Source organism: Nicotiana sylvestris, chromosome 6 (genome assembly GCF_000393655.2).
Source record: "Nicotiana sylvestris chromosome 6, ASM39365v2, whole genome shotgun sequence".
Taxonomy (NCBI): domain Eukaryota; kingdom Viridiplantae; phylum Streptophyta; class Magnoliopsida; order Solanales; family Solanaceae; genus Nicotiana; species Nicotiana sylvestris.
In genome coordinates, this window is record NC_091062.1 from 207,977,470 (window position 1) to 208,049,558 (window position 72,089).

Consider the following 72,089-nt stretch of genomic DNA (forward strand, 5'->3'; position numbering starts at 1 on the left):
CACCCTAAATCTCCCAAGTGGCGACTCTTAAATAAATAAATAAATCCCGTTTCGACTGTCCTTTAATTGGAAAAAATCCCTACGCCCTTCGCGGGGTCGGAAAAAGGAGGTGTGACAGAGACCACACAAACAAAATACGCAAACGAAACACACAAATAAAAGAAGGTTCAAGATTGTCCCCACCTATGACTGTCCGATGAGACGGGTCAACCCGGTCCATCTTGATCCCGGCCCGGCCGACTAAAAAATAAACGAGACTGGACCTATATTGAACGGGATACCGGATGAGACGGGCTACCTATTTTGTCTCTACGGGACGACCTGTTAATGGCCTGATCCCATCCCGCCAGCCCACTTTAATTTAATTTAATTTTTTTAAAAAAGAAAGTTGTTGGCCAATAGCATTTTTTCAAAATTAGTCGTTGGCAACGGTAATAACGCCATTATTGGCCCCTTCCCCTCCCCCCATCTCCACCTATACTTTTAATTTAATTCCTAAGTTTATTAAATTATAATTTGGCCCTATTTTTTACTATAAATACTTTCCATCCTTCTTTATTTTTTCCCACAAAAATAAACCATTCACTCTTAAATCTCTTACATTTCATCTATATTCTTCTCTCAATTTTCTCATAATTAACTACGTTTCAAGTATTTGAGCAAATTTTTGGAGCAACTTTCAAGTTTCAAATTAATTCGCCAAATATTTGGAGTATTTTTTTTTTTGGTAATTTTTTCAAGTTTCAATATTTAATCACGGTGCACTCGTTCCATCTGCGTATTATTTAGTACTTAATTTTTTATATTTACATTACGCGTTTTATTTTCGTGTTTAATTTGTGTATTTTATTTCTGTGTTAAATTTTCGTATTTATTTTCATATTTAAATTATGGCTCCTAAAAAGTATTTGGCATAATCAAGCGATTTAAAAAGTAGTAAAGGTGCTAGTTGTGGTAATCTTACTCTTCTCCTAGACTTAGAAAACATATAAATGAAATGACTCTTGATGAAACTTCATGAAACATTACAAAGATAATTTGGCAATGAAATTTTTAATGAGGAAAAAGAATTTGATACAAATTACTAGTCCAGCAACACAAACTCCAACTCAATCTTGGTCGGGAGCTTTATCCCATGTACCTCCTTTTAAGGGGGCTAAGGCTGAACATACGAAAACATTGCTTTTATGAAATTTTTATGAACATAATAAAGTCAATGCTACCTGCGTAAAATATAAAGCACAATTTGCATAAAAAAAATCACGTTGGAGGGGGGAGGGGAGGGGGTGGGGTAACTAAGCACTTACTTAAACTACACAAACCTTTATAGATACAAGCTCAAATAGATGCCAGAAAAAAAAATGTCAGCTTCTAGCTTGAAAGTGTCAGGCTTATCGTGACATTTACCTTTTTTGTTGCCCATGTTTGATTCATCAAAATGATCTCGAAAAGTGCATCCTTAACAAAATTTAAATTTCAAAATAAGGCAAACATCTAGAGCCTATCGGAATTGAGAGACATTATCGCTGGATTTTTCCAGCAGCTTTGGCGATTAGGGTTTGGGATGAGTCTATAACGAGGTTTATATATATAAGATGGCACTGAAAAACAGACAGTTGGATGGGCGGGTTTTGCGGGTTATGGGCTGAAGAGAATTAGTTGGGCCTAGATTTTGTTGGATTTTTAAATTGGCAAGACATTAGGACAAGAACTTAGTCCAAATCAACTCTTTTTCTTAAAAATAAATTAAAATAAAATTACTACAAAAGTACTAATAAAGTTTAGCCAAATAAAATAAATTACTAATTTAAATTAAAATATACTATAAAATATAACTTTTTTTGATATCACTACAAAACTACTAATGACCTTAAGTAAAATGAGAAAATATATGTAATAAAAATAAAAATAAAAGTATTTTTTTTCTTTTCAAATTTATGTTTTAAATTTAAAAAAAAAAACTAAAATCCTATAGTAACCCAAGTAAATATTTTAAAATGCTAAGAGTACTAACTAAATTTAAAAATTTTGCGGATCAAAAATCGTGCTTACATGTTTTAGTATAATGCTATGAATAATCTCATGTTATTGTGTTATTTTTTTGGAAAATACATTATATAGTTGTATCTTACTTGGACAAAAGAAATATTTGGAGCACAAGTTACATATTTTGTGCTATTAAGATTTTACAGGAAAGAAAACCTGAAAACCCAAAAACAAAATGAAAAATCCAAGAAAAATCGAGATTGAAAAATCCGACTTTGTTGGTTTGGTTTTGTTTATAGATTTAAAAATCCGACACCGAATGGCGGAGCCAGAATTTTCGTTAATGAGTGTCAAAATATATAAAAGTAAACATGCCAGGAAATTGAAGGGAGTCGATACATAGTATATATACATATAATTTATTATTTTACCTACCTACACAGTATATTTTTCTCACGAAGGAGTGTCATATTTGATACCCCTTCCTATAGGGTGGCTCTGTCATTACCGACACCGTTAGTTTGGTTTTGGTAATTGAAATTTTTGAACTAACCTGACCTATGCACACTCCTAAGCAATATGATTGCTTTTGTCATGCACTTGCTCGCCACATAAAGTGGGATTTTATACTATATGTTATTAGGCTTTGGTCGGAGAACATGATACCCTAGTGAAAATGATCAAATCTATTCCAATAGGTGAGTAGGAATACATCTTACAAGACAAAAATTCGCTTCCAAATTATGATAGGAAATTGTACCAATTGCCTAATTATATTATCAATAAAAAAAAGTAGTATTAATAAATTTTATGTATAATTACTGGATAACAATACATTACCGAAGACTTTACTTCCAATTTTGTTGGAACATAGATGTTAACCTAAAAGATACGATCAAACACGCAAAAGGAGGACATTTATTTACTTAATTATTTCTATGCAGACGAGTTCCATAATCCACTGACTTGCTATGCTTATGGCTCTTCTGGGACTTTCCGTGCTATGCCTGAGGAAGAAGAGAACCAAAAAAATAATAGAAATAGGATACTATAAGGGGTGGTCTTTAAGTTTTGATCTTTGGGACGTGTCAAATAATTAATGGATAAACATTTAAGGTCAAAAGTTAAAAGATTTTCCTATGGACAAAGTTTTTTAAACTTGAAATATTTTGAGATCTTTATACAAATAGCCGGTCATATTCATTGTTTACCTTTTCTAGTCATATACATAAATTATACATTGATTATATATAATTATACACATATAATATATAAATTATACAGCGACAGATAGGATACATTAAAATCTATATAAGTGATACAATTAGTTGTTAGTCATGTTTATGTTTTACTTTAACTTTAGAATTCTTACATTTATTTTTATTTTATATACTTTCTAGAAGTCTTTTATCAGAATTCTTTACACCAATAGCAGTTATAGTGACCTTCTAATACTTTTTACATTTATTTTTATTTTATATAATATTGGTCTGCGATAAATTTAAATGGAGAAACATAGTCAATAAAAATTTGGAATTGTGGTGTAATTATTATTGTAGTCTATATGTTTGTATTTTTTGTTTTTGTGTGACTTCAATGTTTCAGGTTAATGATAGCAGATTTTTTATCCACTTTTCTGTTTGGGCCTACACTACTTAAAAACGGCCCAGTTTCGACCGAAATTTCTGACGGAAAAAAGTAGTCGAAAATTTCCGACGGATCCGGTCGGAAAATACATAAAAATATATTTTTTAATTTTTAATAATAGTTACGACTAATATTCCGTCTATATCCGTAGTAAATTTTGACGGAAAATTCTGCGTCACTGTTAGCGACCAATTCAGTCATAATTAATTTAAATAAAAAAAATAGTGATCGATTCGGTCAGAAATATTTAGTAAAACGAGGTTGACTGCTTTGACCAAATTACCGACTGAATCGGTCAGAGAGTTTTTTAAAAAACTCTACGAGCGACTCTCTTTCTTTTCCTTTCCCTCTTTTCTTTCTTCTCTTTTCTCTCACTCAAACTTTCCCCCACCCAAACCCGCCACTGCCACCAACGAGGAGCACTCGCCGGCGCCACTGCAGGTCCGTCGAGACCCTCTACTGCCAGGTAAATTTTCCTCATCTGATTTCATGATTTTTTTTAGTGTTTTCCAATGCTCCAATAGTTTTTTTTTTTTGTTTTTTTTAGTGTTTTCCATGATTTTTTTTAGTGTTTCAGTTAAGGCTGCTTGGTGGGCCGGGCCTGAACCGGACCGGACCGAACCAGGCCCGCGGTCCTAACGGGCCTGGTGGGCCTGGTGGGCCGGTCCTAGTGGTCCTGAGAAGCCCGTGACGGGCCGGTCTTGTAGTATTAGCCCACGAGCCCGGAACCGTTTAGCCCGGAACCGTCAGACGGGCCTGGGCCGGTCCTGGCGGGCCTAACGGGCCCAACGACTATTTTTTTTTAAAAAAAAAAATAAGTAAAAAAATTCGCCAACGGCCATATTTAAAATCTAGCCGTTTGGGCTGAAAATATGACCGTTTTTAAGTTTAAAAAATGGTCATTTGGCCCCCAAACTTTATTTTAACCCCAAACTTTATATAATTACACTTTTTCCCATTTCTCAACTATAAATAGCCCCTCATTCTTTCATTTTTATTCACCAATTCATCAATATCTCTCAATCTCTCTCAATCTCTCTACTACAATTACTTAATTTATTGTTGAAATTTCGGGAAAAATTGTGAAGTTGTTGAATTGAAGTTTTCAAGTGTTCAACGATTTTCAATTTTCAAGAAGTTGTTCGGCAATCCGGTAAACTCGTTTCAACTCTTACGTTTTAAGAATATATTTTTGTGTGGTTTAGTTTGCATAATTATAATTAATATGGCATTTACTTTGAAAAAAATGTTTGGTAAAGGAAAAGATAAAACCGGTGAAAGTAGTGGCCAACCAACTACCCTTCCCCCGGCTCCCCGACCTAGAAAAGATAAGCAAGTTGAAAGTAGTCGCCAACCTAGACGTCCTCCTCCTTCCGTAATTCTTGATAGTGATCACCCTTGTTTTCAATTTACCGATAGTGAATTTTATCATAATGTTGCACCAGGTGAAAGATTAGATGATGAAATTATGAATGCTCTTTATCCTAATGAAACCATCTTAGAAAATAATGAGGAAAATGAGGATGATGATGAAACCCAAGCACCGGATTTAGATGATACACCTACTAGTCCTCTTAATAACCCAACTGATGCACCGGTCGACCCACCTGTAGAAACTCCTACTTTTAATAGAGAACCTGCTAAACGCCTAGAAACATCATTAGTTTGGAATTTTTTTACTCAAGTAAGAGAACAAAATAAGGCTAAGTGTAAAACTTGTGGGAAATTAATGGTGCATAAATATACTGGAGACCGTAGCGGCACGGGTAGTTTGACTAGGCACATAAAAACACACCCTAGAGATAAGGCTAGATTTTTTCAAATGAAAGCGCAACTAGAGGGGACAAGTGTAGATTCTGCGGTTAACCCTAGTACAGGTTCAAATCTAGTTCAACCAGGAATTAACACTGTCACCGGAGGTATTTTATATTACGATCCAAATAGAGATCGTGAAGAATTAGCAAAGATGATTAACAAGAATGAAAATTACAAAAATATGCATCGTTTGCATTTTTAGCATTTAATGTCCAATTGTACAATTTTATGCTTAATTACTACTTAATTGTGTGTTAATTGTTATTGGGAGTTAATTTGCACTTTTATAAATTAATTTAGTTCTATATGATAATTTAAGGATTCTTAGAGAATTTAGTTTTAGAAAGTAAAAGAAAATAGAGCAAAAAATATATAGAAGAGATCGGATTGGCCTTTTCTTTAATTTTAAGTCACACGCCCAAAGATACCCAATCTTCTCAAACGACTTGGTCCATTTCGAACTGGGTCGACCCAGTCCATAACCCAAAAGACCCAAACCCTCTTTTCATTTTTTTCTTTCATTTTTCATAAAACAAAAACAAAACAAAAAAAACCTAAACTACCCGCCCCCCTCTCTTTTTCTTCCTCTCTTTCTCTCTTCTTCTCCAAACACCCCCAAGCAGCCATGGCTGCTTCACACCCCTTCCCCGCCTCTTCTTCGTCACACACGCGCACACCTCACTGCTCCGAGCATCCATGACCGCTGCTTCATCGTCTTCACGCCTCGTCAACCATTCACCTCCAAGCCATGAACAATCGCGAACGACCCCAAGCTCGAGCCATCATGGTGCAGGTCAAGCCCAAGCCCCAGTCGTCCTCACGACCAGTAGTTACGGCCATCGATGACCACCATGTTGTTGCTGCTGCGTTTTCTTCACTTTCATGGCTGCAGCGGCGTTTCCTTCTTCGTCCTCTTCCAAACGACCAAACTACTTTCCGTTCGAGTTCGTCGTCGCTTCGATCCGGTTAGTAGGTTTGAGTTTCATTTTGCCCGTATTTTTGTTTTGATATTCTCATATCTAAAATCGGTAAATGTTCGATTCTTGTTTTGTTCATGTTTATCGTTAAATTAATTTTTTAGTTTGTTCATGTGTTTTGTTGATTTAATTTTCAGATTCAAATGGAAATTTAATTAATTGTTTTTCAGTTTATTTCATGTGTTTTATTTGTTTTTGTAAAAGAAATTGTTAGTTTAGTTTTTATGTTGTTAGAATCAAATTGAAATTTAATTACTTATTTTGGTTTGTTTCATGTTAATTTTATTTATTTTTGTAAAAAGTAATTGTTAGTTTAATTTTAATATTGTTAGATTTAGTTTAATCGCTCGAATCATCCGTCTTTGTTGATTAGTTTAGATTAAATTCGTGTTCATCTTTTGGTTGAAGTTCGTTCTTAATCCGGTGATTTAATGTGAATTTATGTTTTAAATGCTTGATTTAATTTGAATATTCATCTTGGTTGTAATGTTGTTGGATTTAGTTTAAAGATTAATTGGTTATTGAATTTAGAAATTCAAATATACTTGTTGGTTGTGTTCAATTTGTTAATATTGTTGAATCTGCAACTATATGTGTTGTTAAGAATATCGTTCAGTCAAAATAATTCCGATTGTTGATTTGTTGTTCATAGTTTAAGTTTGAATTCGTTGATTGAACTGGATTAAGGATTGATTATAGCTGGTAATTTAATTTTAGGTTCTTAAATAATTTTGAAGTTGAACAGATTTTTGAATCGGGGTGTAACAATAGTTTTAGGGGGTAAAACGGGAATTAACCAATTACAGGTTATTTAATTATGGTGGGGACCAGACATAATAATAAAAGTAAAAAGGAAAAGGTGGATAATGATGTCTTCTTTTCAAAAAGAGGGAACATGGGGACTCACTTTGACTTCTTTTCAAAAAGAGGGAACATGGGGACCCACTTTGACTACTTTTCAAAAAGAGGGAACATGAGGGCCCATGTTGACTACTTTTACTAAAGTAAAAGTGTAGGTAATAATAAAAAGTTAAAGGGTGCACATAGTGGAAGAATATTGAGTTAATAAAGTAAAAGAGGTAAAAGGGGGTCTTGCTTTTGTATATAAGGGGACTCATTTGACACTTAGAAGGATGAGATTTTGGGAGAATTTTGGGGAAGAGATAAAAAATTTCAGAACTAAAGAGGAGATAAGAACATACTTTTAATCTTGAAGAAGAGGATTTCTAAAATATCCGAATACTATTTACGTGTATTCCTGAGTGTGATCTCTGCCTACTGTTTGCTTCCGGAAATTTCAATTGGCTTCTTGAGTTAACTGTTGGTCCTTTGTTATTACTTTATTGAGTGGTTGCTGGAATTTCTGTTTGGTTTTCAAGTCTACTGCTGGGTTTTCTGGCTGCTGGTTGTTTGTTGTTGCTGCGCTGTTTCTACTGCTGCTGATCTTATTCTTCCTTTCCTTGTATTCAAATACCAGGTACACGACTGTAATACTAACTATTGCAAGCTGAAAAATGTGAAAGCATGAATACATAAAGAATGGAACTTTGAAGTTTTAATTTCGCTTTTTCTTCGTTTCTTTTACTGATTGTATTTAGGCTATTTCATGTATTACTGTTTAATAATTGGAATAAGAGAAAAATAACATAAGTTGGTCTTTAGTGAATCAGCTTGGCAAAATGGGTTAATTCACTAGCTATGAAAGTTTTAATATGGTCAACAGTAGGTCAATCATGAATGGATAGTTAAATTTAGTTAAAGCCAAACAAGACTAGATAATGTTTAAGTTTAATAATCTTTCTAATAAGCTTTAGTAATTGTGGTTAAATCTAGTTTCAAATGGTTATGAATAATTAATTCCAATAGTTGTTTTTTTTATATAACAATGCGAGCTTCAATCTAGCTATATTTGATTTCTTTTGAATATTAGGTGTCGAATTTCTTATTTTATTTATAATTTCGAATTTTTTCTTTAAAATTCTTTCATTTAATATTGGTCCTAATCTAGCAATTAGTATGTTACATGTTCTTAATTTTTTCTAACTCCTAATTAATTAGGATTTTCTTTCTTTATTTTAGAGACTAAACTTAATAGAAAAAATGTAGTCATTCTAAGATTATCTTTTTTTTTTTAAATAATAATAATGAGACGAGCCTCGCCAAATAAAAATGCAAATTGCGGGGCCCTCACAAAATGTATGTGTTAATTACTTAGAACTCGGGATAGGCCGCTTAGCGAACTCCACGGCCTTACCTAAATAACAACACGCTAGTTTCTTTAGGACACGTCTTAATTAATCTTACTTTCTTAAACTCGGGTGCACATTTATGTGACCCAAATCCAAATATCAGCGGAGTCGAAATGTGTCTCTAATCACGGGTACATTGATTGTGACGTGGTTCGAGATGCGTGTCCATGACGTTGCAAATTCCTTTTAAAAAATAAGAATGAGATGAGCCTCGCCGAATACAAAATATAAATTTGCGGGGCCCTCAGTAAATATTTGCTTTAAAATTGCTTAGACTTCGGGATGGGCCGTTTAGCAAAATTTCACGGCCCTACCCAAAGTAAATGATACACTAGTCGCTTTAGGCGCGCCTTTAATAATTTAATCTTCTTAAACTCGGGTGCACATTTATGTGACCCAAATCCACATCTCAACGGAGTCAAAGTGTGTCGACGATCACGGGTACATTGATTGTGACGCGGTTCGAAATACATTTTCACAACGTTGCAATTCCTTGTAAAAACAATAATAATAAAGCGGTTAAAAGTTAAAATTTGCACATAAGTTCATATTCGTATAAAATCAGATAATCAAGCCAAATATAACAGTTGAGCGACCGTGCTAGAACCACGGAACTCGGGAATGCCTAACACCTTCTCCCGGGTTAACAGAATTCCTTATCCGGATTTCTGGTACGCAGACTGTAATATGGAGTCATTCTTTTCCTCGATTCGGGATTAAAATTGGTGACTTGGGACACCCTAAATCTCCCAAGTGGCGACTCTGAAATAAATAAACCAATCCCGTTTCGATTGTCCTTTAATTGGAAAAACTCCCTTGCGCCCCCTCGGGTGCGGAAAAAGGAGGTATGACAGCCCTTTTGAGTAGGATGTTTCGAGTAGGATGTTTCATTCCTCTGCAAACTGCTTTCCCCCCCCCCCTTTTTTTTAATTCTTTTTTTTTTGCATAGCTTCTTCCTTCGAAGACTACCTCCCTTGAGACTCGTTTTGCCTTTCCCCGAAAAGAACCGTTGTTGGGGGGTAAAATGTTATCAGCTGGGGATAACGCTGTCGAGGATAACACTGCTGGGGGATTCTGATTCCTTCAGAACTAGTGCTTCACTCTTTGGAAGGTTGTTGGGAGTGATGCTGGCCTCTTGCTTTTTCTGAGCTCAAGTTTCATCCCTTTGCTGGGGAACAACTTCCTCCATTGAAACTTATTATGTTGGGGGCAACACTGGTTCTAAGACCACTTCCCTTGAGACTGGCGTTATCTTTATTTTTCCCCAAGTGGGTACCTGACTTCCAGAAAATTTTCTAAACGAAAGGAAAATTTTCTACCCCAGTTTGATAATATCCCTTGTGGTATGCATTTTGGCATCAATGTCATTTCCTTTACCTGTTTCAAATCAAACAAAATTTGTTAGTTTAAAACATGGTGGTTGGTTGTGATACTCCTACTGAGATGGCTTTCCATTTCTCCTTCCTTGCTCTGCGCTCCACAACTTGTTGGGGATGATATTATTTGCTGGGGATAATCCCATTCTGCTGGGGATATCCCTCTTCTTTTGTGGCATAGACGGAAACTGGCATTTCCCCGATCTTTTTTAGTATCATATGGATTTCCCAAACCATGCTCACTGCTCTCCTTGTCCACGGGCCTAGGCCTTGAGGTTTATAACCTTTGATTTCGGCAAGGATATCCCTTTTTGACACTCGTCAATCCTTTTGTCAATTCCCTCTTGCTGGGGATATTTTTCTTGACACTGGCCTCGCGCTTGTTCCTTGCTTACTAAACCATTTGGATGTACTAGTCAGATCTCATCTTGCATGATTGGAAAGCCGATGACAAATTTTGATGTCAATTCTCACTTGTTCTGACCGAACAGACTCTATTGGGGAATTTTTTCTATGAAAGGAAAAAGATAAACGGGAACAGAATAAAAAGACAAAGGAAAAGATGACTCTTTAACAAAAGAAACTATAAATAAAAACCTATCAAACGCGGGTACCGACTCTAATGGTCATGACATGCATATGTGGTCTATCCTCCGTCGTCAATCGTCTTTCAAGACCTTCAATTGGCAGTTCCCCATCTGATTCTCAATCTTATTCGACTTGCAGTGCCCGAAGGTTTTCACTATCAAGTCTCTCTCATTTTGTTTTTCCCTCAGCTTTCGTCGCCTTATGGTGTCCGTAAAGATTTTCACCAATAAGACTCTCATTTGTATCACTTTCCAGATGGGGATTTGGAGTATTGCCGGTATGACTCTCTGCTGGAGATTAGAGTCTTTTCTGCTGTGGAAGAGAATGTTATGTTCGTTGGTAAGACTCTCATTTGTTTGACTTGGCATCTTTTGAAGACTGATCAGAAGGTCTTTCTTTGGACCGTAATGTGGGTTTTTGGATAGGGCTAGAAAGAAAGGGTATTAAAGGCTCAAAAAATTCATCAATTTTGGGTTTAAAGTTACAATCTTCGGATCTAGATTTATTTACAACAAACGCAACCTTTGCCCCATTTTCTTGCTTGGGGATATTTTAATTGATTTGTTTTTCATTTTTCAAAACTATGACCGAGCCGTGAAGCGCCTACGTATCCTCTTTGAGGAATCAGGTCAAACACAGTTCCCAAATCCTCTGTTTCATTTGACTTTTTTTCTTTGTTATCATTTTTATTTTCTTTTCTCTTTTTCTTTTTTTTCTTTTTTTTTTCGTTTTGTTGTTTTTTTTTTCTTTTTTCTTTTTTTCTTCTTCGTTGCTACTGATTCCGAACGAGGGGTATGAAAGAAAACAAATAAGGCTCAAAAGGGGTAACGAAGGATAAAGTGTTTAGGTAGCAGATGTTGCACCTCCTTTTTGCCGCGCCCGCGAACATTTACAGACATAACACAAATATTTAACACCACGCAAAAATTCAAAAATTACACAATAAAAGAAATTTATTTTATTTTTTGATTTATTTTTTTTTTAGTAGTTTTCGTTAAGGCAAAAATCACGTAATCACAGCAGAACAAAATGCCTTCGTCATTCCAGTCTTCAAAACATGCCAAGTGCAAACAACACAATTGGACATAGATTTATAGTCTATTTCGATGGTGTTGGTCTTGACAATCATATTAATATTTGCTTTTTTCATTTGTCAATTCTAAAGCACCGTTGGGTGACACTCTCATTATTATTATCATGAAAGGTGAATCTGGCTTTAACGGTTTTCTTTGTGTTTTACTTGCCCCAGTTCCACATGACTCGAGCTCTGAATAATCTCAAAACCATTCTCATTTCCTTTAAATGCTTTGATCACCTTCCCAGGGTCTTATGATTAACTTTTAAGATTAGGCCCAAACTGTGTGCGCATGTCATGTCACTAGAATCGGCGCTGAACAAAAATGATAAAAAGGACTAAACAAAAATGACTGGAAATAATCAAAGACCGGATTTTCCATTAGACTACCGGTGAAATGGTTTGAATAACAAAACAAACAAAAACAAACCAGAATAAAATCCTAAAACAACCTGTACAAAACTTAAACAAACCGCTATGACAAAACGGAAAGATAAGCGGAAAGATATTGACACAAAACAATATCCGAATTACAATCCTAATAATCCGAACAACAGGAATGACAACAAAATAAGCCACCACAAGCTTCTCTCTTGCTAACCAAGGAACGGAGCGTCCTCCCACTTTATCAAAACGGGCATCTTAGCCACTGAGCTTCGCATCAATACTGCCAAGACCATTACCGGCTTCAATATCATCAACCTCCGTCAACAAGTTCCCAACAGGATTCGAGTGCTTCTGCTATCAGGCCTGATCCCCGCAAAGTGTGCTTTTGGATCTTGTATTTCCGGCTTACCACAAACCAACCACCTTCTTTCTTTGTGATTCAAAACAAAACAGGTTAGAATGGACTCAGTCGGTCCTCATTATTGACATCTTTTTTCATTTTTTTTTCAATTTTATTTTTCTTTTCGATTTTTTTTTCATTCTTCTTTTTTCATTCTTTTTCATCATTTTTTTCTTTTTTGTCGTGGTCCAATCTTATGTAGATTGCCTACGTATCATGACCCTGCATGAATCAGACCTTGGGTAGTTCGGACAAAATGAAAGGTAACAGCAATGAAACATTTTTTTTTCTTTATCAATTTTCATAATAATACAAACTGGGTTTCAAAGGTTTAAAGATGACCTACAAACTCGAAAATCAAGCAACCCACATATTCTAATCAAAAGATTTACAAACTCAAAAACAAAAGGCCAGCTCCCTTTCTCCGTTTGACAAATGCAACAAAACGGTTATTTTTGCAAATGTGGCTCCTTCCAAATTTCACATGAATTTTGAGGCCGGGGAGGATTATTTTCTGACACTTTACAAACTTGTCCGTTCTTTTACGAAAATAGCCTTTCGACAACTGAAAGATACTCTAAGGCTATTTCGGCAAGAACGGTTTAAGACACTGCCGAAGCTGTCTCGGCTTATTTTGACTAAAAATTCAAACGGTATTCACCTGACCGCTGACTCTTTGTTTTTTTTTTCTTTTCAAATTAAAATAAAAACCTGGTGTTGTAAACACGACCCTTCAGCGCCTCGGGGACGAAGATATTTAAGGCTGTGTGGGTCAACTGGACCAAATCTGAAACAATGACCCAAAGGTGGCTGTTTATGCAAAGTCAGCCTTTCGGGAACATTCGGCTATTTTTGACAAAAACAGCATCATCCGACTTATTTATGACTCCTTTTATTGTTTTTCAAAATAGAAAACTCAATATTACAAACACGGCCTTTCAACGCCTCGGGGACGAAGATTTTTTAAGGCTGTGTGGGTCAACTGGACAAAATCTTAAACATGACCCAAAAGGTGGTTGTTTATGCAAAGTCAACCTTCCGGCGTCCCTTTCGGGAACATTCGGCTATGTCTTGACAAAACAGCGTCACCCGACTTCTTTAAGATGAAATTAAAATTTGACATATATATATATATATATATATATATTTATTTATTTATTTTGCTATTTTTTGCAAAAGGGGAGGTTGGACATCACCCGACTTATTTATGACAAAATTAAAATTTTGACATGTTTTTTGCTCATTTATTAGTTTTTGGTTATTTTAGCAGAAGGGGAGGTTGGACCCGATGAGGGTTGCCTACGTATCTCACATCCGGTGAGAATCAAACCCGCGTAGTTCGGGAAATGATGAATGAAGTAAATGAACTAACTTTTTTTTTTTGAAAGGAAAGACTTATAAAGAAGAAAGGGAGCATTTTTGAAAGAAATGCTTCTAAAAAATATTTTTGAATTTTCTTTTCAATTTTGAAAGAAGAATGAAAATATTTTTCTTGGATTTTTTTTTGAAGAAATTAAAAGAAAATATTTTTATTTTTTATTTTTATTTTTAAAAAAAACAATAAAAAAAAACTTTCTAATGAAATAAATAGTGGAAAATATTTTTGGATTTTTCTTTTGAAAATTGGGGGCCTAAAAAAACTTTTCTAGAAAGGAAATAAAGAAAAATACTTTTTGGATTTATATATATATATATATATTTGCAACAAATAATAAAACCACGTTCAACACACGACTCTTTTTTATTTTCATTTTTGGCATTTTCATAAACAAATAAAAAAACCATTTTAAAAACAAGACTCTTTTTCATTTTCATTTTTCATGGCAAGACAAACTATTTTTTTTTTTTTTTTTTTTGAAAACAAGATAAAGTGAAGATTTTTTTTTCGTTTCACCAAAATGACTAACCTATCTTCCAAACTTAAAAAATAAAAAGACTGTTCTTTTTTTTTCTTTTTTTTGAGTGAAATAAAATAAAACATTTTTCTTTCTTCACTTTTTCAAGATTTTCGGCAGAATTTCGACAGTATTTAGGTATTGTTTTTTTTTCTCTTCCTAAAATAGGCGATTAATTCTCTACACTGTTACCTCGCTCTTTTTTTTTCTTCATAATTTTCCAATATTCCTGATTTTTCGAAGCCGGTCAGCATGCAAGTCTGAAACAAATAAATGCGTAAAGCAAACAGGATGTTGCAGGATGGTCTTTTCATTTCAGGTTGCTAGTCCTAGACGGACCCAACCCCTGTGTTAAGTCCCCTAAGTCAAAGCAACATGATGCAAATAATCGTTCCTACTAGGGATCCGACATGAAGTCATGTTATTCTACGTTCAAAACCTGAGTCGGTGTTCTAGACTGTGTACCCGAGCGGACAACTCGAATCGAGGAGGGGCAACTTTCCGGGAACCAAAGGGCCATCCGGCTTAGTAACTTGTCCGGCCTCTTTCCTATTTCAAGGTATGACACTAACAGAATAGGGAGTCTCAACCAGTAAGCACATCCCCGGAGGTAAGAAGAGAATGGTTTCGTCATAGTTTATATACAGTTCAGATAATATCAAAGCGGTAAAAGCAGCATTTAGCACATTAGGCTCAAACATGTAAAAATCAGATAAAGCCCAATATAACAATTTATCTAAGCTCGAATTTCTAACCCTGAACCAGTGGTTCTGGGTTAATAGTTCCCCAGCAGAGTCGCCAGAGCTGTCACACCTCCTTTTTCCGCACCCGAGGGGGCGCAAGGGAGTTTTTCCAATTAAAGGACAATCGAAACGGGATTGGTTTATTTATTTCAGAGTCGCCACTTGGGAGATTTAGGGTGTCCCAAGTCACCAATTTTAATCCCGAATCGAGGAAAAGAATGACTCCATATTACAGTCTGCGTACCAGAAATCCGGATAAGGAATTCTGTTAACCCGGGAGAAGGTGTTAGGCATTCCCGAGTTCCGTGGTTCTAGCACGGTCGCTCAACTGTTATATTTGGCTTGATTATCTGATTTTATACGAATATGAACTTATGTGCAAATTTTAACTTTTAACCGCTTTATTATTATTGTTTTTACAAGAATGTGAACATCGCTTAAAACACGTCTTTGGACTGCGTCACATGAAATGCACCCACAATCCGGAACGCATTTTATTTCGTTGAGATGTGGATTTGGGCCACATAAATGTGCACCCGAGTTTAAGAAGATTAAATTATTAAAGGCGCGCCTAAAGCGACTAGCGTATCATTTACTTTGGGTAGGGCCGTGAAATTTTGCTAAACGGTCCATCCCGAAGTCTAAGCAATTTTAAAGCAAATATTTACTGAGGGCCCCGCAATTTTATAATTTGTATTCGGCGAGGCTCATCTCATTCTTATTTTTTAAAAGGAATTTGCAACGTCATGGACACGCATCTCGAACCACGTCACAATCAATGTACCCGTGATTAGAGACACATTTCGACTCCGCTGAGATTTGGATTTGGGTCACATAAATGTGCACCCGAGTTTAAGAAAGTAAGATTAATTAAGACGCGTCCTAAAGAAATAGCGTGTTGTTATTTTAGGTAAGGCCATGGAGTTCGCTAAGCGGCCTATCCCGAGTTCTAAGTAATAAACACATACATTTTGTGAGGGCCCCGCAATTTGCATTTTTATTTGGCGAGACTCGTCTCATTATTATTATTTTTTTTAAAAAAAGATAATCTTAGAATGACTACATTTTTTCTATTAAGTTTAGTCTCTAAAATAAAGAAAGAAAATCCTAATTAATTAGGAGTTAGAAAAAATTAAGAACATGTAACATACTAATTGCTAGATTAGGACCAATATTAAATGAAAGAATTTTAAAGAAAAAATTCGAAATTATAAATAAAATAAGAAATTCGACAACTAATATTCAAAAGAAATCAAATATAGCTAGATTGAAGCTCGCATTGTTATATAAAAAAAACAACTATTGGAATTAATTATTCATAACCATTTGAAACTAGATTTAACCACAATTACTAAAGCTTATTAGAAAGATTATTAAACTTAAACATTATCTAGTCTTGTTTGGCTTTAACTAAATTTAACTATCCATTCATGATTGACCTACTGTTGACCATATTAAAACTTTCATAGCTAGTGAATTAACCCATTTTGCCAAGCTGATTCACTAAAGACCAACTTATGTTATTTTTCTCTTATTCCAATTATTAAACAGTAATACATGAAATAGCCTAAATACAATCAGTAAAAGAAACGAAGAAAAAGCGAAATTAAAACTTCAAAGTTCCATTCTTTATGTATTCATGCTTTCACATTTTTCAGCTTGCAATAGTTAGTATTACAGTCGTGTACCTGGTATTTGAATACAAGGAAAGGAAGAATAAGATCAGCAGCAGTAAAAACAGCGCAACAACAACAAACAACCAGCAGCCAGAAAACCCAGCAGTAGACTTGAAAACCAAACAGAAATTCCAGCAACCACTCAATAAAGTAATAACAAAGGACCAACAGTTAACTCAAGAAGCCAATTGAAATTTCCGGAAGCAAACAGTAGGCAGAGATCACACTCAGGAATACACGTAAATAGTATTCGGATATTTTAGAAATCCTCTTCTTCAAGATTAAAAGTATGTTCTTATCTCCTCTTTAGTTCTGAAATTTTTTATCTCTCCCCCAAAATTCTCCCAAAATCTCATCCTTCTAAGTGTCAAATGAGTCCTTTTATATACAAAAGCAAGACCCCCTTTTACCTCTTTTACTTTATTAACTCAATATTCTTCCACTATGTGCACCCTTTAACTTTTTATTATTACCTATACTTTTACTTTAGTAAAAATAGTCAACATGGGCCCTCATGTTCCCTCTTTTTGAAAAGTAATCAAAGTGGGTCCCCATGTTCCCTCTTTTTGAAAAGAAGTCAAAGTGAGTCCCCATGTTCCCTCTTTTTGAAAAGAAGACATCATTATCCACCTTTTCCTTTTTACTTTTATCATTATGTCTGGTCCCCACCATAATTAAATAACCTGTAATTGGTTAATTCCCGTTTTACCCCCTAAAACTACTGTTACGCCCCGATTCAAAAATCTGTTCAACTTCAAAATTATTTAAGAACCTAAAATTAAATTACCAGCTATAACCAATCCTTAATCCAGTTCAATCAACGAATTCAAACTTAAACTATGAACAACAAATCAACAATCGGAATTATTTTGACTGAATGATATTCTTAACAACACATATAGTTGCAGATTCAACAATATTAACAAATTGAACACAATCAACAAGTATATTTGAATTTCTAAATTCAATAACCAATTAATCTTTAAACTAAATCCAACAACATTACAACCAAGATGAATATTCAAATTAAATCAAACATTTAAAACATAAATTCACATTAAATCACCGGATTAAGAACGAACTTCAACCAAAAGATGAACACGAATTTAATCTAAACTAATCAACAAAGACGGATGATTCAAGCGATTAAACTAAATCTAACAATATTATTAAACTAACAATTCCTTTTTACAAAAATAAATAAAATTAACATGAAACAAACCAAAATAAGTAATTAAATTTCAATTTGATTCTAACAACATAAAAATTAAACTAACAATTTCTTTTACAAAAACAAATAAAACACATGAAATAAACTGAAAAACAATTAATTAAATTTCCATTTGAATCTGAAAATTAAATCAACAAAACACATGAACAAACTAAAAAATTAATTTAACGATAAACATGAACAAAACAAGAATCGAACATTTACCGATTTTAGATCTGAGAATATCAAAACAAAAATACGGGCAAAATGAAACTCAAACCTACTAACCGGATCGAAGCGACGACGAACTCGAACGGAAAGTAGTTTGGTCGTTTGGAAGAGGACGAAGAAGGAAACGCCGCTGCAGCCATGGAAGTGAAGAAAACGCAGCAACAACAACGTGGTGGTCATCGATGGCCGTAGCTGCTGGTCGTTATTCACCAATTCATCAATATCTCTCAATATCTCTCAATCTCTCTCAATCTCTCTACTACAATTACTTAATTTATTGTTGAAATTTCGTGAAAAATTGTGAAGTTGTTGAATTGAAGTTTTCAAGTGTTCAACGATTTTCAATTTTCAAGAAGTTGTTCGGCAATCCGGTAAACTCGTTTCAACTCTTACGTTTTTAGAATATATTTTTGTGTGGTTTAGTTTGCATAATTATAATTAATATGGCATTTACTTTGAAAAAAATGTTTGGTAAAGGAAAAGATAAAACCGGTGAAAGTAGTGGCCAACCAACTACCCTTCCCCCGGCTCCCCGACCTAGAAAAGATAAGCAAGTTGAAAGTAGTCGCCAACCTAGACGTCCTCCTCCTTCCGTAATTCTTGATAGTGATCACCCTTGTTTTCAATTTACCGATAGTGAATTTTATCATAATGTTGCACCAGGTGATAGATTAGATGATGAAATTATGAATGCTCTTTATCCTAATGAAACCATCTTAGAAAATAATGAGGAAAATGAGGATGATGATGAAACCCAAGCACCGGATTTAGATGATACACCTACTAGTCCTCTTAATAACCCAACTGATGCACCGGTCGACCCACCTGTAGAAACTCCTACTTTTAATAGAGAACCTGCTAAACGCCTAGAAACATCATTAGTTTGGAATTTTTTTACTCAAGTAAGAGAACAAAATAAGGCTAAGTGTAAAACTTGTGGGAAATTAATGGTGCATAAATATACTGGAGACCGTAGCGGCACGGGTAGTTTGACTAGGCACATAAAAACACACCCTAGAGATAAGGCTAGATTTTTTCAAATGAAAGCGCAACTAGAGGGGACAAGTGTAGATTCTGCGGTTAACCCTAGTACAGGTTCAAATCTAGTTCAACCAGGAATTAACACTGTCACCGGAGGTATTTTATATTACGATCCAAATAGAGATCGTGAAGAATTAGCAAAGATGATTACTGTTATGTGCTTACCTTATACTTTTGCATCTAATCCTAATTGGGTTCATTATATTAGAAGAGTTTTTAATCCTACTTATAAAGGTTGGCCTCGCGCAACAGTTAAGAGTGATATTTATAAATTCAAACATGAATATGAACAATATTTGCGGTATTTATTTACTCATATACCTAATCGGATTTCTATTACTACTGATATTGGTAGAAGTGGTAATGATTGTGATTATCTAACTGTTACAAGTCATTGGATAGATGAGGAATGGATAATGCAAAAACGCATAATTGCATATAGAATAATTAATTCGCGTCACACAGGTAAGTTTATAGCTAACACTGTTGCAGATATTTGTAGATATTTTTGCTTTAGCGATAAAATAATGGCAATTTCAATGGATAATGCTTCTAGTAACACTAGTGCTATAGGCATGCTTACAACAACACTAAATCCTGCATTTACTAATATTTTCCATGTTAGATGTATTTGTCATATTTATCATTTAATTGTCGGTGATGGTATGCGAATATTAAACATAGAAATTGAAAAGGTTAGAATGGCTCTTAATTGGCTTTTTTATTCAAACCGTAGAAGTAGACTTAGAGAGTATTTTAAAAAATGTGATGAATATGGCCTTAGAGAAAGAAAGGTTCCTAAACCTTGCCCGACTAGATGGAATTGTATGTACGAAAGTTTAGTAGTAGCATATGAATATAGAAACCCAATTAATGCAACGTTTAATTCTCGGGTAGGTGGTGAGGATGATGATGAAATGCTTACCACTCAAGATTGGACTAATGTTAAAATTCTTTTAGATTTTTTAGAACATTTTCAAATTGCTACAAATGCATTTTCTGGGCAATATTATCCTACTATTTCAAACTGTTTAGTTTATATTGCAGCACTATCTGATTTGTTTGTTGAATTTGGTGAGGGTGGGGACATTTATGAACTTGCTATAAATGAAATGAAACAAAAGTTTAAAAAATATTTTTTTCCTATCCCTCCTATTTATGGTCTTGCTGCAATGCTAAATCCTACAATGAAATTGGGAGGTCCTCATTTTTGGTATTCAAATATTTATAAGGCTTTAGATCTTTCAAATGAGGAAATTGCTACACTTGCAGATGCAAAAGCTTCAATTAAAATTAATGCTCAAACAGTTTATAATGCTTATCAACTTGCCTTAGAGCATGCTAGGCCAACTATTCCAACCCCTACTTCGTCTAGCTCACAATCGTCTAAAAGAGTTGCGGGCTTAAAAGCTCTTAAATCTTGGACGGAGTTCAGGGGGTCTCAAGGTGAAAATTATGATGAAACTTCACATCTAAATGAGCTTCAAGTTTATTTGTCTCAGGGACTTGAAAAGGAGAATCCAGACGGCTCTTTTGATCTTTTGGAATGGTGGAAGGCAAGGGAAAAACATTTTCCGGTTCTTGCAAGGATGGCTCGGGATATTTTATCAATTCAAGCTTCAACTGTTGCATCAGAGAGCGCTTTCAGTCAAGCAAGACTGCAAATAGGTGATCATAGAGCGTCTATGAGGGATAGCTTGGAAAAATCAGTACTGTTTAGAGATTGGATCCGCTCGGAAAGAAGAAACTTTGGAATTGCAGAAGCACAACCGGCGATAGATGAAGCTTATGAAGAAATGATAGCGGAACTTGCGGAGGATTCGGCTTCGCCCGGAAGTGGTGATGAACAAGCTTCTTTTCCACCACCACCAACGCAACCTCCTCCGAACCTTGAAGGATTTATGAGATTTGTTAGAGATAATACATAGACTAATATGTAACTTGTATTTTGGCACATCTTCCTTAGTTTTTTCCCTTCTAATGGTGGTATTAGTACCTTGTTGTGCTCATTCCATTGGGGGAAGGATGACTAAGAAAGATATGCCATTTTTGGTAATAAAATTTATTGCTTCTACCCTTGAATATCTTTTCGCAATATTTCTTTGTCTTTACTTAGAATTATTTATAAGCTACAATATATACATAACATACAATATATACTACAAGAAAATATATAAGAGAATATATATACATAAGATACAATATATATACTACAAGAAAATATATAAGAGAATATATATACATAAGATACAATATATATACTACAAGAAAATATATAAGAGAATATATATACATAAGATACAATATATATACTACAAGAAAATATATTATGCGAATATATATACATAAGATACAATATATATACTACAAGAAAATATATTATGCGAATATATATACATAAGATACAATATATATACTACAAGAAAATATATTATGCGAATATATATACATAAGATACAATATATATACTACAAGAAAATATATTATGCGAATATATATACATAAGATACAATATATATACTACAAGAAAATATATAAGAGAATATATATACATAAGATACAATATATATACTACAAGACAATATATTATGCGAATATATATACATAAGATACAATATATATACTACAAGAAAATATATAAGAGAATATATATACATAAGATACAATATATATACTACAAGACAATATATTATGCGAATATATATACATAAGATACAATATATATACTACAAGAAAATATATAAGAGAATATATATACATAAGATACAATATATATACTACAAGACAATATATTATGCATGACAATTTAGTGTTTTACTATTGTTTTGTTATTTTCTTTTTCGTCAAGCACTTTAATAATTAGATCTACATATATACTACATATATATTTTTAATATAGCCATGATACTACAAGAAATTGCCTTAAAAAAAATCGCTAGGCCCGCGAAGCCCACGAGCCCGGCCCGTTAAGCACAGGACCATGTGGGCTTAGGCCCGTCACGGACCGGTTCCACCCATTGAGCCCACGAAGCCCAGCCCACGAAGCCCGACCCGTTTGGCCCACGAAGGCCCGCGCCCGGGCCAGAATACAGGGCCAGTTTCAGTCAAAAATAAGAAAAACCATTACTGCACTCCACGTATTAGAGCTGAAGTTTTGCAATTTGGGCAGAAATTTTGTAGCTTTGCTTCTATTATAGGTGTTGGCGACCTATTATTATTATTAATGAATTATAATACTAGTATGTCTGTGAAGTGTCAAATTGTTAAGTTGCTTTAAGTATGTAAATTTATTTCTTCGAATATGTATTCCCAACTTTTTTCACTTGATGGATGTCTTTGAAAATGTAACATATTTTCCAAAATACATTTCATTTAATTTTCTACCAAACCTCCATATGAATTTCTAATCGAGTACAAAAAAGGAAGTACAAGTACAAAGTTCTTTCTTTTTCTTCTTCTTCTTCCCTAAAAGGTGCAGATTAACCCTACATATAACATTACCAAAATCTCTGCTTAAATGTAGGTAGTCAAAGATAAACAATTTGTCAATAGGGAGGGGCGTTCGGGCAATTCGGATTTAATATGAAAATTTTGGTTTGAATATTCTATTTTTAGATTAAATAAATGACAATTCAAATCCATTCCAAATAAGTTTGAATTAGATCTGAGTTTTTTAAGTTCGATTTTGGATTAATTTGTTTGAATATTTCGGATTTTCGATTTTGAGCCTATAAGTTTAGATGTTTATTCTTCTTACAAAAATGAACATCAAAATAAAGTATTCATGTTAAATTACCTAAATATTTTCTTATTCACTTTCAAATGAAGTATTCAAGTAAATAAAGAACTATGTGTAAATTCTGGAGGTTTTTTTTATATTTAAAATAAATAAAGAAATAAACAATACAATTTTTAAAGTATCAACAAAGGAAAGTAGCAACAAAGTCTCTTTCCTTTCTTTATCACTGAGATCGAAACCCAATTTGCTTTAAGTCAGATTATTTATGAATTCAATTTAGGATTCTAAGTTAGATTATATACAACTCTTAATTTTTATATAAATAAAATATTGGTATTTTTTAAATTTATGCAAAGCCAGTAATGTTAACATAACCCCTTTAGATGGATTACATGAGTAAAAGTAAATTCAATATAGTTTAATTATTTGAGATGAAGGGCTAAATATTCAGCATTAACTACTTAATTAATCTTGAAATCAACATGACTATATTTAAGGTGTTTTTAAATTATGAATTAGCAACAAGAAGAGAAAGATTAACATATGTGCATGACTACTCCATAGTTTTATTCTATTTGAATTCTTTGATTTTTATATGTTAGAAATAGTTTAAATAATTGTTAGTTACGACTATTTCTTTTGTTTGAGAAATTATTAATTAATTTGGATTATATGAACATTTAAGAAGCTATTCAAATTTAATTATTATATTTAAAGACTTATATTATTTAGAATAGGGATAAATGTGAGATTTCGAGTGTTAAAAAATATTAATTTAAAAATAAAATATATTAATTAAAGTGCTTTGACACAATGATATGTATATTTCTAAAAGGAACCTTTAAAAGAGTATAACTTTGTAACCAGTTTAAATAAATTAAATTACTTTAAATATCTCATGTATAGATTTCTTGTGTAGATGGAATTTGTGCATCATAGATGGATGTATAATAGGAATCATCCTAATCGAGCGAGGCTGAGGGATAAATTTATTGAAGGGGTTGCTGAATTTATTGCTAAGGCTCAAACACTTGATGATTTTCTTATTGGAGGAAGGATTAGGTGTCCTTGTGTGAAATGTAAGTGTGTTAAGTTATTGAAATCAGACGAAGTTAAAGTCCATCTCTACAAGAAAGGGTTTGTAGAAAATTATCACATATGGACTGTTCACAGGGAGAATCATGTTGGTTTAGATGATGTTAACTTCCATAATTCTTTGGTGGTGAGGGTAGCCCCATTGCGGAGCATAATTTTGAAAATTCTCGATACAATGAAAAGATGAGGGATGCTTTTGGGACGTTTTTTGAGGTTCAATCCGAACCAAATGATGAGGCCAAGCATTTCTATGAACGATTAGTGAAAGCTAGTCGTCCATTGTATGAAGGCTCGATGCATTCCAAGTTGTCTGTTACGTTTAGATTGCTAAGTATTAAATCGGATAGTTCTATTTTTCAAGCGGGCATGAATTCTATTATTGGGCTTATGAATGAACTTAATCCGAGTAACATTGACTTGCCAAAAGATTTCTACACTGCTAAGGAAAAGAAGAAGGATGGTACTAGAGAACACTGGGTGGAGACGCGTGCGTCAGACACATATGTAAAATTCTAACTTCATAATTATTTATGGTTTATTAATATTAGTTTGTTTACATAATAATTATGTTTTTCATTTCAGCAAGATTATCATAAAATGTTGGAAGAATGGCAACAAACTCAGCCTCCTTCAACTCAACCAACACCTGATGATATGACTTCATTGTGGACAGAGGCAGCGGGTGGAGTAAATAAAGGCAGAGTCTACGGACTAGGAGTACATCGACCTACAAGTCATCCAAATCCACTCTTAGCCAATTCTTCTTCTTCTCAAAATCAAGAACAGATGGAAGATATAAGGTCGGAAATTCGTGATTTGAAGCAACAATTGGACTCTCAATACGGAACATTTGTTAAGATGCAGAAATTCATGAGAAAACATGGGCATGATTTATCTGATGATGAGGATGAACAAACTGAATCTGATGTGTAGTAGTTTAGTTGTGATGTTTTGGTTGATTGATAAACTTGATTGTGAAAGACAACTTTATGTATTTTTTAAAAACTTGAATGTATGCTATTATTTGGATGTTTTTATGCCCAAAATTTTTAGGTTTAATAGTTGGTATTGTTGGTTTAAGTTGTGTTAATGGTTGACATTGTTGGTTTAGATTGTGTTAATATATTGTTGGTTGGTATTATTGTATTAATGTATCGTTGGTTTGGATTGTGTTAATGTATTGTTGGTTGGTATTATTGTATTGTAATAGTTTGAGAGATGGTGTAGCTCGAAATTGAGCAGAATTCTGCCCAGTTTTATACAAAATTCCGACTGAATTCCGATGGAAACAGTTGGACAGCTGCCCAGATTTAGTCATAACTTTCCAGATTTCTCACCGATTCGGTAGAAAATTTTCTTAAAAAATAATGTTTAACTGTTTTTGACGGATTCCATCGAAAATTAAATAAAATTTGATTTTAAATTATTAATTTCCGATCGATTCGGTCTCAAATTTTAAAAAAAAATTAATATTCAACAGTTTTTGACGGATTTTGTCGAAATTAAATAAATTTTAATTTTTAATTATTAATTTTCGACCGATTCGGTCAGAAATAATATATTTATACTCCTTCTATTCTAGTTTATATGAACCTATTTCTTTTTTGGTCCGTTCCAAAAAGAATGACCCCTTTCGAAATTTTGAAACAATTTAGCTTAAACTTACAATTCTACCCTTAATACGAAGCTTTTATAACCGCACAAATACTATGAACCCCTTTTTGACTTGTTTAGAACCACAAATTCAAAAAGTCTTTATTTTTTCTTAAACTTCGTGCCCTGTCAAACAGGTTCACATAAATTGGAACGGAGTGAGTATTATTTAATTTTAAATAAATAATTATTTTATTTGTTTTAATACGATTGATTTAGTCGGTAAACTCCGACCACTTTGGTCGGAAATGTGAAATATTTGTCGTCTGATTTTTTGAAATATGCGACCACTTCGGTCGGAAATCACAGACGGATTCAGTCGGAAATTATTTGCCGACCAATTTTTTTCCAACCGACCAATTTTGGTCGGAAAGTAGTCGGAAATACGTGATTTCCGACCTAATTCTGACCGTTTTAGCGGTCAAAAATCTGCCATTTTCCAGTAGTGCTACTTACTACCACTATGATTTGACAACGTTATAGGAGAGAAATTTAAAAATAGCCAGATTTACAAGTGGTCATTCAAAAATAGCCACAATTTCAAAAGTAAGCGAAATTTAGCCATTTTTCATTAAAGATAAATCTGAACAAAAACACTATTCAAAATCCAAAAAGATACTCCAGTATATTATACTGGAGTTCCAGTATAACAATCCAGCATAATATATGGAGCACCATTGCTCCAATCTCCAGTAAAATAATACTGGAACTTTCCGCCTGTTGGAGTTCCAACATAATATGCTGGAAGTTCATACACATGTGCACCGATCTCCAGTATATTATGCTGGAGCTTTACGTGTTGTAGTAAAATAGTGGCTATTTTTCAATGACTTTGCAAACACTGTGTAACGACCCAACCGATCATTTTAAGAATTAACGCTCCGATCCCCTATTAACTGCTTTCCTCATGTATGTTTCTGCTATTTTGTTTTTTCGGGATAATTCTTTGTGAGTTTCGGAGTGTTTTGGAACACTTAGTCCCTCAATGAGAACTTAAGCTTTAGAATTTGGATCGTAGTTGGATTAGTGTGAAGATGGCTTTGGAATAGAATTCTGTTGATTCCGTTAGCTCCGTTGAGTGATTTCGAGCTTAGGGGCGTGTTCGGATTGTGTTTTGGAGGTCCGTAGCTTATTTAGGCTTGAAATGCCGAAAATTGAATTTTTGAAGTTTCCGGATCGATAGTGAGATTTTGATATCGGGGTCGGAATCCGATTCCGAAAATTGAAATAGCTCCGTAGTGTTGAATGTGACTTGTGTGCAAAATTTGGGGTCAATCGGACTTGGTTTGGTTGGTTTCGGCATCGGTTGTAGGATTCTTAAAATTTCAAGTTCTTTAGGTTTGGATTGGAGGGCGATTCGTGGTTTTAGCGTTATTTGATGTGATTCGAGAGTTGGAATAAGTTCATATGGTATTTTAGGACTGGTTGATATATTTGGTTGAGGTCCCGGAGGCCTCGGGTTGATTTCAGGTGGTTAACGGACCTTAGACTTAAGAAGATGATTGCAGAAATTGCAGCAGGTCTCCAGTTCTAGCTTCCTTGTTCGCGTTCGCGAGTGAGGTCTCGCGTTCTCGAAGAGGAACTGGGGCAGGTGGAAGTTAACGCTTCGCGTTCGCGATGTTGGTCCCGCATTCGCGAAGCTGAGAGGTCATATGCCTACGCATTCACAAAGAGGGTCCCGCGTTCGCGTAGGAGGGAGAGAGTGGTTACCGTGTTCGCGACAGGGTCATCGCATTCGCGATGAAGGAATTCTGGGCCTAGCCAAGTTGTGCTTCGCGAACGTGATGGGCTTTCCGCGTTCGCGAAGAAGGAATTACCTGGGCAGATTATAAAGTTCCAAATCGAGGGTTTAGCCATTTTTATCAAAACTAGAGTTTGGGAGCTCAGATTTGAACGAGATTTTGAGGAATTTTCAGATATATCAATTGGGTAATGATTCCTAACTCTTTTTTGCTTATAACCCATTAATCTAAACATGAATTCATTATCTAATTTCGGATTTGGGGTGAGAAATTGGGGAAAATTTTAGAAAAGTTCTTAGGCCTAATTTTGGGATTTTGATCAAGATTTTGGTATCGGATTGGAGAAATTTTGGTATGGTTAGACTCGTGAGTGGATAGAGGTTCATAATCCGTAACCTTTACACTATTTCGAGGCATGGGCCCGGGGAAGATTTTTGGGACTTTTCTATTTTCTTGCCTTAGCTTCGATTTCATTAGATAAATTAGTTGTTTGTAGTTGTATTTACGTTATGATATTAATTTTAATTAGATTTGGGCCACATGGAGTTGGATACTCGTGGAAAGAGCGTGATTTCGGATTGATTTTGAGCCGGTTCGAGGTAAGTGGCTTGCCTAACCTTGTGTGGGGAACTCCCATTAGGATTTTGGTGTTGTTATTATATGAGTACCGTGTACGTGAGGTGACGAATTCGTATACGTGCTAATTGTTGAAAAATCCCTTTTTTATTAAATATCTGTGTTTTTCTTGTAATTGAGCATTTCTTGTACTTGAAGCCTCTTGTTTAGCTTAGGAAAAGCATGCATATGTTTTCTAATTATTTTACCTGCTTTAACTACTTACTTGTATCCTGTGCAGCATGTTTGGAGTAAAATTCTTGTTTATTCACGAATAGAACTGTAGTTTCCTTCTTGCTACTGTTGTTTGTTTACTTTGGGACTACAAGACGATATCCCAGGAGATACCACTACAAGTTTGCTTTGGGACTACGAATCGGTATTCCGGGAGATCCCCCTATACGTTTATATTTGGGACTACGGGACGACACCTGGGAGATTCCCCTATACTGGATATTTACTTTGGGACTACGGATTGGTATTCCGGGAGATCCTCTATACATTTACATTTGGGACTACGGGACGATATCCTAGGAGATCCCCTGTTGCTATTTCTGTGTATTGAGTTACATTCTTCTTGTGATTTTATTCTCTATCAATTGTTAGCGCTTTAATTATACTGTTACATTTTATACTGTCTTACCTCGTTTAATGTATATAACCAGTAGGGCCATGACCTTCCTCGTCACTACTCGACCGAGGTTAGGCGTGTCACTTACTAGGTACCGCCGTGGTGTACTCATGCCCTTTCCTGCACATATTTTTCGTATGCAGATCCAGGTTCTTCGGTTCATCCATATTATCAATGAGGCGAGGCGACCTTCAGAGACTTCAAGGTATATTTGCCGTGTCCGCAGACCGAGGAGTCCCTCTCTATTCTCCCCTCTAGCTTTAGCTCTCCTTTATTTACTTTTGTTTAGAAATTCTGGAGTTAGAACATTATGTAGTTATTCTGCAGCTTGTGATTTCATGAGATTCCGGGTTTTGGGAGTGTTGTTATTGGTCGAGAGTGTTATTATGGTATATGACGAGCGGCATTTTAAACTTTCTTTATTATATTTCCCGTAAATTGCTAGTTTTGTATCTTTATTTCCTTTTTCGGTAAATTGTTAGGCTTACCTAGTCGTAGAGACTAGATGCCGTCACGACAGTTCATGGAGGGAGAACTTGGGTCATGACACACTGGCTATTTTTGAATAACCAGTCCAAAAACTAGCTAGCCGTGCTATTTTTACCGTTATAGGCTAACATGACCAAAGGTTCAATCACATAAGTGTACGGGTGGCACATATGCGATTTCGGCGAATGAAAATGAGTTGTCGTTCAACCCTGTTTAAAATTATATAGGCTGAGATAAGTTAGCACGAAATGGGCTAAACAATTAATCATAGCTCAATCCACTCAATTTGCCTAGTTTTTACTTCTCAGTCTTTATGATATTTTAACATTGTCAAGTAGAGCCGTCAATATGGGCTTGGCCCGTTGGGTCAGCCCAGCCCAACCCATGATTTAGCTAGGTTGGGCTAGAATTTTTGGAGCCCGTTTTAAAAACGAGGCTTTTAAGCCCGACCCGAGTAAGCCCGTGGCCCGTGAGGCTTGACTGAGGCTGGGCCGGGCCTGCCTGTGGGCCTAATAAAATATTTATTTAAAATATATAAAAAATAAAAAGTATACTTCCTTTAGATATAGAAAGTCAGAATTGGATCTTTACTAAGAGGAACCAAAACTTGATCTTGAGAAGTTTCAAGAGATGATGTTGTCATGTATTGGAAGGACCATTCTAGAAAATATCCCGATCTTTCAATGATGGTGCATGATGTACTTAGCATTCTTATTGCCATTGTACCATCGGAATCAACATTTAGCATTGGTGGCGTGTTCTTACAAAGTACAGAAGTTGTATTTATTAAGAAAATGTCCAAACACTTGTTACTACTTGAAATTGGTTGCACAGGTTTTCCCGAACTCAAACTGGTAATATTTTTTTATGTGAATTTAAATATTATTAATTTTTAAAATTTAATTATTTTTAATATTTAACTAATTAATATTGCATATGAATTGTAGATGAAAATGAAGATGTTAAGACAACCTTGTCACAAGCGGATTCAAATTTGTTTGATGAAGATGATGTGTTGGATGTCTCATAAGCATCATAAACGTTCTCTTGAATAGTTTGTTTTAAGTTTTGAATTTTAGTGAATGAAATATAGTCCTGTCTTTTATTTTATTTTATAGTATTTATTGTGATATATTGGAACAATATAAAAAATTATTAAGTTTTGCGAATTTTTCCAATAAGATATTTTTTAACTTTTAAATAATTATCTTTTTTTAGGTTAGAACTTAAAGACAAAATATAAAATTATATTTTTAAAAATGATGGGCCGGTCTGTGGGGGCCCGCGGCCCACAAAGAACTGGGGTGGGCTGATCATTATAAGGTCCATCTTAATAGTGGGCTAGCCCAGTCCAACCCGCCAATTACTAAAGCCCACGTGGGTATTTGGAGGGGGGGGGGTTATTTTTTTTTTGTAGGTCGACACTTGTTCAAGCGACCCTATAGCGATTGCTCAAATGCATGTTATGTTTGACCTAAGTAAATGAACGTACAATAGAAAGTCAAATAACTCTCTAAAAGTTGAGAAAAATTCATACTTATAGCCCGTTTGGCCAAGCTTCTCCGAGCTAAGAAGCGAAAAAGTATTTTTTCTAAAATTGAAGTGTTTGGCCAAAATTTTAGAAAAAAAAAGTGTTTTTGAGTTGAAGCAGAAGCAGTTTGGAGAAGCAGAAAAAAAGTAACTTCTTCTTATAAACACTTTTTTGAGAAAAATATACTTAGAAACATTTTTTAAAAGTTTGGTCAAACACTAATTGCTGCTTAGAAGTATTTTTTAAATTAATTACTCTTTCTTACTAAAAGTACTTTTAAAAGAAGCACTTTTAAAAAAATACTTTTCAAAATAAATTAATTTTTCCAATTTGACCAAACAACTACTAGCAGAGAGAAAGAAGTGCACGACCCTCTAATCATTCGTAGCACTCAAAATTCATTGAATTTATCCGATCCAACATGAGTCTTTTGATATTATAAGAGTTTGTCTGTAATATCTTTGTCTGAAAACATTATCTTTCACTTGATAGGCAAAACAGTAGGAAGAAATCGATTCGAAATTATTACATGAAATTATTTCCTTATACCTTAAACAATTTGTCTTATTTCGAACTTTCTTTCTCTTTTTCCTTTAAACAAATAAAGACAACATCTTTCCTTTTCTTTTGCTGATGAACTGTGTTCAAGATTTATAGAGTAACTATTGCTCATGATGAGCAATGATTTGTAAGAAATTAATGAACTAAAATTAGGTCTTCAACTCGTCTTTATCCTTATTTTTCGTATGTTTCATTTTTAAAGAGAAAGATGTTGCAATAGTAAAGGTCATTGATGTGGAAAGATATCGAAGAACAATTAAAATTTAAATAAAAACTTTATTCCATAGCCTGACCATATTTACACCGCCCAAAACATTTAAAAAGACAGAAAAATAGATAAATAGATAGATAAAACAAGCAATTCTACTCAACGATAGAGTTATACAGTCTTCGTTACTCCTCTACTATACCATCACATCTTTAGTATTTTCTCATTAATTTAATTTGTCAGCTCTTCCATATATTTTTTTTTCATAAATTCAGCTCCTCACCATTTTAGCTTCGCCGGGAAATACTGCAATATATAACATGCCAATCAATTAGAAAATCAGAAAATTATATGTTACCCAATAAGCTTATTGAATTCGAATCTGAATTAGTCGAACCAGTAATTTACTCTTAAGAGGCAGCAATGCCAATTCACCAAAAGTTGTACTCACCTTTTCAATGAGAGACATGTAGTATGGCTTGACCTCTTCAACGTCAACCAAAACTTTGCTTTTGCTGTATAAGTCGTATTTGCTGCACACGCAGTATAGTAATAATCATGCACTAAGCATAGTAATTAATAGATTTAATGATGAATTAATAAGATATAATCTTACTTAAAAATATGAAGCCACTTGAGATTTTCCTTATCTTCCTCATTCATTAGGTGCTTGTAAGCTCCAGATCTATGCAGAGCTGCAAGATAAAAAAAATCCCATCAACATTAATTAATCGGTAATAAATCTCAAAATTAAATTTTTCAAAAATTTCAAGTGTCTCAATCCTAGTTTTTTTTTTCTTTTCACGTACCATAAAATGAATGGTATCTAATGATGAAAAGGCCAGCTGATGGCAATGTTGTCCCATTCTCCTTTGCAACCTGCACGTGATTAATACTAATTAAAGCACGTACAATCTAATAACGACTATCGTATCTTAAGAGCCCTTGGACATAAAAAAAAAATTATTTTTTTCGAAATTAATGTTTGATTATAAATTTTTCATTTTTCACTTGAAGATGCATTTTAGAATTTTCGAAAATTTGAAAAACTTCAAAAAATTATTTTTCAAAATTTTTTCTCAGATAACTCACAAAACTTCAGAACCAACCCAAAATTATATTCATGTCAAACCACAACTCTAATTTTCAAATATTATTTTCACTTGAATTTTTTTTTTTGGTGGGAATTTTACAATTCTTATATCCAAACGCCTACTTAGTCTACGTTATAAAATCTTCAAAGTATTTCGAATTAATTAAAAGTATTCTGATATAAAGAATATACCAAATACATATAATCATCGTGTCCCCATGACATCATAACCTTGTCTAATCCACAACCCTCTGAATACACTCCATATTTGGAGTTGTAAGCTGAATTATTATAGTCAGGATTTTCCTTAAAATACTGCATTAACAACCAAAATAGTCAAAATTTTAGTTATTTAGAAAGAAAAAAAAATTGTACGAACCAAAATTCAAATGCAAAAAAGAAACCTTCGAGTGGACAATAGAGTCATTGAAAGCACAGCCAACAGGATATGTGTCGCCAACAACAGCCCATTGAGGAAGCTCTCCAAAGCTAGGAAGAAGCAGAGCTTTTCCCAGATCTTATAGGACAAAAAAAATAGTACACGAATCTTAGGTCATTTAATTTTAATACAACAAAAAATCAAAAATCAGTTGAATATGTAGAAATTATTAATTTAAAATACAATAACTGAAAAGATTAAAATCCTGAAACCAGGGGAAAATTTATAGGAGAGATTACGGGGCACGTGAACCCATGATCTTTATGCAAAATAAGATATTTTATGTACATATTTTTTAAAATTGGTATAATATTAACTATTGACACTCATGTAAGAAGCATGAATGATACACTTGGTTGAAGGCTGAGTTATTTACGAAGAGCAATAAGGATCAATTCCTACTTAGCACATTTTTTCCTTATATTTTTAGTAGCGCAACCATGTACTAGAAATCTTAGATCCGCCTCTGTCCCGAACTCATAAGTTTTAAATCCTAGTTCCTACTCCGATTATAATACCCCTTTTAGTCCCGAACCTGTTTCTTTTTTAGTCTGTGCCAAAAAGAATGACCCCTTTTATTATTTGGAAACAATTTACCTTTATGTAATGATTTATAGTCGCACAAAATATATAAGCTTCATTTTACACCACAAGTTTAAAAGTGTTCTCTTTTGTTAAACTCCGTGCCCAGTTAAATATTCATGTAAATTGAAACGGAAGAAGTACTGAATATGAAATGAGTAGAGTATTGGATTAATTAAAATTGTTTTTGTGTTAAGTGAATTAGTACCATGAATAAGGGCAGTCAAATGTAGCCAATCTTCATCAGGATAGTCTTTCCTAATGGCTTCAGCACTTTGTAACAAGTGTTGAATTTGAGGTTCGTCTAAATCAGGGTCACTGTCATCAACAACATCGTTGAGTAGTTCACAGCATTCCCAAATGCTCATTTCTGCCTTGTCACATTTTGCATATTTTTCCCTCATCTTTTTTACCTAAAAACATCAGGGTCAAAATTAATTCAAACGAAAAAAAAAAATTGGAAAATCCTGCACAGTTTATAAACACAATGAAACATTTAATTTACTTACATAATCATAGGTCTGATTTATGTGATTGATCTTGTAAAATGTTTCTACCCCTTCTTGTCTTGCACTTTCTACAGTGTAGTCCCTGTTTGGAATATTCCCAATTTGTCAATTTTTGCCCCCACAAAGAAAATACTTCTAGAAAACAAGTTCTTTTCCTTTTCTTTTCCTCCGGAAAAAGAAAAATAAAATAAAATAAAATGAAGGACTATTTATTTCTAGCCACAGAGCAACAAGCTTTTCAGCAAATCCTGTCTTGGGCTAGTAAAACAGTAAACTTATTTAAACCTCTTCATCAAATCATATCCATGTTTATTTTCTCTTCAATTTTCCCAATTCTGAGCCATGTGTTCATACCAACAAATTTTGTTTTGATGTTTACAATTAAACAAATGATTAATTAGTACAAATCTGGAATTAATATGACGTCTTTGTATGTTTTTTAATGTTCGGGTTAAACATAGTAGGGGTTCTGATTTATGAGTATCGTCTCAAATCCACAAACATTTTACCTGTAGATTTTTATTTTTATTTTTTTTGCATATGATATTTCAAAGCAAAGATTAATAAGAGTTTAAGAAAATAAACCGCAAAAGTAAGACAATGACCTAAAATTATGGCCAAATGCATTGGTTTCAGGCACAGCAAATCCACCATCCAATACCAATTCCTTTTCATTGTCATAGATCTTCTTTTCCTCTGCTTGGATCTCTGTGGAAAATTGTTTATGAACAAAAATATAGATTTTAAAGAACAAAAAAAAATTATTTTTCTCTACAAAACATTAAGTTCATATACATTTTTCAAAAAAAAAAATTAAAGAAAGAGGGAGAAATTTACCAAACTGAGGCTGTTCAATGAGAATAGTCATGGTGAATGAAAGATAGAGGCAACCAACAAACCAAAATACAAGGACCTAAATCTAAACTTTGATAATTAATTGATAGGAGTAATAAAGTAAAAGATAAAAAATAAAAAATAAAAATAAAAGAGGGACAATAGAGAAAGCAAAGGAAGGAAAATAGGCGGTGGCATATTTTAGGTTAAAAGAAAGACAGTATTTATAACTGCCGGAAAGTCCTTCCCTGAGATTTCGGACGTCTTGAGTCCTTCCCTGAAAATCTCTCAAACTTGTTTCAACTCCCCTAATTTATTTATTTTTTTCTGTTTTTTTATTATATAGTATTGTATTCATATTTTCCAAGTGTTAGGATTACGTTAGGAGGATAAAAACACATTGCTAAGTTGTATCCAGTAGCAACAACAATGTCACTACATACAAATCTCCACCCCCTTCTTCCTCTGTAAGCGTGTTATGAGAATGCCAAGTAAGTTGCAATAACAACAGCGACCGCCCAGTAAAATTTCACTAGTGAAGTTTGAGAAAGATAATGTGTATGCAGACCTTACCCCTACCCAAAGGGAATAGAAAGGCGATTTTCGAAAGATCCTCAACTCAAAAAAACAAAAAAAGGTGATATATTAGTACCATCAATAAAAATTATAGACAAAATAACGGCACAATAACATCCCAATAAAAGCCAAGCAAGTTGCAACTCTTATAATATGTGGGGCTGCCCATGCAAGTAGGTATGGAACTCCATTTTCTTTTTTTTTTCTTTTTCTTTTTTGTCACACTTAAGAAAAACAAATTTATTATTCATCGAATTAGGCAGACAAGTAATTAGTTATCAGTCATTTTAGTACGTGTACTTTAAATATAATATTTTACAAATGTATTTTAATTACATTGGAGATTTATATATCGATCAATCAATAGCAAATCAACATATAATTAAGGGTGATCAGTTGAACATAATTCGTTAAATTATATTGTGTATACATAAAAAAATATTATACCATTTTCTTACACTATGTTAAATTTTATAGATTCCCATAATTTTGCTATTGATGTCAATAAAAATATGATGAACTTTTAATACTAGAGAAATGAAGACTTTTTTTCTTAATTGAATTGATGTAACAATAAAAAAAATTAGTTAGCGGATCCTAATTTATTTGGGATTAAAGGAGTATATTATTTGTTGTTGCGGTAATTAGTTCATTAGTTGGCAGTATTTTGGTGAAGGTAGGGCCCAAAATGACTCAGCTTTGAGTAGGATATCATATATCTGCTTGATTACGTATTTCGAGGAATGGGACCCATTTCTGAGGTGGATCCCAGTCAAGGACTATGACTACCCTCCGCGAGCGCCGACGCATTTTAGATATTTACCAGTTGTTCACGCCAATTTGTGGCCGTTAGCTATTGGGCCGTCGCTATTCACAGAGCTCCGAAAAAGGAATTTTACCTAGGTGTGTTTGGTACGAAGGAAAACATTTTCAATTTTTTCATATTTGGTTGACTTAAATATTTAAAAAATATTTTTCGTATGAACTTATTTTTTTTCAATTGGAGAAAAATATTTTCCTTATCAAGAGAAGGGAAACTATTTTCCAAAACCTCTTCTCAACCTTCCCCACCCTCACCAACACACTCACCCCCTCTCTCCAAAAAAAGCTTTTTTTTCTTAAATTTTAGTTTTTTTTGTTACTACCCACCCTATTATCCGTTACCACCTACCCTACTACCCCTCCCGCAAAAAAAATTATTTTTTTACCTTAATTTTTTTTTGCAATTTCAAATTTTTGTTTTTTCATTTTTCTGCAACCCCCCGAGTGCACAAAATTTTTTTTTACCTCCCCAAAAAAAATAATTTTAAATATGTTTTTCAGTTTTAATTTTTTTTATTGGTTTAAAGGTTCAAAATTTTATAAGTTCCAAAATCATGAGTTCGGAGGTTTATGTGTTTGGAAGTTTACAAGTTTAGAAATTATAAAGTTTACGGGTTCAAGATTCCGCAATTTCGAAAGTTTAGCGGTTTGAAAGTTTATGAAATTTGTGGGTTCGAAAGGTTGTTAGTTTGAAAGTTTATGGCTTTATGTTTATTATATCTAAATTATTTATGAATATTCTTGAGAAGTCATTTTCCTTAATTTGCGTACCAAACACCGAAAACTACTTATTTTCCAAGAAAATATTTTCTTGGAAAACATTTTCCACGGAAAACATTTTCCGTTATACCAAACACACCCCTAATTATACTCTATTAGAAACTTATTTACCAATATTTTCTATGTTTTATAGTTTTTAATAAGTATTTAGTTTTTCTTACAAATTGTATAAATTGCTCCTTAAAAGGCTCTCACCTTATTATTATAAGTGCCTTCAATTAAGGGATCCAATTATATCCTTTCCTTTTTTTCCCCTCTCCTCTTCTCTCTCCTTTTTTTTACAACAGAATCTCTTAATCTACGCTCAGAATCTCCATCTTCTCTCTTCCTACCATTGCCGATAGCTTTATATTATTAAATCATCAATTGCATCGTACTTCTGCTGGAAGATCGGACAACACTGAAAATGAAGAAATATTCAGCAATTGTATGATAACTGTATTATAATTGTATTTGAATTGTATCAGATACATCAATACGTAAAACATAATTGTATTATACTTGTATCACAATTGTATCTAACTTGTAGATAGTACATGAATATCCAAAATAATTCCTGATATAGTACTAATAAATTAATATATAATTATCATATATTTGTGATACAAACTGTGAAATTCGTCACGAACTCACAACTACTCATAATTAAAATACAAATTTGATATAATCCTGAAAGAATTCTTACACAATTATGATACAACTTAAAATGGACTCTAAACTTAAACTGATACAATATCGTATTATACTTGTATTAGTATTGTGTCATGTATTATTTTGGTACATATTGTGATACAATCTAAATTATGATACAACTTTTGATCTTCATCTTTTTCAAATTTTAATTTAAAACATCCACATAGAATCAACTCTAAACTTAAATTATGATAAAATATTGTATTTTAATAATATTAGTATTGTATCAGAATTGTTTTAGGTATTGATGTATCAAATACAACTCAAATACAATTATGATACATTTATCATACAATCCTAATACAATTTTGAAACTTCTTCTTCCTCGGGTTTCAATCTGAAATTCAACCTAAAACCAACTTTAAACTTAACCAATCTCCCTTCAAATTGAGATATAAACTCTAAAGGATATTTTCAATCGTTTTCAAGAACATCCAATCCAAAGAAATCACAAATTCGTAAAATTCAAATATCTAATTTTAAGTTTCGAAACTTTTTAATGGTATGTTAATGACAGACTTCTCTACTTGCAATTTCAGAGATAATGTCGATGGATTTGTCAATAGTTGAAGCTTTTTAATGGTTGTTGGTGGAATTGATTCAGAGAAATATATGATGCTACATTTTTAGAGAGATAATAGTTTGATTTGTAAGAGAGATAGATAGAGAGAGAGAGAGAGAGAGAGAGAGAGAGAGAGAGAGAGAGAGAGAGAGAGAGATTGATGGATTTGTATGAACGAGAGAATGACTTTAAATTTTTTTGAAATTTGGAAGAAAATTGTGATTGTAGGAGGCTAAAGATGATAGATGGGGATGGGAGATACGTTACAAATTAATTCCTATATTAAGGGATTCTTCTTTTATCATATTTTGTACATAAATAATAAATATAGATACACAATATAATTCTTACGGAATCTAAAGAAAAGTGATTAATAAGTTTCTAATATAGTATAGCTAAAATAAGCCCACTCGACCCGTTTATGATTGGTGGGATATTTGTGGAGTGGTGATCACAAGAATTTATATGGCTGTATGAAAACTATTTATTGGAAGAGAAGAGAATGGCCCGAGGGATTTGGTTTAAAGTTGTGTAATATTTGAAAGCAAAAGGTATTTAAAGTACAAAGTTTAGGTACAAAACATATTTTTGATACATAAATAAATTAGGACGGAAGTAATATTGACTATGCTTATACTGTGAACGATGTTGAAATATGTAGTAGTTCGAAAGGTTTTATTGTCCGTTTGATCAAACTTTTAAAAACAACATATTTTAGAAAGTGTTTTTCTTAAATGTTTCCCTAAGATTTTAGAAAGTAATTTTAAGTATATTTTTTCAAGAGTATATTTTTTTTTAAAAAAAATATTTTTGGGAAGAAGTATTTTTTTCACCTTTTGCTTCTACTTAAATTTTTTATTTCATTCCAGAAAAGATTACTCAAATATCTTAACTTTAATAAAAATACGTTTAGTTATATATAACATAAAAGCTTAATCAAACATAGTACTATATTATACTAATTATATAGATCCGAACTATAACAACAAGATGCACTTACGTCTGCTGTTGAAAAATTGGACTCACTTATGACAAAGGCTTAGGTGAAGATACGTGTCACTTTGTTGAACTAATAAAACAAAACGTGCTGTTGTCACCAAATCGGTGAGCTGTGTGCTCAGGCGACACCTCAATTATCATTCCTCGTTTGCTTTCCTCTCCTAACACCTAACCGTACTTATTTGTGTTATATTACTCCCGCTATTTTATTTTATGCGCGTTAATTTGATTGCTAAAATATATGAATGAAAACTTTTGATCTTGTATTGGTGTTAATCTATAAAGGTACATAATATATATTTATAATTGTATTGGTCAAAATCTGACAGCTACGGTCGATCTGACCGAAATTCCGCCCAAGCGGCAAAGCAGCGAAAGACGATATGTTTTATCCCAAAAATCGTACCACAACATCCGTCAAGTCAGAAAGGACGACGTCAAAAGCGGACGTAGCATGAAAGAGCATCAAACCAAGTATATAGCAGAGATTCCATAACTATATATAGGGGAGGCACGACTTGTAAAAGGCTCTCAAGGGTTTTTCCCCTCTTCTGTAATCTTCATAATAGAAGGGAGAATAAAGCAATCTCCAAAGAGAATATGTAAGAGGGTCTCCTCCGTTGATGAAGGGCAGCTACAATGAAAAATATCAATAAAAGCAGTTATCTCTAACTCATCTTATGCATTCTTTTTCCAACTAGTTTACAGATCTGGAATTTATTATGTTAAACTAAGATTTACCTCTTCATCCTCTTTAATTGAGTTATTCAAAAAGGTTCCAATATCTTTTGTGTTAAATAATTTGGCGCCGTCTGTGGGGATTTCTTAGTGAAATTTCCTAGTCTCTTCCAGATCAAAAACCGGAAACTCGATTACCATCCGAAAAGAGCGCTAAGACAAAGCTCAACCCACGCAGGACAAAAGCACAACATAGAAGGGGAAAAAGAGCTGGATACATGTAACACCCGTAAATTTGAATCAGTTGTGCATGCATTAAATGAGTATTAATGTGACAGATATCAATTGGATATGATAATAAGTGTAAGAGGCATATCATAAGTGATTTGGGGTCCAAGGAGAGAACTAAGTCTAAGCCAAGTTGGAAAATTACATGATAGACTAAAATTCTAAATGAGCACGCACAAGACTATACTTTGGAAGAGCATATCTACATTTATATAAGGTGTTATGTGATGCACAACCTATCAAATGAAAGATCTTCGAGTCTAGTTTCTAACACTTCAACCCGTTCATCATTTGGACACTCCTACCAGAAGTTATGACCAAATTACCAAAATCAACGCGGAATTTTACACTACCGCGCCGCCCCATGCGGCGCAGCTGTGTAAATTAATAGAGCACCTCCAAATTTCGTTTCTAAACACATTTTTCATTACTACGCCGCCCCATGCATCGCCCCATGCGCCACGGCTGTGCAAATCTTCGTTTTTTTGTCAACCCGACCCTATTTTGATGTAAAACCTTCGGGGGTTATTTTTCCCACTTAATTTGGACGAATTTTAAGGTTTTCCTCCACCCTCTCAAGACCTCCAATCCCTCCCATCTTCAAGGTAAGTAATCCATTATCTTGGTGTGAATTCCATCATTTATACACTAGTAATGATGAAATCTACACATAAAATACTTAGATCTTCAAGGGATTTCTTCAAGAACTCAAAGGAGGGTTTTGCAAGATTTCTTCCAAAAAGATAATCCTACACCCTTAAACTTACATATATGAATTTATTAAGGGAATATGAGTATGAATAAGTATTGGAACTCTTGGTGTGTTGATTGGAAACTATAAGTTCCCAAATTGATTACACAACTATTATATAGATTGAAAGATGTTTATTTAATGGAACTTTGTTGGTTGGGTGTGGATGGATGGTCATATATGTGATTTTGGAAGTTATAAATTGGTTAATCATGATGGTGGGATAAATTGTTAATGAATGGTGGTAATTAGATGAACTAATTATATGACGATGAGATATAGAGATTTATGCCTACAAGGTGTTTGATAATATGCCTAAATGGCTTAAGTTTTGGAATTTGTTGCTAATATTGGTTCCATTGGATGTTCTATTATATATTGAAGGTTCTTAGTGTTGCGGATCATTGTAGTATCACTAAGGGGTGAAATTGAGGTATGTGAGGCTAACTCTCTATGTTTGGGAATGTTAATGATTCTCCCTACACTACGTTTCTTTTATGATGTTACTAATTGCCTCAGAAATATAGTTAAGCCTAGTTCTTTGAATAGTTGTAGAATTTCTATTCTCTAGCTTCATAACTCGCTCATGACTTTCATTCTAAACATTGTGAGCTCAGTGCGTATTCAATATAGACTTGGGTTTGATGCCCCCGAGTCTTAGTATAGATTACTCAGTATTCCATATACAGTTGAAATTTCAGTATTCGTAATCAGTTCAAGAATACATGTCTCAGTCTAGTCCCATTCAGTATTCCAGTATTATGTAACCAAGTATAATCCAGTTTTCCAATATCATGTAACTCAATGTGATTCAATATTTCACTATCATGTATTGCAATATGATACTCAGTTTCTGATTTTAAATTCCTGAATGTTGAATACCTGTATTTGGGCCTGAGGCCGTAGTTTATATGCTTTATGCATACTTGGGCCTGAGGCCGTAGTTTATGCTTTATACATGTTTGGGCCTGAGGCCGTAGTTTATGCTTTATGCATTTTTGAGTCTGAGGCCGTAGTTTATGCTTTACGTATACTTGGGCCTGAGGCCGTAGCTTGTGCACATATATATTGAGCCCGAGGCCGTAGCTTATTCAGATAAACAGGTTGTTCATCATTCAGAAGAGGGAGTATTCATAACCTTACTTCCTTTGTTTAGTTCAGCTATCAATTACCATTTCAGTTATCAGTTAACATTTTAGTTATAAGCTATTAGTTATCATTTCAGTTTCAGTTTCAATAGTTATCATTTCAGTTATCACTTATCAATTCTCAGTTATCAGCTCACTATTAGTTTCAGCAGTTATAGTTCTTTCTTTCAGTTGCTTTACATACCAGTGCAATTCAAATGTACTGACGTCCCTTTTTCCCAGGGCCTGCATCTTGTCACACCTCCTTTTCCCGCACCCGCGGGGCGCGTGGGGAATTTTCTCCAATTAAAAGACAGTCGAAACGGGATTTGTTTATTTATTTCAGAGTCGCCACCTGGGAATTTTAAGGCATCCCAAGTCACCAGTTTTAATCCCTGGATCGAGGAGAATATGACTCTGTTTGTTATTCTGCGAACCAGAAATCCTGAGTAAGGAATTCTGTTAATCTGGAAGAAGGTGTTAGGCATTTCCGAATTCCGTGGTTCTAGCACGGTCGCTTAACTGTTTTTATTCTTGGCTTATCTTGATTTTACATTTTTTATTGCAGGATTTTGTCACCGCTTCTGTTTATTGTTTACAATTATATAAACGAATTACGCGTACGTATATTCGTATTATACATTTTCATAGATATAAAGAATCGTGTCACGCATACGTGTACACAATAAAATTGACCATATTACAGTTTTTATTAAAAATCATATGTTCAAAATTTAAAATAAAATTAAGAACATCGTCACCCTTGTATTTAAACAATGAACTGCACATTTCGGGTTATATGAAATTATTTTAACATCCTCGGAGAAATCCCTTAAAATGTTCACTCGAAGTTGCGCGAACGCATAATTCGAATTGCTTTTAGAAATATAATCAGGTTACGTGAACGCATCCCTAATTACGCAAAATATTCTTAATGGTAGTATAAATTTTCCACAAATTGTTTATTATATCTATACATTTTATGTAAAAATCATGAGAAATCTCTATTTAAGATACCTTTAAGTTCTTGAAAAGAATTCACAATTTATTAAATGTTTATTGCGAATTATATTTTTTCGCATATGAATTATATTCTTCCAAGCTATTCAAATCCAAAGAAAGGAATAAACATATGATTAACACTATTTTTTGGTAAATACAACATATGTATACTCAAAAAGTGAATAGCGTATGAAACTTAAAAAAAATTAATTCAATTCTTGAAAGGAAATGATATTTTCGAAGAATTCTCGTTATTCCGTTTGCAACGAATGTTATTTTTACAATCTTAAACTTGTTACACATTATAAATCTAATCTCTTTCCACATTGCTTGTTCTTAATCTAATAGGCCTAATTATTTTGTTAATTCTGCTCATGATTGAACGTAAGATATATATATATATATATATATATATATATATATATATATATATATATATATATATATATATATATATATAATCAAACCGATTTGATTCTCAATTTATGTGAACCGTTGCTAAACACTAACTTTCGCATTGTAAAATTCTTAGGCCATTTGTTATTAAGAAAAAGAACAAATCTACCTATTGACTTAATAAAATGATATTGCATACAACATTATTCGCCATATTTTTTGACATTGTGAACATGGCAGATTTTACTAATGCAACTTTCGACTATTGATTATAAACATAATCATTATTACGCCATATATGGACAAAATGTAACCAACATTATCTAGCCTTAATCCACAACTAAATAATCAAAATATGCTAACAATGCATTTTCTTGACATTTTCATACTACTCTGTACCTGACTAATAATGTCATAAGACTTAATTAATGGCCAACTTTATGCCATGTTCCCTATCTTGACAATTCAATCATAACTATACTTTAATGAAATTCTGGAATAGATAATACTATTACAACACTTATATGAATTTCAAAAGAGAATGATCAACTGATAATTATCATGTCAAGCATAATACCATACTAACCAACATGAAACAAGACTGAAATTTAAAATAATGAACTTAGACAAATGGAAAAATAGAATTGCAGTTCAAGCTTCATTGATTTGTCATGCTGAATCTCTTCCCAACATAGAATTTAAAAGATAGGTACCTGGAAATGAAGGTAGAAGGAGTAAATTTCAGCAGTTGCGACAGTATCAAAATCAGCAGAATACCAGTATTCCCACAGATTTGAGCAATAATAGGACCCGAGGAACCCAGATGCACAGTGACAATACTTTTAAGAAATTTCAGATTTTTAACTGAACAATGAGATCGAACAAATCCGGACAGATTTAATGAAAAGAATAATATTTCTGATTTTTGAGACTTAGAACAAAGCAGACTGAAAAAGCTTTCAATTTCAAAACACAGAATCAGCTTCAATACTGACTTCCGATGTAGAATTCTGTTTTAATGTTTCTGTTTTCCTTTCTTTCTATCTTCCCTTTCAGATTTCTGTTTCTGCTTGTGATTTTCCTCTCTCAAATTTTTTATCTTTTCCCTTTGTGTATCTCTCTGTGTATATGTCTCTCTGTGTGTATTCCCTAATGCCTTAAAAATCATATCACTCCTCTAATGTCTGTCCCTGTATTTATACAGGTCTGCCCCCCTTTCTTAAGTGCTACCTGGACCCCTTCTTTCTTTTAAAAATCAGAAAATCATATCCAAAATCTGCTTTTAAAAACTTTAAATCCCATTAAGTGACCCTTTTCCTGATTTCCAGCATTCCATTACCTTTTGTTTCCCATTATCCCATTAGATTAAAAGCCACTAACATTCCACTTTCAGCACACTACTATTAACATATTACCCTCACTGTTTTATCTGTTTCATTCCCAGAAATGCCCCTGAATCCTACTGTTATTACAGTCTTTAAACTAAAATCAGAATCTATTACAAAGTAGATTAAAAATCTGTTCAAACCTAATTATCAATCTGAATTAAAACAGCTAATACCAATTCTCTTAAGTTCTGGACTGAATCTTAACTGAGAATGTACTTTTTCTAACACAATGGTATCTAATCAACACTTGTGAAATTGAATTTAAACCTAACATCACAATAACATTATATTGAATTCAGCATATCAATCAAGCTGAATTTCAACATTGGACTAAAATTAAACAAATACAGGAGCATTGTCAATATACTGACAATGCCCTGAAACTTAAAGTTCAGGAAACAACATATACACAACATTTATTTTGACAGACTTATTGATTCACAAAATGAGTATTAATCAACTGACTATCAAATACGAAACAACTGATTACAACAAAATAATTCATCCAAAACAAGTTGTTTCAATCAACATTTTCAGGAACAGGATTTATAACACAACTAATCGACGAGTTTAATCGAGTCGATTACACACATTGTAAATAATCATAACCAACAGAAACAATTCACAATTTGATCAAGTAGACGGGTAGGAGACAGAATCACAGAAATAAACAAAAATATGAAAAATTACACAGGTTATTAAAACAAACAACTATACATACGTAGGAAACAAAAGAAAAATAGGGAAAATACCTTTACTTCTTCAAATTCAACCGGACTCAAACTCAACTTGGATTCGGATTTTTTGAATCAAACAGACCTTAGTCGAAGTATTTTCAACTAAAAATACTTCGACTAAGGTCGATTAAACCTCAATCCCTCGTTTGAATTGAAAAAATTCCAAGATTGGAAAGTTTTTTAGGGTTTTAGATTTTGGATCTTAAATCCGAACACTTCTGGGAAGATTTGAAGGGAACCAAAGATGACACAAGGTTGAGGGAAGCCTAGGGGTCATTTGATGTTAATTTGGAAGGAATCTGAGTAGGGTTAGGTTTCACTCGAATCTTCAAATGAAGATTCGAGCAGTTCCATGAAGATTCGAACCATGCTACTAACAGATCCGTGATGGGGATGGATAGGGGATGCTATGGTGTTAATTAGGGGCTATTTGGTTTAGATCTGAGTTTGGCTCGAATCTTCAAATGAAGATTCGAGAACCTTCAGGAGGATTCGAGCCAAGTGGCTAACATATTTGGATAGAGGATGTTCAGGGGGTTCTGGGGTGTTAAGGTGGTGACCGGCGGCGTTGTTGCCGCCGGGTTTTAGGCGGTGGGGAATGAGGGCGCTAGGGTTAGGGGCATCGTCTGAAGACGATGATGAACAAGAGAGGAAGGGGGGGGTGTTTAGTTAGGGGGCCGGGGTAGGGGTTTGGACTTATATAGGGACGGGGTGGATTGATGCTGACCGTTAGATCAGGCAGAATGAATGGCCAGGATCCGTTCATTAAACCAAATGATGTCGTTTGGTTTAATGCCAGGGTCGGGCTGAGTCGGGGCAGTGGGTCGGGTAAGGATCACGGGTTAGGGTGATGAGATCTCAGCCGTTGGATGGATTTGATCCAACGACCATTGATGAAATACGACCAAACGCTGTCGTTTTGGTTCGTTTAAATTGGACCGGACCTGGGTTGTTTGGATTGGGCTGTGGGGGGGGGTAACTTGGTTTGGGCCTGGATTTTAATCCAGGTCCGATTTTTTTATTTTTTTTCAACCTATTTTTTATTTCCTAAATTTATCCCTAATTATAAAATATCCTAATAAAAATTATAAAACAATTTCAACCTTCCAAAAATATTAATCACCTTTTAACAATTATTTAACACATAGACAAAGCGTTAATCACATAATGAAACATTAAAACTAGAACAAATGCATATTTTTGTGATTATTATTTTTGAATCAATTATTAAATGCATAATTAAATCCTAGATATGCATGAAACATGTATTTTTTATTTTAATTTTGTTTAATTATAACAAAACAAACATTTACGGACAAAACACAAACAATTAATAAACGTAACACAATTTCCAAAATTGCACACTAAAAGAAATTAACTTTATTTTTGATTTATTTTGGAGTAGTTTTCGTGGGGCAAAAATCACGTGCTCACAGCTGCCCCTCTTTGTGCGGAAACTCGAAGAGTTTTTCGTGCAAAGATAAAGTGAGCGGATACGAGCGATTTTTGCCCGTTCAAATACTCCGTGGGAAGCATTTTTTGAAAGATTTGACCGAACCTCTGCTTCAAAGGTTTCCTACATATCCTTGGCTATAAAGGAATCAGGTCAATGTAGTTCGGGAAGTTTTGGGTAGCTGGGACTACCATGGGACTGTGATGTTACTGCTGTTTCGTGCTGCTTTTACTGCTTGCTGACCTCCTTATTACACCTTGCTTCAAAAGTAATACAAAAGCTAAACTAGATTATGGTACATGAATTATAAAATCTTATCTAGATCATGCCCGTTTCTTGTTGTCTTGATATCTTGGTGACTCTTGGGCATTTGGCTTGTTCCGCATTCCCTTTCATTGTGTCCCGTATTTTCTTTCTCTGTTTGGGACTCTTGTTGTTTCCTGCTGGGGACTTTGTTGGTCTCCTCTGCTTTATTGACTCTAAGTGTGCTCCTTTCTTATATGGGCGGGCCTTTGACTTCAATACTTTAATTATATTCCCTTGTTCTCCAGGTGGGCGCCTGATTTCTGCTGCTTCAGTTGTATTCCCTTATTCTCCAGGTGGGCGCCTGATTTCTGCTGCTTCAGTTGTATTCCCTTATTCTCCAGGTGGGCGCCTCACTTCTGCTTTCTTTTTCATCCTTCCTTTGTCCTTGTTCTCCAGGTGGACGCCTGATTTCCTCCTTTCTTTGTCCTTGTTCTCCAGGTGGACGCCTGACTTCTTCTTTAATTCTTCATCCTCATTCTCCAGGTGGACGCCTGATTTCTTTTTAAATTCTTCATCCTCATTCTCCAGGTGGACGCCTGATTTCTTCAATTCTTCATCCTCATTCTCCAGGTGGACGCCTGATTTCTTCTTAAATTTTTTCATCCTCATTCTCCAGGTGGACGCCTGATTTCTTCTTAAATTCTTCATCCTCATTCTCCAGGTGGACGCCTGATTTCTTCTTTAATTCTTCATCCTCATTCTCCAGGTGGACGCCTGATTTCTTTTTAAATTCTTCATCCTCATTCTCCAGGTGGACGCATGATTTCTTTTTAAATTCTTCATCCTCATTCTCCAGGTGGACGCCTGATTTCTTCAATTCTTCATCCTCATTCTCCAGGTGGACGCCTGATTTCTTCTTAATTTTTTCATCCTCATTCTCCAGGTGGACGCCTGATTTCTTCAATTCTTCATCCTCATTCTCCAGGTGGACGCCTGATTTCTTCTTAAATTTTTCATCCTCATTCTCCAGGTGGATGCCTGATTTCTTCTTAAATTCTTCATCCTCATTCTCCAGGTGGACGCCTGATTTCTTCTTTAATTCTTCATCCTCATTCTCCAGGTGGACGCCTGATTTCTTCAATTCTTCATCCTCATTCTCCAGGTGGACGCCTGATTTCTTTTTAAATTCTTCATCCTCATTCTCCAGGTGGACGCCTGATTTCTTCTTAAATTTTTCATCCTCATTCTCCAGGTGGACGCCTGATTTCTTCAATTCTTCATCCTCATTCTCCAGGTGGACACCTGACTTCTTCTTCTTCATCCTCATTCTCCAGGTGGACGCCTAATTTCTTCAATTCTTCATCCTTATTCTCCAGGTGGACGCCTGATTTCTTTTTAAATTCTTCATCCTCATTCTCCAGGTGGACGCCTGATTTCTTCAATTCTTCATCCTCATTCTCCAGGTGGACGCCTGACTTCTTCTTCTTCATCCTCATTCTCCAGGTGGACGCCTGATTTCTTTTTAAATTCTTCATCCTCATTCTCCAGGTGGACGCCTGATTTCTTCAATTCTTCATCCTCATTCTCCAGGTGGACGCCTGACTTCTTCTTCTTCATCCTCATTCTCCAGGTGGACGCTTGATTTCTTCAATTCTTCATCCTCATCATCCAGGTGGACGCCTGACTTCTTCTTAAATTCTTTACCGGGTGTTTCCTGACATAAATGTTGTTTTTGCCCCTGTTTTTAAATCAAAGAAAACTTTGTTAGTTTTAAAACTGGATGGTTAACTGGGGCATTCTTGCCGACGGTGGGGCTTCACTGTCTTGTTTTGTTGCCTTGAAATGGTTGAAAAGACTGTTTGTCCTTGTAATTGATCCTTAACTATAGGATTCCCCTCTGTATGTTTTCCTTTAAACCCTTTTAACCGTAATCATATGTTCTCCTGACATTGCTGATCCGCTTTTGATTCCACTTTTCTTACACCCATATCTTATTATTTTTTATTACCTCTTGCCCATCATGGCCGTATTTTTGTCCTATGCAACCTTGAATCTTGGTAGTATACCTTGACATTCTTTCCTATTTGTTTGGTACAAAACGCATCTCAAAAGCTTTAGAAGAGTAAGATTATTAGTGACAAAAACATGATGATTTCGACAATCTAAAAAGAAAAATCCAAATTTGGGTAATTGTTGGAGAAGGAATAAAGGACTTATCTAATTGGAGTTACCAGCGCCAATGATCATGGCATGCAATTTGGATTAATCACCCCAGTCTTTTAATCAATCTCCTTTCAATTGTCTCATTTTCGTTTTCCCCAAAATTTCCATAACCCAACTTCATTTTTCATTTTACAAACCTGTTTGTCTTGCAATATCTCAAAGAGTTTTTACCGACAAACCTTCCTCATTTGTTCATTTCTTACTTCCTTTTCGCCTTATGGTGCCTCCGAAGGTTTTCACCAATAAGACTCTCTTATTTTACTTTCTCTCAACTTATGTCATCTTATGGTGCCCGTGTGGGTTTTCACCTATAAGACTCTCTCATTTTTACTTTCTTTTCTTGTCTGTACCAGAGTGTTATGAACCATCTTCATTTGCTTGACTCAGCATTTTTCTAAGATTGATCGAAAGGTCTTTTTGGTATGTGGTTGGAAATGGAAAGGTATCAAAAGCTAAACAGTTTTGGTATGTGTTTAAAATTACCCCAGTTTCTTGATTGGGGTCGCTTGATGTTTCTTTTTGTGCACATTATGCATATTGTGCACCCTATGACCGAGCCGTGAGGCGCCTACGTATCCTTCTTTGAGGAATCAGGTCAAACGTAGTTCACTAAATAATAGTGATTTTTTTTATTATTATTTCATATTTGATTTCCATTGATTCCAAGAGAGGGTAGGAAAGAAACAAATATGGCTCAAAGGGGAAGCAAAGGGTATAGTGTTTGGATAGCAGAATAAATTGCCTTTGTCATTCCAATCTTCGAAATAATGCTAAATACAAACATTCAAAAAGTTATGCATAATATCTCTTTACCGCGTCAGAATTGATCGCCATGTCTATGCATTTGCCTTCAATATCTGTTAAGCATAGTGCACCATTCGATAATACTCTGGTCACAATGAATGGTCCTTGCCAATTCGGGGCAAATTTGCCTTTTGCCTCAACCTGATGTGGAAGAATACGTTTCAGCACATGTTGACCCACTTCAAACTTCCGTGGACGCACCTTTTTGTTGTATGCTCTTGCTATTCTTCTTTGATATAATTGACCATGACATACTGCGGCCAATCGTTTTTCATCAATCAAGTTTAACTGTTCCAGACGGGTTTTGACCCATTCATCATCATCAATCTTTGCTTCGGCGATGATCCGAAGGGAAGGAATCTCAACTTCTGCAGGAATTACTGCTTCAGTGCCATATACCAACAAATAAGGAGTTGCTCCTACTGAAGTGCGAACAGTAGTGCGATATCCCAATAATGCAAATGGTAATTTTTCATGCCATTGTCTTGAACCTTCTACCATTTTCCGAAGTATCTTCTTTATGTTTTTGTTGGCTGCCTCGACTGCTCCATTCGCCTTGGGCCGATATGGGGTAGAGTTGCGATGTGTAATCTTAAACTGTTGACATACTTCCTTCATTAAGTTACTGTTAAGATTAGCACCGTTATCTGTGATGATCACCTTTGGGATTCCGAATCGACATATGATATTTGAGTGAACAAAATCGACCACAGCTTTCTTGGTCACTGATTTGAATGTTTTGGCCTCAACCCATTTGGTAAAATAATCAATGGCTACCAGAATGAACCTGTGCCCATTGGATGCTGCCGGCTCAATTGGTCCAATCACATCCATGCCCCAGGCAACGAAGGGCCATGGTGCCGACATTGTGTGCAACTCGGATGGTGGAGAATGAATCAAATCTCCGTGTATCTGGCATTGATGACACTTGCGCACAAAACTGATACAATCTCGCTCCATGGTAAGCCAATAGTAACCAGCTCGGAGGATTTTCTTTGCCAACACATATCCACTCATGTGGGGTCCGCAAACTCCTGAATGTACTTCAGACATGACAGTTGTAGCTTGTCTGGCATCTATGCATCTTAATAATCCAAGATCTGGTGTTCTTTTATACAAAACTCCTCCGCTTAAGAAGAATCCATTTGCCAATCGCCTAATGGTCCTTTTTTGATCTCCTGTGGCTTGTGCGGGATATATCCCCATCCTGATATACTCCTTGATGTCGTGGAACCATGGTTCACCATCAAATTCTTCTTTAACCATATTGTAATAAGCGTGCTGATCGTGGACTTGAATATGTAGTGGATCAACATAAGCTTTGTCTGGATGGTGCAACATTGATGCCAAGGTGGCCAATGCATCGGCGACCTCATTATGGATCCTTGGAATATGTCGGAACTCCACTGATTGAAACCGCTGACAAAGATCATGTAGACATTGTCGGTATGGTATGAGCTTCAAGTCTCGGGTTTCCCATTCTCCTTGAATTTGATGTATCAGAAGATCCGAATCTCCCATGACTAAGATTTCTTGGATACCCATGTCTGCGGCTAGCCTTAACCCCATAATACAAGCTTCATATTCAGCCATATTATTGGTGCAATAAAATCGCAGTTGAGCCGTAACAGGATAGTGATGCCCTGTTTCAGAAATGATTACAGCTCCTATCCCGACTCCTTTCATGTTAGCAGCCCCATCGAAGAAAAGTTTCCAGCCAAATTTTTCAATTTGCTCGATCTCATCGATATGCATTATTTCTTCATCGGGAAAATAGGTTTTCAACGGCTCTTATTCCTCGTCGACCGGGTTTTCAGCTAAATGATCAGCCAGTGCTTGGGCTTTCATTGCAGTCCGAGTCACATAGATGATGTCAAATTCTGTGAGCAATATCTGCCACTTTGCAAGTCTTCCCGTTGGCATAGGCTTTTGAAAAATATATTTCAATGGATCAAGACGAGAAATGAGGTAAGTAGTGTAGGATGACAAATAGTGTTTCAATTTTTGAGCTACCCAAGTCAGGACGCAACATGTCTTCTCCAGATGAGTATACTTAACCTCATAAGCTGTGAATTTCTTGCTAAGGTAGTAGATGGCTTGTTCTTTTCTGCTGGTGAGGTCAAGCTGCCCCAATACACAACCAAATGAATTTTCCAAGACCGTCAAGTAAAGAATCAGAGGTCTTCCTGGCTCTGGCGGGACTAACACGGGTGGGTTTGACAGGTATCCTTTTATCTTATCAAACGCCTCCTGACACTCATCGGTCCATTTGACCGCAGCATCCTTTTTCAACAATTTGAAAATAGGCTCACGGGTTGTCGTAAGCTGAGCAATAAACCTGCTGATGTAATTCAGCCTTCCCAACAAACTCATTACTTCAGTTTTGTTCCTTGGAAGTGGCAATTCTTGGATGGCTTTGATTTTTGATGGATCTAGCTCGATGCCTCGCCGACTGACTATGAATCCCAGCAACTTTCCAGATGGAACTCCAAATGCGCATTTGGCAGGGTTAAGCTTGAGGTTGTACCTGCGAAGTCTTAAGAAGAATTTCCTCAAATCCCCAACGTGGTCGGCCTGATGCTTTGATTTTATGATCACATCGTCCACGTATACCTCAATCTCCTTGTGTATCATATCATGAAACACTGTGGTCATTGCTCTCATGTAGGTTGCTCCGGCGTTCTTCAAACCGAATGGCATTACCCGGTAGCAATAAGTTCCCCATGGTGTGATGAATGCCGTCTTTTCTGCATCTTCTTCATCCATTAGAATTTGATGATACCCGGCATAACAATCCACGAAAGATCCTATATCATGCTTGGCACAATTATCGATCAAAATATGGATATTGGGTAATGGGAAATTATCCTTTGGACTGGCTTTGTTGAGATTGCGGTAGTCGATGCATACTCTAATTTTGCCGTCTTTCTTTGGCACAGGAACGATATTAGCTAACCAAACAGGATATCGAGTGACTCGAATGACCTTTGCTTCCAACTGTTTGGTGATTTCTTCCTTAATTCTCATACTCATATCAGGCTTGAACTTTCTCAACTTTTGTTTGACAGGAGGCACCGTTGGATCAGTGGGCAATTTGTGAACCACTAAGTCAGTGCTCAAACCTGGCATGTCGTTATACGACCATGCAAAAACATCTTTGAATTCTATGAGTGTTTTAATCAACTCTTCCTGTATCTCTGGTTCAAGGTGGACACTTATTTTAGTCTCTTGGATGTTATCCGTGTCCCCTATATGGATGTCTTCGATATCACCCAAGTTAGGTTTGGTTTTTTCTTCAAAATGAATTAACTCTTTACTAATCTCTTCGAAAGCCTCATCCTCATCATATTCTGATTCATAATCACAATATATTTCTTGAATTATTATTTCGGAACCAGATTGATTTTTAAGACTGGGCTGAGGATTCCTCATGCATGCCATATCACTAGAGCCAGCGTAAAAAGAACTGTACAGGAAAGAAGAAAAAGAAAAGAAAACTATCAGGAATGATAATAAAAAGGAAACTGCTTTTTATTGGATGATGAAAGATAACAAGGTTTGCACACTTCAAACAAACTGTAAGATAGACATTGGGGTTATAACCCTGAACTAACCCAAACAAATTGAAGGAAAATCAAAATAAACTACCAAGACCCCTTTCGAACGGGGAGAGGAGTGGTTTCCCAATTATTGAGCCTTGTCTCTGGCCTGACGAATTGCACTTCTCTGTTGCTAGAACTTTCACTGCTTTCCACCATATTCACATCGTCGAACAATTTCTCGAATCTTTCAATTAATTCCTCCTCAGGCTTTACCAAGGATTTAGGAATTGTTGTTATCGGGCGATTTTTAGCACCGATCTTGACAAAAGACTTTGATAGATGTGGGACTGGTTTTGGAAGAACCCATGCCTTTTGTTTCAGCTTTCTGGACTTTTTCACCTCATTGACAGTGGGTATGAACCCCAAACCGAATGTTCCCCAGTTCTCGGGGAGAGATACTGGTTGTATAATTCCTTGCAAAGATGAGCCCAGACCTTTGCAGGGTATAAAACCATTTTTTAACATTTCATAGGCTACCATGACTGATGCAGAGGTTATCTTTGGATTCGGAAGGTACTTCCCCTCTGGAATTTTCTCTACCGACACTGTATCGGACATTTGGTATACCCATGGTCCCTGGTCATTTTCTATTCCTTTGACCGGTACAATGGCACTGCTGTGAGCATTTAAACTTTCTTCCCCATGCACAACTATTTCTTGATGATCCCATTCAAACTTGACAGCCTGGTGTAGTGTTGACGGGACTGCTTTAGCAGCATGGATCCATGGTCGACCCAACAACAAATTATAAGAAACAGTTATGTCCAGTACTTGAAACTCCATTGTGAATTCAACTGGCCCTATTGTCAGTTCCAACACTACGTCGCCAAATGAATCTCTGCTTCCACCGTCAAACCCCCGTACGCAGATACTATTCTTCTGGATCCTCTCCTCTTTGATTTTTTCAATTTGCTTAAAGTGGAGAGAGGGCAGATGTTTGCACTTGACCCGTTGTCAACCAATACCCGGGTTACTATGGAGTTTTCACATTTCACGGTGAGGTAAAGAGCTCTGTTGTGCTCGGCACCTTCCACAGGCAATTCGTCATCAGAAAATGTAATTCTGTTTGCCTCAAAGATTCTGTTGGCTATTCTTCCCAAATGATTTACAGAGATTTTATCGGGAACGTGAGCCTCATTCAGGATTTTCATCAAAGCCAGACGGTGCTCCTATGAATGAATCAGTAATGACAATAATGAAATTTGAGCGGGCGTCCTCTTCAGTTGATCCACAACAAAATAATCATGGAGCTTCATTTTTCTTAAAAACTCTTCCGCTTCTTCTTCCGTCACAGCTCTCATTATTGGTGTTGGATTATTTTTAGTTTTTCTTAACTCTTCGGGAGTAAAACATCTTCCCGAACGAGTCAAGCCTTGCACCTTGTAAGCACGTGATTTTTGCCCTATATGAGAATTACTCCCAAAAATTCAAAAATAAAGTAATTTTTCTTGGTGTGCAATTTTGTGATATTTTGTGATATTTTTGAATAATTATTTGTATTTATCTGTGCATGTTTATTTGCTAAATTAATAAAAAATACAAAAATATGTCGCATTTTGCATATAGGATTTAATTCTACAATTGTTAGTAATTAAATTTGTTTTACAAAAATTAAAAATTACAAAAATAGGCATCGTTTGCATTTTTAGCATTTAATGTCCAAATATACAATTTTATGCTTAATTAATACTTAATTGTGCGTTAATTGTTATTGGGAGTTAATTTGCGCTTTTATAACTTAATTTAGTTCTTAATAATAGTTTAAGTATTTTTATAATTTAGTTTTAGAAAAATAAAAGAAGAAAAGAGAGCGAAAATATAAAGAAAGTCGGAATTGGACCTCTTCTTCAATTTCAAGCCACAGGCCCAAAAAATGGCCCAATCTTCTCTACGACCCAGTCCATTTCGAACTGGGTCGACCCAGTCCATAACCCAAAAGACCCAAACCCCTTTTGTCTTACATTTTACAACACAAAACAAAAGAAAAAAGAAGAAAAAACCCTAAAAACTAAGGAAAGCATCCGCCCCCCTATTCTCCTTCTTCTTCCTCACAACTCCAAAGCACAACCATGGCTGCCTTTTACCCCACCCCCTCTCATCCAAACACCATCAACAAACAGTTCGTCATGACCAAACGACCCCAAGAACCATAGCTACTGCTGTCCGCGTAGCTATCTCTGCGTCGTCACTTCATCTTCTTCGTCTTTCGTCAAGCTCGAGCTTGAGCTCGACATCCATGGCTGCCTAGTCGTGGTAGTTTGTTTCCGTACCCTCCATCATGATGCTGCTGCTCGTAACCATGGCTACTGTCTCGTCTTCTCTGGCGTCGAGTTTGAAGCTCGACACCCATGATAGTTGTTGCCTTAGTTTCGACCTCCATCGCACATGGCTGTTGCTGTCCGTTCTCTGAAACCATGTCGTCGACCATCGCTGCTCCGGCTTGCTTTAGCTTCTCGTCGTGTTTAGCTACCCCCGACGCTGTCACTGCTGCTTCTCTTCTCCGTCCAGCTCCCCGCCGCTGCTGCTCCACTACAGCTTCTTCGTCATTACCATTCCCGTCCAGCTCGAGCTGGTTTCAGCTGGGTTGAAGCTGCGGACTGCTGCTCCTTTCCTTCCGTCTTCTTCGTTTTGGTCGAGAGTTCGTTGTTTGTTTGGTCGTTGTTCGTCGTTCGTTTCAATCCGGTTAGTAGATTTTTGAATTTTATTTTTTGTCCGCATTTCGTTTTGATATTTTCGAATCTAAAATCGACAAAGGTTTGTTTTGTTTATCGTTTGAATTAATTTTTAGTTCATGTTCATGTGTTGTTTGTTAAATTAATTTTCAGATTTTAAAATGGAAGTTTAATTAGTTGTTTTCATGTTTATTTCATGTTTGTATTATTGTTTAAGTATTTGTTAGTTTGATGTTTGTTAGATTCAAATTGAAATTTAATCAACTATTTCTTCAATTTGTTTCATGTGTTTATGTATTGTTAGAAATTGTTAATATTGTTAAGTTCAAGTTTAAGTTCATAATTGTTTCTTCGTCGATCTTGTTATTTGTTTAAAGAATTTAGTTGTATTAAAGGAATATATTGTTTTAATCGTTTAATCCGTCATGTTTGTTGTCTTAAAATAGATTCATTCATGTTCATACTTTGTTTGGATGATCTTGAATCCGAATTTTGTATAGTTTGATTTCTTGTTTACCATTTATGATTATTGCTTGAATTGTTCTCATAATCTTGTTTTAAGTTTAATATAAGAATTGTTTGTTATAATGTTGTTAGAGTTGATTTTAAGTTCAATATGATTGAATTTAGAAATGTTCATACTTTGTTTGTTGTTGTTGTTGAATCCGAAAATAGGATTGTTGTTGCTAAAATATTGTTCAATCAAATTTTAGTTGTTCTTTGTTGTTCAATTCGTGTTCATGTGATTTGTTGTTGAAATGTTGTTAAAATCGTGTTCATGTGATATTGTTGTTATGATGTTCATCCATGTTCATATTGTTGTTTGAACATTGTTAGAAATTGATCATATTGTCTATATTTTGGTTATGTTTGATTAAATGATGTGTTATAGCTGATGGGTAATTTGGTAAATTTGTAGTACGTTCAGGGGTAGTTTGGTAATTTCAGTAAGGTCGGAAGGGGTAGTTTAGGAATTGTACATTTTGAAATTGTTTATTTGAAGCATGGGGGACAAAATGAAATGGGGTGGGTTGTGATATGATTATTTAATATAAAGGGGGGACAAGATTTAAATTAAAGGGGAATCTTGCATTATTTTAAATAAAGCATGGGGGACAAAATATAATGGGGTGGTGTGATATGTTTATTTAATGTAATGGGGATGAGTGGAAAGATAATGGGTTGGGTAGAGAAAAAGTATTGATTTAATTGATTAAAAGGTTTATGAGATGTGTTATATATGTGAAGTCTTGAAGAAAAAAGAAGGAAGAGAGAATACATATAGAGAGAAAAAAAAAACGGACAGAGAATAGAAGAGAGAAAAATTCCGGAAAATATATAAGCTTTCAAAATAAAAATAAAAGCTAAAAAAAAAATACTGCTTTCTTTCTTTGTGTGAAATTAGTATTAATGGTTGTTGTTACATTTAAAGCTTAAAGCTTTTGTTTTTGGGATTACTACTCCACCGGTCTGTTACTGGGTTGTTACTGTTGCTGAGCAGTTGTTGCTATTGCACTGTTATTACTGTTGCTGATTTTCATCTTCATTTTCTTTTGTTTCCAATATCAGGTACATATCTTTTAAACTCATGTTGTGAAGAGCTTCAACATGACAAGTAAATGAAGTTTGGAATTATAAGGATGTCTTCTACTCATTTAGATTTTATTAGTTTAAATTTCAGTTTTGTTTTAGTTGGTTAATATAGTATTAAATCAATTAGTAGATTAGTTCTCTTTCTTAATAACTAATGGCTTAGTTATTTTAGGAACGCGATCAACTCATTTCTTTTAATATATGAAATAATGTCAATGATTTTTTTTACAAAATATAGAGTTAAGTTTGCAAATAGTCGCATAGGCAGAGAATAAGAATTGGTTTATTTATCTCAAACTCAATCTCTGTAAACAAATTAACCAAACAATTATAACTTTGGACTAAAAACAAGTATATGAGAAGGATATGGGATTTACAAGCACGAATTGCAACATTTTATGTCAAGGATATGTAGAAATAGAATTCGCATTAAATGTAACAATAAAAGTTCTGCAGAAACTATTAATTTGTTTATCAAATTAATTCTTTTTCCAGTTTTATATGCGATTCAATTTTTGGATATCCACGATAAAAATGGTAGTATTTTTAGTTACATGTTGTTTGTTTCTTTTTCATATCATTAATTCTTTAAAATTTGAATAGTTTTGAGGTATATAATTCATACGCGTAAAATAAGACTTGTAGCAACGCCTAATAAATTTTGAATTCTTTGTCAAGAAATTTGGTGGCATCCCAATCGGTAATTCTCCACGATTCTTACATTTAAAAATAGATAGATGCAATAAACATTTATGGAAAATCTATACTACTATTAAGAATCTTTTGCGTGATTAGGGATGCGTTCGCGTAACCTGATTATATTTCTAAAAAGCAATTCGGATTATGCGTTCGCGCAACTTCGAAAGAACATTTAATAAAAAGGGGGCTCTTCGGAGAATATCAATATTAATTTCATATAACTCGAGATGTGCGGTTCAATATTTAATTATACAAGAGCGACGAACGTTCATAATTTTATTTTAGCACAATTTCGAACTTAAGTCTTTTTTTTATATAATAAAAAATTTCGAATAAATAAATAAATAAATAATAATTATTATATTGTGTATACGTACGCGTGACACGATTTTCACGTTAAAAAATATTAATATATAAAACGAATACACGTACGCGTGATTCGATTCGAAGAAGGGTCTTTAATTATAAACAATTTAAATAGAAGCGGTAACAATAAAATCATGCAATAAAAATGTATTTAATAAATCAAAATAATCAAGCCAAATATAACAGTTGAGCGACCGTGCTAGAACCACGGAACTCGGGAATGCCTAACACCTTCTCCCGGGTTAACAGAATTCCTTATCCGGATTTCTGGTTCGCAGAATAATAAACAGAGTCATATTCTCCTCGATTCAGGGATTAAAATTGGTGACTTGGGACGCCTTAAAATTCCCAGGTGGCGACTCTGAAACAAACAAACAAATCCCGTTTCGACTGTCCTTTAATTGGAGAAAACTCCCCACGCGCCCCGCGGGCGCGGAAAAAGGAGGTGCGACAGCTCTGGCGACTCTTGTGGGGACTTGGACCCAGAACCACTGGTTCAGGGTTTAAAGAATTCGAGCTTGAATATTGTTATAGTTGGCTTTATTTATTATCTGATTTTTTTACATGATATATGCCCAATGTGCTAAATGACACTTTTACCGCTTTAATATTATTTGAATTATGAATATATACAACTGCTACGAAACCCCCTTCTTTCTGAGTCTTCTAAATTTATGGTGCACACGTGCGCGTGGCCCACCTTTCTGTTAAAGTCATACCAAATAAGACGAAGTTGGGACAAGTAACTAGGCCGGGTAGACTTTCGTGCTCCCGGTACGTTGCCCCCGCTTCGGCTCAAACTGTCCGTTTGGGTAAGCCAAGGCTAGATCAATATGCCTCAGGTTTTTTCACTTAGAATAACTCAGCTTCATGCCGGATCCCTAGTAGGAGTGATTGTTTGCATCACGTGCATTTGACTTTGGAGACTCAACACAGGGGTTGGGTCTGTCTAGGACAGGTGTACCAAAAAATGACCATCCTGATGCATCTTACTTGCTGCTACTTGCGCATTTATTTGATCTGCATTTGTGTGTTGACTGACTTTTGAATATCATGAATAATTTTTTAAAATTGAAAAAAAAGAAATAGCGGTTAGGGAATTAACTGTTTATTTTTGAAAAAAAAACCAATGCCCAAATACTGTCAAAACTCTACCGAAATTTTGAGAAAATGAAAAAAAAAATATTTTATTAGTTTGTTTTATTAAAACCAAAGAAAAAATAGAAAGAAAAAAAAATCGTTGTTCTGTCTTATTTTTCAAAAAAATAATAAAAACAAAATATATATATATATATATATATATATATATATATATATATATATATATATATATAAAGGAAAATAGTTTGTCTTCCCCTAAAAATGACAATGAAAAAAGAGTCTTACTTTTAAAATAGTTTTTTTTATTATTCGTTTCTGAAAAATTCAAAATAATAAAATAAAAAGAGTCGGGCGTTGAAAGTGGTTTTATTATTTGTTGCAAATATATATATATATCCAAATAGTTTTTCTTTATTTTCAAAAAATGTATATATATCTTTATTTGTTGCAAAAATATTTGTCCTGCCAAAAAAGTCTAGAAAAGTTTTGTTTAGACTCCCAATTTTCAAAACAAAAAATCCAAAAATATTTTCCATTATTGACTTCTTTAGAAAGTCTTTTTAATTATTAAAAAAAAAATATATATATATATATATATATATATATAATAAAATAAAAAAAATCCGAAAATATTTTCCTTCTTCTTTAAAAATTGAAAAGAAAATTCAAAATTCAAAAACAAATTTAGAAAGCATTTCTTTTATTAGAGGTAAAATTCCAAAAAATATTTTCTTTCTTATTTAGAATAAAAAAAAAAATATCTTCCTTTTACTTTTGAAATTCTCAAAGTTCAAATCAAAAGAAAAGGAATTCTTAGAAGTCTTTCTTTCAAAAAGAAAATCAATCAAAAATCCAAAAAAAAAAAAAAATACTTCTTTTCTTCTTTTAAAGCAGTTCTTTTACAAGAATAAAAAAATAAAAAATAAAATAATCATAATTTAGAATCAGTTTATTCATGACCCGTCCGAACTACGCAAGGTCTGATTCATGCGGGGTCATGATACGTAGGCAATCTCTATAAGATTCGACCACCACAATAAAATATATATAAGAAAATAAAATAAAATAAAAGTGAATAAAATTTTCAAGAAAGTTGGGACGACACAAGCAGTCGAGCAAATGCATAATAGAAAGGGGATATTTGTCTAGGAGCATTGCATCTCAACGTGTAATTATATATGTGTTAAATTCTCAAAAAACTAACAAGTTTGTTCATTTTCAGAATTCAAGCAGTTAGTTTCTCTAAAGAGTATACTGGCATATTATCATTATCACACGAGATCAAAAGGACCAATACCCGAAAGTATGTCTATCCCAGAGGTTGACACAGGTATTGAGCTAGAGGAGATGGATGTCGGGAAAATGAAAGAAGAGATGTTTAAACTCAAGCAGCAAATGGCTGAGATGTACCAAGCCTGGTCTACAGGACAGTTACCCCCATCTTACCCAACTAACCCTGCTCCATCAATGACCCAAACTCAGGATAATATTACAACTGAATTATCCCCAAATTTCCCCATTTACCAACACTACCGAGGAACCACCTCTCAGACACCGCAGTCTCCACCTCCGAAACCAGTTTCATACTTTCCTCCACCTGTGACTCCTGTTTTCGTAGCACCTCCCCCGGCTACATTCCACAAATCTCCTAGTGAGCCTACATTCCAGGCCCAGGATAACCAATATTACCCCCGGAGCCCACCCTCAAGGCCTCCGAAATCTATTCAACTACTCCTCGTTTTGACCTCCCAACTGAAAGTGATAAGCCAACCAAAAATACTGAACAAGAAGAGATGTTCAGGAAGGTCAAAAGTCTAGAATAATCATTCCGAGACATGCGAGGGTTAGGTGGGCAAGTCAGTGTAGCATACAAAGATTTGTGCTTGTTCCCAAATGTACAATTACCAGTTGGCTTCAAGATGCCTAAATTTGATCTATACAATGGGCACGACGACCCAGTAGCCCACTTAAGGGGTTTCTGCAGCAAGATGCGAGGAGCTGGGGGAAAGGACGAATTATTGATGGCTTACTTCAGTCAAAGTTTAGGCGGATCAGCTTTGGAGTGGTATACACGCCAGGACCATGGGAGATGGTACACCTGGGATGACCTGGCACAGGCATTCGCATACCATTTCCAATACAATCTGGAAATCATCCCAGATCGACTATCTTTGACAAAATTTGAGAAGAAACACAATGAAAGTTTCAGAGAGTACGGCTTCCGGTGGAGAGAACAAGCAGCAAGAGTGGATCCTCCTATGAAGGAGAGTGAAATGGTAGACTACTTCCTCCAAGCCTTGGAACCAACTTACTATGCCCATTTGGTTTCAGCGGTTGGGAAATCATTCAACGAGGTAGTGAAGATGGGGGGTATGGTGGAAGAAGGCCTCAAGACAAATAAAATTATGAGCTATTCAGCAATTAAGGCAGCTACTCAAGCTATTCAAAGCGGGGTAGGAGAAATCGGAAGAAAAAAGAGAGAGGAAGCAAGCGGTAGTTGATTCAGGAATTTGGTCGGGACCCAGAGGTTCACCGCCTTACTATAATCAACAACGACCTCGCCAATCAACTTACCACCACAATTCATCCCAACACTACTATCACCCTTCAGAGCCCCATTCTTCCATTAACCAAGCCCAAACATATACTCAGCCTCTGGTTCGCTCGCAATGGCACGCACCGGCTCCCCAGAACACACATACACCACTGCAAAACACCTATTCACCACCAAGAGCCTACAAGAACCCTCCAGGGGCAGGTTTCCGGGGAAATCAGGCTTTCAGAAATGAAAAAATACAAAGAACATTCACTGAGTTGGGGGAAACCTATACTGCTGTGTTCCACAAATTAAGGCAGTTAGGCTTGTTAAGTCCTGTTGAGCCCAGATTGCCAAATCCCTTTCCCAAAAATATGGACCACTCGGTAAGCTGTGAGTATTGTTCGGGGGCTCCCGGACATGATACCGAGAAATGTTGGAAGTTGAAACATGCAGTACAAAATCTTATTGACACCAACAAGATTGAGGTTCAGACACCAGAGGCACCCAACATCAATCAGAACCCGTTGCCGGCACACCTTGAAACCCACATGATTGAGCTAATGCACGAAGGAGGGAAGCTAAAGAAACCCTCACAAACAGTGATGATGATCCGTGTCGGTTCAAAAGAAATGTTAACCAGTGGGAAAACGGTGGTATAGTTGGAAAAGGTGGATGACAAGCCAGTTATGGTGGTGGGAAAAGGGTCCAATGAGGCAGATGTACAGTTTGTGGGGTTGAAAGCAAAAATCCACAATTGAATGGCTACTCCTCTTCCTATACGAAGGGAGTCTTGGTAGTGGGCTCTGATTTTCTTTTTTGTTGTCTGGAGTATTCAGGGTTGTAATCCAAATCTTTCTTGTGCTCGCGAAAGTGTGAAACCTTGCTATCCCGTATTTTAATATAGTAAAAGTTTTTTTTCCTCATTCCTTATATTGTTTTAATTTTTCTTCTTATTTTTCTCTTCTGAACAGTTCTCTTTCTACTGGTTCTAATGACATGGCATGCACGATGGATCTTCAGCCTAGTCTAAAAAAGATCAATCTGATTTCGAACTTATAGTACAAGATTGTGATGATAATTCGAAATACGATAAGGATGAAGCCTTCAAAGAAATTAACAAAGAGTTGAGCCAATTTAAAAAAAAAAAAAAAGGCCCAACTCAAATGACACGAAAGTCGTCAATCTAGGGGATGCGGATGACATCAGGGAAGCTAAGATAAGCATCCACATGGAACCAAACATCAGGGAAGAACTAATCAAAGCACTTACTGAATTCAAAACATTTTGCATGGTCATACGGCGACATGCCGGACTTAAGCACCAATCTAGTGGTTCAAAAAATTGCCCACTGACCTGGCATTATCCCCCGCCCAGCAAATTTGAGGAAGTTCAAAACCAACGTGAGTGGGAAGATTAAGGAAGAAGTGACCAAACAGCTGAATACTAAGGTTATTCGGGCCGCTCGATATCCTGATTGGTGGGCTAATGGGGTGCCAATGAAAAAAAAAAGAAAAAAAAAGAAGACGGAAAATCCGAGGTGTGTGTTGATTATCGCAATCTAAACAGAGCAAGCCCGATGACGCTTTATGATCCACAGATATCGAAGGGAAATGCGTCGACATGGCTATCAATTCTGACGCAGTTAAGAGATATTATGATTTCTGGTAATTGTAATTGTTGTTTGTTTGTACTTAGCATTTATCAGAGAATGAAATGACGGAGGCAATTCTTTCTTCTATCCAAACACTTTGACCTTTGCTTCCCCTTTTGAGCCTTATTTACTCTTTCATACCCCTCTTTTGGAATCAGTAATGAAAACGGAAAAAGTAATGATAATAAGAACAAAAGAAAAGTCAAAAAAAAAAAAAAAAACAAAGGAATGGGAACTACGTTTGACCTGATTCCTCAAAGAAGGATACGTAGGCGCCTCACGGCTCGGTCATAGTGTAACATAGTGTGCATAAGGTAACATATTGTGACAAAATAAAAATCCCCAAGCAAGAAAAACTGGGGCAGAAGTTGGCGCTTGTAATTTTGGCAAGAAAGTTTGATTCCAAGAGTTGTACTATTTTACCCCTAAAAATTATTTTTGAACTTTTGATACCCCCTTCTCCTTTCAGCCATACACAAAAATCCCTATTGATGTCCAAAAAAGACCTCCCGATCAGTATCTGAGAAGTGCTAAGTCAATGCAAATGGAAGTCGGGAATAACACTCTGATCCCCAGCAAAGAAGAAGATCATCAGCTGGAACTGAATTGATAGCCGAAAGAATCCCCAACAGAGAGAGTCATATCGGCAACACTCCAATTCCCAGCTGAAAAATAAAATAAAATGAGAGAGTCTTATCGGTGAAAACCTTCACAGGCACCATAAGGCGACAGGAGTTGAGAGAAATGAGAGAGTCTTATTAGTGAAAACCCCTCGAAGGGCACTATGAGGCGACAAAACAAGATTGGCGGGAAGGATCCGCAAAGAGTTGAGTGCCTGTTTATCCCCAGCAACATGAGGCCGTCTGGAAGGTTGATTGATACAAATAGACTGGGTTGATTAATCCGGAATGCACGACATGATCGTTGGAATCGGTTATATCATTCAGATAAGTTCTTTTCTTTCCTTTTCCCTAGCATTTGTTCAGAAAGACTTCTTCTTTTTTCTATTTTTTGAAATCATCACTTTTTCATTTCTTGGTTTAAAAGACTTACCTTCCCAGCAGTTTGTTTTTGAAAAGGATTTTCAGAGCTTACTACCAGTTGCCAAAATGATGCAAAGCAAAATGCGAATAGGACACGCCAAAGATAAGGCGATAAAGAGAAAAGAAGTTGGTCGCAAGACCAAATGATGAAAGGGGCCTAGATCCCAATAAGACCAAATTTCCAGGGGAAGTTGGAGAAAAACAGGAAAACAACAGTTGAGAAAATTGTGGACCTAATTCCAAGAGGGCCCCCGGCAGATCATCGAGATGTAGGAGCATCCCCGACAGATTTTCGACCAAGTTCCAAGAGGGTCGGACAACATAGAGTGGGGAAGGGAGAAAGGGAAAAACCATCCCAGTAGGAGTATCATAACCAACCACCGGGTTTTTAAACTAACAAATTTTGTTTGGTTTGAAACAGGTAAATGGAATGGCAGTGAAGACCATAAGGGAAAATGCAAACTGGGGCAGAAAATTTTCTTTTCAGTTAGAAATTTGGGGAAGAATAAAGATAGCACCAAGGAAGTGGTCTTTGAACCAGGGTTTCCCCCAACATAATAAGCTTCCAATGGAGGAAGTTGATCCCCAGCAGACAGAACAAAGAGATGACATTTGTGCTCAGAAAAGCGAAGAGTCATTATCCTCCCCAGCAGCTTCCAAAAGAATGAAGCATCGATTTGAAGGGATAAAATTCCCCAGCAGCGTTATCCTCAACAACGTTATCCCAAGAAAATAACATTTTTATCCCCAGCAGTGTTGAAAAAAAAAAAAAAAACCCAAAAACAAATTTGAAGGAGGGGAAGAAAGGAGACTCCCACAGTGGTACTATCCCCAGCAAGCAAGAACAAAGCAGAGCGGAGGATAAAAAAAAAAATTTTTTTTGAAGAAATCAGGCGTCCACCTGGAGAATGAGGATGAAGAATCAAAGAAGCAATCAGGCGCCCACCTGGAGAACAAGGGAAAACAGTTGAATTATAAGAAGTCAGGCGTCCACCTGGAGAACAAGGAAGGACAGTTGAAATAGCAATCAGGCATCCACCTGGAGAACAAGGAAGAAGAGTTGAAATATCAGAAGTCAGGCGTCCACCTGGAGAACAAGGAAAAGCACCAAAACTGGGGCAGAAAATTTTCTGCCATTGTAGAAAATTTCCTCGGAGGAACGAGGAAATTAATTCAAGTTTTAAGAGATAGCAAGACAACACGATTCGAAGAAAAACAGTCGGAGGTAAGACAATTCCAAGATTTTGAAAATGGGATCATCCGCCCTCGAATAGGATATTTTGGGTTCATCCGCCCTCGAATAGGATATTTTGGGTTCATCCGCCCTCGAATAGGATATTTTGGGTTCATCCGCCCTCGAATAGGATATTTTGGGTTCATCCGCCCTCGAATAGGATCTTTTGGGTTCATCCGCCCTCGAATAGGATATTATGGGTTCATCCGCCCTCGAATAGGATCTTTTGGGTTCATCCGCCCTCGAATAGGATATTTTGGGTTCATCCGCCCTCGAATAGGATCTTATGGGTTCGTCCGCCCTCGAATAGGATGTTTTGGGTTCATCCGCCCTCGAATAGGATATTTGGGTTCATCCGCCCTCGAATAGGATATTTTGGGTTCATCCGCCCTCGAACAGGATATTTTGGGTTCATCCGCCCTCGAATAGGATATTTTGGGTTCATCCGCCCTCGAATAGGATATTTTGGGTTCATCCGCCCTCGAATAGGATATTTTGGGTTCATCCGCCCTCGAATAGGATATATGGGTTCATCCGCCCTCGAATAGGATATTTTGGGTTCATCCGCCCTCGAATAGGATATTTTGGGTTCATCCGCCCTCGAATAGGATATTTTGGGTTCATCCGCCCTCGAATAGGATTTTATTTTCAAAGTTGTTGTTGAAGCCAGGCGCCCACCTGAATAACGAAAGGAATACTTTTCTTGTCTGTCCATTGCATATTTTAGGTTGGGAGCCCGCCCAGATAACAGAGGCATACATTTCAGTCTTTATATTTCAAGCGTCGAAGTGGGAGCCCGCCCAGATAACAGAGGCATACATTTCAAGTCTTTAATTTTCAAGTATTGAAGTTGGGAGCCCGCCCAGATAACAGAGGCATACATTTCAAGATCAAGTCAAAGAACAATAAAACAGAGGGTTACAATAGGAATCCCCAGCAGGAAACAATAAAATTCCCCGGCACCGGGAAGCAGAAGGTTGCAACAAGAGGTCACAGCACAAACTCAAGTGCATGTGTCAAAAGAAGAAAAGCACCGGAAAAAATGCAAGCAGACAAGAAAGCAAGGCAACAAGAAAAATTGCAGTATAGCTTAGCTTCTTGTTTTCTTTTAAGCACGGTGTAACAAGGAGATCAGTAAGCAGTAGTAATAGCATGCAACAACAGTAACATTGCAGTCCAACGGTAGTCCCAGCTACCAAAATTTCCCGAACTACATTGACCTGATTCCTGTTTAGCCCAGGATATGTAGGAAACCTTTGAAGCAAAGGTTCGGTCAAATCTTTTTCAAAAAAATGCTTCAACGGAGTACTCGAATGGGCAAAAATCGCTCGCTTTATCTTTGCACGAAAACCCTTCGTGTCTTCGGGCAAAGAGGGGCAGCTGTAAGCACGTGATTTTTGCCCTATATGAGAATTACTCCCAAAAATTCAAAAATAAAGTAATTTTTCTTGGTGTGCAATTTTGTGATATTTTGTGATATTTTTGAATAATTATTTGTATTTATCTGTGCATGTTTATTTGCTAAATTAATAAAAAATACAAAAATATGTCGCATTTTGCATATAGGATTTAATTCTACAATTGTTAGTAATTAAATTTGTTTTACAAAAATTAAAAATTACAAAAATAGGCATCGTTTGCATTTTTAGCATTTAATGTCCAAATATACAATTTTATGCTTAATTAATACTTAATTGTGCGTTAATTGTTATTGGGAATTAATTTGCGCTTTTATAACTTAATTTAGTTCTTAATAATAGTTTAAGTATTTTTATAATTTAGTTTTAGAAAAATAAAAGAAGAAAAGAGAGCGAAAATATAAAGAAAGTCGGAATTGGACCTCTTCTTCAATTTCAAGCCACAGGCCCAAAAAATGGCCCAATCTTCTCTACGACCCAGTCCATTTCGAACTGGGTCGACCCAGTCCATAACCCAAAAGACCCAAACCCCTTTTGTCTTACATTTTACAACACAAAACAAAAGAAAAAAGAAGAAAAAACCCTAAAAACTAAGGAAAGCATCCGCCCCCCTATTCTCCTTCTTCTTCCTCACAACTCCAAAGCACAACCATGGCTGCCTTTTACCCCACCCCCTCTCATCCAAACACCATCAACAAACAGTTCGTCATGACCAAATGACCCCAAGAACCATAAGCTACTGCTGTCCGCGTAGCTATCTCTGCGTCGTCACTTCATCTTCTTCGTCTTTCGTCAAGCTCGAGCTTGAGCTCGACATCCATGGCTGCCTAGTCGTGGTAGTTTGTTTCCGTCCCCTCCATCATGCTGCTGCTGCTCGTAACCATGGCTACTGTCTCGTCTTCTCCGGCGTCGAGTTTGAAGCTCGACACCCATGATAGTTGTTGCCTTAGTTTCGACCTCCATCGCACATGGCTGCTGCTGTCCGTTCTCTGAAACCATGTCGTCGACCATCGCTGCTCCGGCTTGCTTCAGCTTCTCGTCGTGTTTAGCTACCCCCGACGCTGTCACTGCTGCTTCTCTTCTCCGTCCAGCTCCCCGCCGCTGCTGCTCCACTGCAGCTTCTTCGTCATTACCATTCCCGTCCAGCTCGAGCTGGTTTCAGCTGGGTTGAAGCTGCGGACTGCTGCTCCTTTCCTTCCGTCTTCTTCGTTTTGGTCGAGAGTTCGTTGTTTGTTTGGTCATTGTTCGTCGTTCGTTTCAATCCGGTTAGTAGATTTTTGAATTTTATTTTTTGTCCGCATTTCGTTTTGATATTTTCGAATCTAAAATCGACAAAGGTTTGTTTTGTTTATCGTTTGAATTAATTTTTAGTTCATGTTCATGTGTTGTTTGTTAAATTAATTTTCAGATTTTAAAATGGAAGTTTAATTAGTTGTTTTCATGTTTATTTCATGTTTGTATTATTGTTTAAGTATTTGTTAGTTTGATGTTTGTTAGATTCAAATTGAAATTTAATCAACTATTTCTTCAATTTGTTTCATGTGTTTATGTATTGTTAGAAATTGTTAATATTGTTAAGTTCAAGTTTAAGTTCATAATTGTTTCTTCGTCGATCTTGTTATTTGTTTAAAGAATTTAGTTGTATTAAAGGAATATATTGTTTTAATCGTTTAATCCGTCATGTTTGTTGTCTTAAAATAGATTCATTCATGTTCATACTTTGTTTGGATGATCTTGAATCCGAATTTTGTATAGTTTGATTTCTTGTTTACCATTTATGATTATTGCTTGAATTGTTCTCATAATCTTGTTTTAAGTTTAATATAAGAATTGTTTGTTATAATGTTGTTAGAGTTGATTTTAAGTTCAATATGATTGAATTTAGAAATGTTCATACTTTGTTTGTTGTTGTTGTTGAATCCGAAAATAGGATTGTTGTTGCTAAAATATTGTTCAATCAAATTTTAGTTGTTCTTTGTTGTTCAATTCGTGTTCATGTGATTTGTTGTTGAAATGTTGTTAAAATCGTGTTCATGTGATATTGTTGTTATGATGTTCATCCATGTTCATATTGTTGTTTGAACATTGTTAGAAATTGATCATATTGTCTATATTTTGGTTATGTTTGATTAAATGATGTGTTATAGCTGATGGGTAATTTGGTAAATTTGTAGTACGTTCAGGGGTAGTTTGGTAATTTCAGTAAGGTCGGAAGGGGTAGTTTAGGAATTGTACATTTTGAAATTGTTTATTTGAAGCATGGGGGACAAAATGAAATGGGGTGGGTTGTGATATGATTATTTAATATAAAGGGGGGACAAGATTTAAATTAAAGGGGAATCTTGCATTATTTTAAATAAAGCATGAGGGACAAAATATAATGGGGTGGTGTGATATGTTTATTTAATGTAATGGGGATGAGTGGAAAGATAATGGGTTGGGTAGAGAAAAAGTATTGATTTTAATTAATTAAAAGGTTTATGGGATGTGTTATATATGTGAAGTCTTGAAGACAAAGAAGGAAGAGAGAATACATATAGAGAGAAAAAAAAAACGGACAAAGAATAGAAGAGAGAAAAATTCCGGAAAATATTTAAGCTTTCAAAATAAAAATAAAAGCTAAAAAAAAATACTGCTTTCTTTCTTTGTGTGAAATTAGTATTAATGGTTGTTGTTACATTTAAAGCTTAAAGCTTTTGTTTTTGGGATTACTACTCCACCGGTCTGTTACTGGGTTGTTACTGTTGCTGAGCAGTTGTTGCTATTGCACTGTTATTACTGTTGCTGATTTTCATCTTCATTTTCTTTTGTTTCCAATATCAGGTACATATCTTTTAAACTCATGTTGTGAAGAGCTTCAACATGGCAAGTAAATGAAGTTTGGAATTATAAGGATGTCTTCTACTCATTTAAATTTTATTAGTTTAAATTTCAGTTTTGTTTTAGTTGGTTAATATAGTATTAAATCAATTAGTAGATTAGTTCTCTTTCTTAATAACTAATGGCTTAGTTATTTTAGGAACGCGATCAACTCATTTCTTTTAATATATGAAATAATGTCAATGATTTTTTTTACAAAATATAGAGTTAAGTTTGCAAATAGTCGCATAGGCAGAGAATAAGAATTGGTTTATTTATCTCAAACTCAATCTCTGTAAACAAATTAACCAAACAATTATAACTTTGGACTAAAAACAAGTATATGAGAAGGATATGGGATTTACAAGCACGAATTGCAACATTTTATATCAAGGATATGTAGAAATAGAATTCGCATTAAATGTAACAATAACAGAAACTATTAATTTGTCTATCAAATTAATTCTTTTTCCAGTTTTATATGCGATTCGATTTTTGGATATATTAATGTTGTATCCACGATAAAAATGGTAGTATTTTTAGTTACATGTTGTTTGTTTCTTTTTCATATCATTAATTCTTTAAAATTTGAATAGTTTTGAGGTATATAATTCATACGCGTAAAATAAGACTTGTAGCAACGCCTAATAAATTTTGAATTCTTTGTCAAGAAATTTGGTGGCATCCCAATCGGTAATTCTCCACGATTCTTACATTTAAAAATAGATAGATGCAATAAACATTTATGGAAAATCTATACTACTATTAAG

The 72,089-nt window shown here is 35.1% G+C and overlaps 1 protein-coding gene and 1 long non-coding RNA gene across 2 annotated transcripts; both read right to left on the bottom strand.

Moving 5' to 3' along the window:
• Positions 1-987: 987 nt before the first annotated feature.
• Positions 988-1,542, bottom strand: LOC104236331 (uncharacterized). The gene is made up of 2 exons (XR_011400630.1): positions 1,408-1,542; positions 988-1,162 (listed from the first exon to the last, which is right to left on the bottom strand). It is a non-coding gene; the product is annotated as an uncharacterized lncRNA (long non-coding RNA).
• Positions 1,543-31,608: 30,066 nt separating this feature from the next.
• On the bottom strand, positions 31,609-35,229 carry LOC104225678 (inositol oxygenase 1-like). The gene is made up of 10 exons (XM_009777530.2): positions 35,021-35,229; positions 34,789-34,891; positions 34,184-34,265; positions 33,883-34,087; positions 33,058-33,170; positions 32,846-32,968; positions 32,370-32,439; positions 32,177-32,255; positions 32,012-32,093; positions 31,609-31,866 (listed from the first exon to the last, which is right to left on the bottom strand). The coding sequence occupies exons 1-10, from the start codon at positions 35,049-35,051 to the stop codon at positions 31,840-31,842; spliced, it is 915 nt and encodes a 304-aa protein (XP_009775832.1). The 5' UTR covers positions 35,052-35,229; the 3' UTR covers positions 31,609-31,839.
• Positions 35,230-72,089: the final 36,860 nt, after the last annotated feature.

Bases quoted from the DNA above. Each gene is read 5' to 3' on its own strand.
- LOC104225678 (XM_009777530.2), bottom strand. From the start codon at position 35,051: ATGACTATTCTCATTGAACAGCCTCAGTTTG. The intron at 34,088-34,183 runs GTAAGTAAATTA...TGATGTTTTTAG, and splicing joins TAAATCAGACCTATGATTAT to GTAAAAAAGATGAGGGAAAA. The intron at 31,867-32,011 runs GTGAGTACAACT...TATATATTGCAG, and splicing joins ACATGTCTCTCATTGAAAAG to TATTTCCCGGCGAAGCTAAA.